At 36.3% G+C, this 72089-nt stretch overlaps 1 protein-coding gene across 1 annotated transcript; it reads right to left on the reverse strand.

The window, feature by feature from the left end:
* Positions 1 to 2660: 2660 nt before the first annotated feature.
* On the reverse strand, positions 2661 to 60089 carry LOC118573673 (heat shock factor protein 3-like). Its single transcript, XM_036173960.1, has 12 exons — positions 59994 to 60089; positions 50500 to 50608; positions 31923 to 32047; positions 23571 to 23695; positions 16024 to 16099; positions 15737 to 15798; positions 13839 to 13923; positions 13506 to 13636; positions 9158 to 9373; positions 7092 to 7185; positions 3889 to 3949; positions 2661 to 2962 (listed from the first exon to the last, which is right to left on the reverse strand). Exons 1-12 carry the CDS (start codon positions 60087 to 60089, stop codon positions 2661 to 2663), a joined length of 1482 nt encoding a protein of 493 aa, XP_036029853.1.
* Positions 60090 to 72089: the final 12000 nt, after the last annotated feature.

Here is a 72089-nt window from a genome sequence, read left to right on the forward strand (position 1 = left end):
ATCTATAGGTAACTAATGACTGTTGAGAGAGGGAGAATTAATTTTCTTGGGTTACTTGATAGGTTAGGTTAGGCAACACCAAGTCACCAAGTGGTCATTCTTAAATACATATTGTAAATACTAAATAAACTCAGTAGCACACACACACACACACACACACACACACACACACACATATCTGAAGTAATATATGTGAAATAATAATATTCATAATAATTAAAGAAAACAAGGTCATATATTTGCAAGGGAGTGGAGTGGGCATGGGAGCATTTTGGAGGGCAGAGGAAGTTGGTAGAAATGATGTAAATACAGAACTTGGGTCTAAAATGCTAAAACCTAATTGATTAAATAAATAAATGTAAACAAAGAAAAATTACTTTGAGATTCCATTTCACCCTGGTCAGAATTGCCATTGTTAGGAATACAAATGACAGCAAGTACACTGTTAGTGAGAGTGACAACTAGTGAAGCCACTTTGAAAACCAGTATGTAGGTTTCTCAAAAAAACTAGAAATAGTACCACCATACGAATAAGTGACACCACTCCTGGGCATGTAGCCAATGTATTTTATATCCCCTCCACTACAGATATATACATATATACATCCATGTTCATTGCAGCTTTATTTACAAAATGGAATTAGCCCAGATGTCTATCATTTAACTAATGAATAAGAAAAATGTGGTACATATACACAATGTACTATTACACAGTGATAAAACAAAGGTAAAATCACGAAATTTTCAGGTTAATGGATGAAACTGGAAAAATTACACTGAGAGAGTTAATGCAGGACCAGAAAAAAAGCACCATATATTCACTTTCATATGTGGTTCCTAGCTTCCAACCTTTTGTGTTATACATTTAACTTGGTGAATAAGTGGACAGCAAGAAAGTAGAAAGGGGCAATTGTGGGTAGGTGTGTTGAAGGAGAGGTGACAGTAGGTTATAGGTAAGAAAAACAGAGAGGTCGATTTCTCTAGGTGGAAAGGCTTAACCCGGCAGGGGCACTGGAGCATGAAGGGAATTAGGAAGAACAAAGCAAAGGGGGGGAACTAATATCAAAAGAAGGGGATATGAAAATTCATTTGGAAGCTTACTATATCACGATATAGCTAGAGCCAATTGAAGGAATTGTAGGATATCCAATATGTAAAATGTAGGAAGAGGGAGAAATACTAGGGGTTAAAGAATTAAACAGAGATGGGGTCCCAGTTACTATGGGGGAAAGGAGTAGTGAGTGGCTAAACCAATACTCAGGAGGGATTAAAAAGCCTTATGGAAGTTCATTTGTTTGTAAGCTAAATTTCAAAATACGATAAAAATGGAGTTGGAATGGATATGCTGTGCATGGTGGGGATGGTGCTGATAAAGTTGCTCCAAAAGATATGAAGAAAACAATACTGTGAAAAGTATGCTCGGCTCTTTATTGACTTACAGAACATTACAGTGACAAGATATTTTTCAATTTTTGAAATATGTTGTTTCACCCATGCATGCCAAAAGCTCAGCCATAGCTATATGAGATCTGGAGTTTCCAAAATTAAACAAACTGTTGTATTTAAACAAACACACTTTTTAAAATTAGAGACCTAAAACAATGAGGTATTTTCCTTTTCTTATAAAGCTGACTTCATTGTTGCAAGTTTAGCAGGTGGACTCAAGTAGTAGGAAAAAACTTGGTGTTTGAGTGTTCAGTGTACTAACAGGAAGCCTTAACATGTTCTTCGGTGCTTCCTCAAGTAAACAGATAATCCTGGACACTAAGTGCTATGATGCTCAATGCTTAGATGTTTATGAATGCCACTGTTGTTTCATAGTTTGTATGAAAACTGCTCCAGGGTTATGGAAAACCATACTATTTTTGAAACATGATATTCTATCAAATATTTACATATGAGTCAAAGAATACTGATAAAGCTAAAGATGCATTTGGAAATGAAAGGTAGAGTTGAGAAATGGCTGGCTATGAAGTTTTTACTTCAATTTCTAGTAAGTCATTTGTTTTGAAGTTTCTGTATGCTTTAAGTAAAAACTTTGCTAAAGTTTGATTCTTGGATTTCTTGTCCAAGGTTTTAGGTGACTTTAACTGTCTATGCTGATGGCCATTATACAGAAAAATACCATTTTCTGCTTAAATTTTAACTTTTTTAGTAATTAAACATTGTGTAAGATTGTAACAAAGTGGATAGCTATAGAATAACTTTACCTGTAAAATCTAGGAGTAACATTAACTGTATAATTTTCATTAACTCAAAATCTTGCTTTTAAACATGAGATTTGTTTCAGTAAACTTTGGAATAACTGTTTCTTTACTATAAGCAAAAGTTAGCTACATTAATTTGCTAATTAGAAAAATGTAATAATATACAAATAAGGTATTAGAATATTATTGGTTTAAAATTAAAAACTAAATTTTTGTTATTTCAAAAATTTAAATATATTCCTCATCTTTTTGTGGTTTGAATTTAATCCTAGTTGTCAAAGCTTGTCTTGATACTGGGAGATAGTAATTTTAACATATTTGTAAGTTACAGAAGTTATAAGATGAAAATAGATACACTAGCCAACATCCATGGAATATCTGTTTCTCAGCAGGAAGTGAGATTCATTGAAACTCAAAATAAATTCTAATAGAAGATTAAGTTTAACAGGCTCTTCAAAAACTATTAGTAACAGGATTGAGAAAGAGAAATGGGAATGCATTGGCTTCCTCACGGGCTTCCTCAGATAACTGGGGAACAATCATTTCAATAGTATTTGCAGTATCTTCTTGTGTAGTAGAAATATTGAAAGCTACATAATTATGATCACACAAGGCCGGTAAGACATTTGATGGATTCTTCAGATTATCCAAAAGGAGGTCATTAGAATCTTGAAGATTTTCTCCAAAATCACATATTGGTGTACCATCTAATAGTAAAAGCTGGGTTTTTTCCATGCATTGTTTCACATGTTTGTCTGTGGAAAGATAGTACTTTGTTACATGTGATGGAGGAAAACAAAGTATAATTCACAAGTCTTAACACTGTTAAATGCTTTGTGGAAGATTTAAGTGTTATCTGTCTACTCTTCTGAGTTACATTCTTCAAATTGGTTATATTAGCCAAGAAAAATGTATTCTTAAAAGTTACTATATATTGGTGTACCAACTAATAGTAAAAGCTGGGTTTTTTTCCATGCATTGTTTCACATGTTTGTCTGTAGAAAGATAGTGCTTTGTTACATGTGATGTAGGAGGAAAACAAAGTATAATTCACAAGTCTTAACACTGTTAAATGCTTTGTGGAAGACAGTAAGTGTTATCTGTCTACTCTTCGGAGTTACACTCTTCAAATTGGTTATATTAGCCAAGAAAAATGTATTCTTAAAAGTTACTATCAGCCTTTCCTACTATACTTATAGGTGATTCATTTTTTTTTTGTATTGTAAAAGAGATCTAGTTATATCCAAATATGTGTTTGGAATTAAGGAGGCACTATCCACTAGCACATAAACATGGCAGACTACACAAACCATAAAACAGAAGGTTGACTGTGAATGACTAGGCTTAGAAACAATAAAGGATTTATTTTCTGAAAAAGAACTTTCAATGTCATGTGAGGAACACAAAATTATACTGCATCCTTTTAATGTTTGGTCATGGTTTTTGTCTTAAAATTAGTCACATATATACTGTCCCTGAAGTTTATAGAGTCATTATCAGGGCTCTTTCATATGTATAGTTTTATTTAAAATAGCTTATGAAATAAGAAAAGTAGTTCACACTAGCATTGACTAGGACTTTCAAATGTTAAATCATTTGCCAAATGTCATATGGATAGTAAGTTGTGAGCCTGGGTCTAGGGCATACATTTTCTGATCATTCTACAAATTTTGTTTTGTACCTTTTTCCCCACTGGCTTCAAGCAGACTTCTTTCTCCTTCATTTTCCATTAGACTTACACTCTGGGTACAAAGAGAAAATACTAAAGTCCTTATCAATACGTCATTTTCAGTGATAAAGTTAAATAACTGAGATCAGTGTTTTGCAAATATGAGGCCGTAGTTTCAATTCTCTGCACCGAAAGAAGCATATTTCTTGAGAGATTAACAAAGTTAAGAAAGGTACATTTCCATTTATCTTGTTTACTGAAAGTATAGTTTTCTTTTCTAACTGCTGTTTAGACAGAAGAACAAACCTAATTCACAGTACATCTAGAGCCAACTATACCATGCAGGTCTATTTTCTGTTTAACTTGAACTAATATCTACCAATATTTATTGGACAAGAGAGAAGCGAACACAGTATGCATTATTTTCAAACACGCATGTATGAATGTGAATAATGAGACTCACCAAATATGCCTGCTATGCCTGGCAAAAAAGGAAATAATACTTCTTTCCAATCATTCCTGTCTAAACAATATAACAAGAATGAATTCCCTCAAGTTCTAGACCCATTGCTGATCAACAGGGAAAACTAATGATTCCCCCTATGCAGCTTCCCTAATGGGAGAAATCATCCTGAGAGAATTGGGGTTTGTTTTTGTCTTAAAACAGCAACAACCATAATATCTTATTAAGCTAAGAGAAAGACCTGTAAAAAGACTTTTAAAGACAGTTGTCTAGGAGGAATTGTTTTCTTTTATATTTGTAGGCAAGTGAGGAAGATTTTTTAAAATTTATTTTATTTTATGTATTTTAATTAATATATAATTGCATCATTTACCTCCCGCCAGTCCCTTCTAGCTTCCACCCCTCTAACTCCTTCCATGCACCCACTCTCACTCAGCAAGGAAGATTTTTGTTTGTTTGTTTTCAGAAAAGGTCTCTCTATGTAGTCCTGCCTGTCCTGGAACTCACTCTGTAGACCAGGCTGGCCTTGAACTCAGAGATGCTCTGTCTCTACCTCCCAAGCGCTGGGATTAAAGATGTGCATCACCACCCCTGGCCAAGAAAGATTTTTAAAAAGACAATTTTCAAAAACTGTCTGTCCTGTTCTTTTGTATTTCTATTTTAATTTTTAGTAATAACTGCAGTCATTTCATAACCCAATTAATTCCAGTTAAAATCGAGGATTTCTTTGATAAAAATCAGGGTAATTATCCAATAATAATACAGTAGTACATTCAATATTCAGATATTTGGCCATGTCAGAGACTAAAATGCAGATTTTCCCTTTGTGAAATATTTTCATCCATAGTTATAAAAAAATGGGTAAAAGGTGAGTAATGTGGTGATACTAATGCTGTCAGTCATACTAACTCAGTTGCCCTCTCTCATGGTTGACAAATCTCTCAGCAATTTACCTTTGTCATAAAGAATAATTAAATTTATAGGACAACATATGTAACTGGAAAACATTCTGTTAAGCAAAGTAACCTAAGCCCAGAAAACCAAATACCATCTGATCCTTCTCACATTTGGATACTAGTTCTAAATGTTAAATATATGTATCTTAGTAGAAGTAAATCATGGTAAAGGTGAAGACACTAGAAAAGGGTACATTCGAATGGCAAAGGAGTGGCTTTAAGGGATCAGGATGGAGAAAACAACAGAACAAAGTAGAAGAGGAACAGATAGGGTACAGCAGAGAAAAAGAGACAGAGAGAAATAAAAGGGGAGTGTGGCAGGGAGACTCAACCAAAACAAAATGTGTGTGAAAATACCACATGGAAGCCTGCTACTTTGATAGCTTGTGAAAAGAATATTATCAAATATATTACTTTACTCTTCATACTTCCCTTTGACACTTGAAGCAAATTCACAAGAAAAGTATGTTATTTCAGGGTATCTATAGCATAAAAGCCCATTAAATTGAACATATAGTCCCATTTATGATCCTATAGCTTAGAATATAAGAGTCTTCTTTGTGTAATTTATAAAGAAAGCAATTGCCAAGGAAAACAGCAGTTCATTTAGAAGCATATGTCAAAAAATTTTGAGGTAAGTTCTCACTATATTGTCTAGGCTGGCCTTGAACTCCTGGACTCAAGATATTCTCCTGCATCAGCATCCCAATTATCTGGAACTATATGTGTATTTACTATAAGTATTTGTGTTACTGTATAAAGCTTGCCAAATATTTATTATCATTACTTATTTTGTAAATGTGTGAACAAAGAATTTGTACTTGAATAAATGGGTTTTTAATGTTATAAGTACCCCAAAGTATTAAAATCTTAAAAACACATTATGCTGGACCGCCTTTGTAATTAATCAGTATTAAGGCACTTGAGAAAAAAATGTGAATCAGTCAGTGAGAGATTATAAATATAAGCCATCTTATATCATTCACTTAACTGAAAAAAATTCTGCTAAATCTCCTTTGGCAATATTCACCAGTAAATTACAAACAGATGATGTATAAAAAGGAATAAAGAGATGAGACAAGGATCTTACATTGGTTTCTACCACAATATCCACATTGAGTAAATTTTTAGATTTGTTACCATCAAAACAGGAAATTCATATCAGGCTGACTGAGAAGAAATGACAAGGAAAATCCTCTAACTGTACTGACATTATAGATAAACATCTAAACATCTAGCTGTCATGGAAAAGGGTGTTTGTGTAGCACTGAAAGATACTGTGAAAAGAAGGGAAACTTTGAATACCTAAAATCACTCAAAACAAAACATCATATCATGGACTACTTTAATGTTTAATATTTTAAGTTGCTGGAGAAAGGAAAACTTCGTGTAAAGACAAAATTGTGATGTTGCTATAAGGAAGAGAGACGTAATGATTTCAGAAAACTAGGCAAATAAGAAATATCCTAGCCGGGCGGTGGTGGCGCTCGCCTGTAATCCCAGCACTCGGGTGGCAGAGCCAGGTGGATCTCTATGAGTTCGAGGCCAGCCTGGTCTACAGAGCTAGTCCAGGATAGGCTCCAAAGCTACAGAGAAACCCTGTCTTGAAAAACCAAAACCAAAAAAACAAAACAACAAAAAAGGGAAATATACTAAATTGGAAAAGCCAAGGTAAAAGCACAGTATTCTTGAGTCCCAAGCCTGATGTTATTGGTGCTAATTCTCATAAATCATTCTACTTTTTGAGCAATAAATATAAATGCAAGAAAGTTACAAATTTGAGTTCATGAGCTTACCTCACTGAAATGATCAAAGTCATATTTCACTGCCTTCCTAGATAATAATGAATTTAGCTCTACCAAGTTTCCTTCAGTATGATGCATTTTATTCCTTCAATGAGAAACATAGAGATAGGGGAGTAAAGGCGGATGCAAACCATGGTATTCTTACTTCTAAGAAAATAATCTTTGAGAAGTCCAGAGGATAGTAAGTTGAAAGCATTATTCTGGGTTCTCAGCTAAGAAACCATAAACTTATATTGCACTTTTCAGTTGCAAATATCTCACTTGCAGAGTATAAAGCCTACTGCTGTAAGATTTTATCCCACTTCTCAGTATAATTCCTGAGTTTTCAACCTGATGAACTTCAGAAAAGGATGGGAGAAAAAGACCACATTAGTCTCTTCCTAAATAGGAAGTACTTTTCAACCTGAGAAAGATGTCAACAGCCACAGGACGATAGTTTTTGCACATTTGGTACAAAATAAAGGTGACAAATTGCTGTCTCAGAAAAGTAAGATCTAAGGAACCACAACAATGTAACTAGCTGACCAAAAATGACCAGGAGATCTTTATACTTAAGAGATTGTATATATTCAATTTTGGTTTGGAAATGACTTGATTCCTCTCAGTGAAGAACATCTAGTCTGAATCTCATCAAAAGATGAGAGTCGCTGGGTGGTGGTGGCATACACCTCTAATCCCAGCACTCAGTAGGTACAGGCAGGTGATCTCTGAGTTTGAGACCAGCCAGAGCTGTTATACAGAGAAACCCTGTCTCACAAAACAAAACAAAACAAAAAAAGAGTCACAGACTTGAGTGAGTGGGACACACACAACAACTGGTAAGCAAAAGTATTTCACATTTTTTTAAAAAAAACTTTCTGGTAGGAGCTCTGAGGCTCTTGACTTCATTTTGTCATTAATTAGGAAAACTAGGTGTTCTGAGAAACACTTGCATTACTATCAAGTATTATTACCAGTATTGCTACTCAACTGGATTTCAAGCGGCTATTAAATTCTTGTAGGCCTATATCACAGGGAGCCTTTGGTTGTCCCTATGTCTTTCTTTCTTTTTTTATTAATAGTTTTTTCCATCTTACATACCAATTACAGTTTCTCCTCCTTCCCCTCCTTACTCCTCCCCTCCCACTCCTCTTCATCTCCCCCTCCCCCCACCCACAACCACTCCTCAGAAAGGGTAAGGCCTCCCATGTGGAGTCAACAAAGCCTGGCTTATCAAATTGAGGCAGGACCAAGCCCCTCCTCTCTGCATCAAGGCTGAGTAAGGCATCCCTTCACAGGGAGTGGGGTCCCAAAAGCTAGTTCACACTCTAGGGATAAATTCTGGTCCCACTGTCAGGGGCCCTACAAATTACCCAAGCCACACAACTGTCATCCACATACAGAGGGCCTCCCTAGCTGTAGGTCCAGAGTCCGTTACTTTATGCACATGAAGTTTGGGATCAAGCTGAGGAAGCTCCTTTGGGGTGTGTATGTTAAGAGGATATTTATATACCAGGCCTACCAAGGACTAAATGTGGTCTTTGTCCTTCTGAGATTGGGCAATAAATGTGAGCCAGTAATGAGGAATAATACAAAAGTAAGATGATAACATATGCAAACAGACAATTGTAAGCACTGCTGAGGAAGGTGAAACTCAGGCAGACATCCTCAGGACAGAGTTGTGCTGACAATGGTGCCTTTGTGGCTCCAATCGAGTAGTATTTTTGCTGAAGCATACACAACCTTCAAGTTTCAGGAAATGAAGACATTTCTCCTTTTTTCTTATAGTTCTGTTCCATACAGAAAGTTTCACTCTGATTTCAGAGCTAATATTGGGTATAGAATTGAGTATTTTACAATAAAAGTGTTGGGTTCTCATTTGCATTCTAGAGGAGAAACACTAAATGCATCATCAGAGTGTATCTGTAATACATGAGAAGCAATGATAATGTCAGGAATTGAGGTACCCAAAGGAAATGTTGCTTTAATCACATCTTGCTTCTCTCAGCATACTATTAAACAGTTTTTCAAAACCATGTAAATGTACATCTAGATTAAAGATGGAAGACACCAAATACCTGTTCATTATACTGTTACACAGAGTGTCTGACTGTTCTGCAATCAAAATTGAATCCAGAGGAGAAAGCTCTAATTCCAAAGAAAAATCCTTTGGGTCCTGTACAAAGCATTCTTCAGTTATTTGTTCCTGGAAAAATGGTATGGTCAAATCCAACTGAATGCTCAGTGAATCTTCATTCATAGGTATGTCCAGAATTGGCACATTAGGGTCTTTTCTGAAAAATAATGCAGAAAAATATTAATTCAACATGTTTCAAGAGTTCAAATTACATGGGCTATAGTGTATCTATTTATATTGTATAAGCAGATTTTTCAATACTCAGATCAAAGAATTTATATAGTGCCAATATGTTCTCCTTTAATTTCATTTATGTAATATATGATACAATGCTCAAGCATACTGTCAGATCCAATGATTATTTGGCAATAAAAAATAATTAAACTATTAATCATCAATGAAACATAAATTAACCTTGGAAACATGCTAAGAGAAGTAAACCAAACACAAAAGATTACTTGTATGCTATTATTGATATGAAGTGTCCAGAATAATCATTTTAGAGACAGAAAGTAGGTCTTACAAATGGGAATGAAAAATCATATCGGGGTAATGAAAATACTCTCATAAAGAATTATGATAGCCAATGAACAACCCAGTAACTGCTCTATAAATAGCTGAAATGTAAAATTTAAATGTAGAAATTTTATAATATAATTTATATACACACATATAACTTACATTTAATATGTTTCAATTAACCAGTCATTAGATAAGTAAAATGTATTTACAGACAATAGAATATTATTTATAAATAAATTCTAGTACTATACTGTGTCACCTCAATTTTAATTGAGAAAAAATTATGGGGACTATTTTCATGTCATTTAAAAGAGGAAATATGAAGGTTAAAAAGTTCTTTGATGATTATATTATATAACAAATTATATTTAAGTTTATATCAAGGGAAAGATACAAAAGCCACACTACAAGTTAAAATTGCCACTGATGAGTGTATCAGTACAGCAGAGGTTAATTTCATCATAGGATTTGTAGAATAATCAGGAATGAATCACTGCTTAATAGCACTGGCTGTTAACCTCTTCTTCCAGAAGAGCTGGGTTCAATTCCCAGCACCGATATGTTGGTTCACAATGGTCTGTAACTCCACTTCTAGGCAATCCAAGGCCATCTTCTGTTATCCGTGGGCACCAGGCACACAGTTGGTGAGCAGACACACATGCAGGGAAATGTCCATACACATAAATTTTATAAAAATTCTCATACAGAATAATCAAATTATATTAGTAACCATATTTCCCTTATTTTTCTGAATTGACAAGTAGAAAGTTCTCAAATATTTGAACACCTACACATTGAATCTAAGAAGATAAATTATCAATTCAACTTTCAGACAAATTTGTACAGTTGTAGATATTTGAGAACTTTCTAATTGTCCTCTAGAGGCCATAAATTTTGAGATACACTTACTTCTTTCTTTAGAAGTGATTTTCAGTATGCTTTGATTTTGAGATGTGCCTACTGCTAGGAATATTTACCCCTGTTTATTTGGTACACTTGACATTCACTATCCTGAAGGCTTTTGTACTATTGGCTACCTACCCATGTATCTATATGTTTATGTATATATGTATGTATGTATGTTTCCGTCTATGTATCTATCTATGTATCTATCTAGCTATAAATAATCTCTGTACAACAATTTCATTCAAGGACTATTGTTCTAAATTCTCCCTATAACAATATGACCTCATTATTTTTCCCTTTAAACATTTGTTAGACACAAGTGACTTAGCATCTTGCTAATATCCTTTGGATTCCTAGGTCTAGAATTCCAATGCTCATAGCTATAATGACTTGCCTCAAATATTTTACCCCCACAAAAATATTCTACCCCTTGGGTTTCCTTTTGATATTGCCTTCAGATAGTTTATAATTATCTGCCTCCAGCTGGGTGGTGGTGGCGCACACCTTTAATCCCAGCACTCGGGAAGCAGAGGCAGGTGGATCTCTGTGAGTTCGAGGCCAGCCTGGGCTACCAAGTGAGTTGCAGGAAAAGGCACAAAGCTACACAGAGAAACCATGTCTCGAGAAACAAAACAAAAACAAAAACAAAAAATTATCTGCTTCCAAATTTTCACTAAAATGCTTTTCCTTCCTTAGTCTCCTTGCTAGACATTCTTTTATAAAGCTCTTTTCTTCCTGTACCAAACTTGTAAAACTCCATCTGGCCTTCCATTTATCTAAATAGGCATCTTTAAATATCTAAACAAGACTAGGCATGATGGAGCATGCCTCTAATCCAAATACATGAAAGGAAGAAGCAGACAGATTTCTATGAGTTCTAGGCCAGCCTGATATATATAGTGAATTCCAGAACAGTAAAGGCTACATGGTTGTCTCAAAAACCAACCAACCAACAAAAAGTTTAAACAAATGTCTAAGCATTTCATGTTTTAAATGTTTAAACAAACTTTAATGTTTCCCATCAATACAATAGTCTTAAGAATAACATACACAAAACCTCACAAATAATCCAACTAAATATTGGTTTAAAAATCTGATACTTTTACAAAGAACTCATAGAAAAGTATACATGAAACAAAAAATGCTCCAAGTCATAGTGGCATGCATGTTTTGGTGGTAACCAAAAGGGGTCTGATTGGACTTAACTCCTGCTCAACAGTAAATAAATCGTGCCTGGAACTGGAAACTTAGCCAACTACCAGGCTAGAGAAGTCATGAATCATAAAGAAGAGCCTCATAAGCACCAGTTTACTGAGACAGCATAATTCCTAACTATATATTAAATACCTAATACCCAGAATATGTGTAGTGCTCACCCCTCATCAAAGAAACGTCCCTTTGCAACAGAAGGAGACCATTACAAAGAACTCACAAAGCATCAGAATACAAAGAACAACTGATTGTGGGGTGTCAAGCCCCAGTGGATATATTTACAACACAGAGTCTTCATCTGCTCAGGGGACATTGGGAAAGAAGGGGCAGAAAGATAGTAAGAGCCAGGAGACCAGGAAAAGTTCTGCCAGACTGTGTCTCCTAGAAATGAGAGGAAAGCTATACTCATTATACCTCAACAATATGACTACCTAAACAAGACTTGAATAAGATCATCACCAATAGACTTGCTAACAAAGAAGGAGGAAATCTCACAGACTCAGCTTTGAAAAGAACAACGGCCACCTAATGGCTTTTGACAGTGGGAAGATTAGTTTTCCCCAGGATGAGCCCATGAATTGATTATCCAATACTAAGTTGTTAGACTTGAAACCATATACATACAAACCGTACAAACAACACTAAACAGACTCAGAGTTGTATTTATATATTAATGTGTGCACATATATATAATATATATATATATATATATATATACATTTTATCATATATACATTTTATCATATATATATGAGAAAAAGAGGCCATAAATTTGAGAGTGAGAGTGGGTATGTGGGAGGGGCTAAAGGGAGGAATGGTGAGGGGAGGAATTATGTAATTATATTTTAATTTTTAGCACGTATACAAACTCTAGAAACAATTCAGTGGGTATGTAGTATATTCATGGATGCTTACCTGAGGATATGAATGTAGTGGGTAGAGGTCTATATAGGATGTGTTTATTTTCCTCTGTCTTGATTTTTGGGGATACAGTCTGGAGCTCACTAGACTATACTATGTGGTCAGTGAGCGTGCAAGATCTAGCCATTTCTTTCCTCCAGTGCTACAGTTATAGAATTTTGTCTCTATGCATAGCTTTTATGTGGATGCTGGGGATTCAAACCCAGGTCTTTAGACTTTAACCATCTCCCTAGTCCTGAACCATCTCCCTAGTTCCTGAAAATCTCAGCCTTGTTGCATTTTAAAAAAAGTGCTTATTACATTTATTAAATTTGCAATGTGCTCTGATTTGTTTTTTGTAGTGCTGAGTCATTCAACCTAGGGAATTCCATGTGGTGAGAATTTTTTATCAATGAGCTTTGTCTTAAGCCCTTTAACATTTCTTTTTTATAAATGAAATTTTTTTTACAAGAATTTCAAATATCTACCTATGTATCTATGTATCTATCTTTCTATCTCTATCTATCTATCTCTATCTCTATCTATATATCCTGTTGTGACTTTGCTGTTTTGGAGTACTAAAATCCAGGTCAAACTTCTTTGTATTTTTGTTGTTTATAAAGGGGAGTAAGCATTTAAATGAATTCAGGTACTACTATATAATAAATATATACAAATGAATAATATATTGCTAATGTATCACCAGTATAATGTTTCATTACCAATATATTGCCCACAAATCTGCTTACCCATCATCTCCACTTGGCTGGTCTTCAGATGAAATTAAGTTTTTAGATTCTTTCAAAATTGGTAATACTCTATCAAGGAGACTTTTACATTTGTCTTCAACAAGTTTGTAACCATCTTTTACTATCTCCATCTAAATAAAAAGTTTAGAGAAAATGAGAGTTGCCTATGCTCCTTGTATGTATCTACTATTTCTTGGATCATAATTGATGCAATCCCCATTCAAATTATTTAATAATTATAAAAAATAACAGGAACTAGAATTAGAAAATTTACTGACAACAAATGTTTGTTTTTAAGCCATCCTCCACCACCATTTTACTTCAAAATCTTACAGCTTCTTTCTTCTTGTCATCTGGAATATGTAAGTACTGATGATCCCATTCAGAATCTGAAGCTCCAGGTATAAATGATAATGACCTGCAAGGAAATACACAAATTTAATGTCTCAAGGTATATTAATGTTGCAGTGGTCAACCAGCTGTGTTGAATAGAAACTAAGTTAGCCATCCTTTGACTTAATGATTCCATCAGAAATTAGTGCTATAGGTCTTAGTATCAGAGGTAAAGAGCACTTCACATTTAAGTCACTTAAAAGAGTCAGTGGTCATTTGGAATTGTATTTCTGTATATTAGCCACCTCCCCAAATGTCTAAATCTTTTAGTACATCTTGTAATCTAAAACTAAACAAAGCACAGAGTAAAAGCTTTTTGAATTGTACCTGATCCTAGAGCTGGGGAAGGCAAAAGACAGATAAAGCCTGGGACATTTTACTGTGTTCAAAGTAAGTATTCACCATAACAATTCCTGGATTTATTAATGGATCTATTTTAGTAAGGATTAAAATCCTTCTAATAAATTATTAATATATGATTCTATACTGAAATCATTAACTGAATGTAATCAGGAAATATTCTTTCTATGTAACTATAAAGCAATTACCATACACCACAATAGTATTATAAGATTCAATTAGAAATCTTCAATTAGAGACTTCAGCCCCACTGTCAGCCATCCAGTGAGGTGAGAGCACAAGCTGAGACTTCCGTCTTTGTGGCGGCTCTTTACTCAGCCCTCAATTTTCTTTATTTAAATAATATTCGGGGCAATATAGCAGGCCAGCTTGGTCTCCCACTGTTCATATCTTATATTATTCTCACCCACTCATTTCTTTATACACTTGTATCCTTCTTCCCAAAGAACACAGACTAACTTGGTTTATATGGTCTCAAGAGCTCCACCTCCTGGGAAATGAGATTGTTATACATTATTTGACTGCATATTTATATTCTTCTTTTTTCACTTTGTCTTTAACCAAAACTTCCACATCCTCCCCTTTCACTCTTTTGAACATGTTCCATTCTTTTATTTCCTGCTTGTTTTTATTTCTACTCATATTCGCAATACAATAACTAATATATTAGTTCCCGCATTTACTTCCTAAAACAATTGGTTCTTAGGGATTGAGTGAATGTTTTATGGTTAAGAGGTATTTTATTTTCATAGTGGGTGTGGTGGTTTGAATAAGAATGTCCCCCACAGACTCGTGTGTTTGAATACTTGGCCATAGGGAGTGGCACTATTAGGAATGGCCTTGTTGGAGTAGGTGTGGTCTTCTTGGAGGAACTGTGTCACTGTGGAGGGGGGCTTTGAGGTCTCATATGCTCAGGCTATGTACAGTGTGACAAATAGTTTTTCCCATCTGCTGCCTGCAGATCAAGATGTAATAATCTCAGCTCCTTCTTGGAGCTAAACATAAATAAAAATTATGGGTTAACTTAAATGTAAGAGCTAGTCAGTAAAAAGCCTAAACCAATGGCCAAACAGTTTTAATTAATATAAGCTTCTGAGTGATTATTTTATAAATGGCTGTGTGGTCCTTGGTGCCAGGCGAGCACAGAAAAACCTTCAGCTACACATTCTCTACCACTTTGTCTGTCTGCATTCTGCCATGTATCACCATGATCAAAATGGACTAAGTCTTTGAAACTGTAAGCCAGTCCCAATCAAATGTTTTCTGTTAGAAGTGTTGCTGTGGTCATGGTGTCTCTTCACAGCAATAAAACACTGACTAAGACAGTGGATTTACTGCTGGTAATGATATGCTTTGCTTTTCTTAGCAGGTACTTTTTTTCTCTGGTGGCAATACTTAATCCATGCATTCTGACTTGTTCAGCTATAGACAAGAGAATAGAGATGCCTCTGTAGAATACCTAGAGTCGGCAAACTCACCTTTTCCTCTTTTTTAGGCCTGTATCGTTTCCACTTATCAAATCCAAGATACAATGGAGTACCTGAAAATAACAGACTATTTTCACTATGACACCATTCTCAGTATTTAGTGAAATCAATAGTAAAACAGGAAGGTTGTGAGAGGTTCTAGAAAGTACAACTATAACTTTGCATAATCATTTGGTTTTCACATGACTTTATATTGTACTTTATATTTGTGCACAAAGTGCCATCAAATAACAATATTTCCAAGAAAATAAATAGTCTCCTTAAAAAAAAACTTATACCTGTGTTAACAGCTGCTGTTGCTCACAGTACTTTTTCCTTAGGTTTGTAATTTCAAGACATAGGTCTGAATAGTCCCTGAAACATAAACAGATTACTTAAATGAAGATATTAGTGTTCCTTAAAAATTTGAAAATAAAATATTCAAAGATACTTTGAATTACCTCAACTAATAGTATCCATTATGTTCTTCACAAAATTATACCCATTATCGTCCTAGTGGAATATTACTGCCTTTACTAGTTAATGAGTTCACACAGATTTTAGAGCAATGAGTTTTCACTGATGTTGATAATAACCCAGAGCACTGCACATGCTAAGAAATCATTCTACCACTAAGTTGCATGACCAAACCCATACATTTATATTTTTGAAAGCTCAGATTAACTTGATATTTTGAACTTGAGAGATCAATTGAATGACAGATGTCATACTTAGACTTATCACAATTCTACCTTAATACTTCTCTAGACTGCAGAAAAAAGAATAATAAATTTCTTCTTAATTAACTTCTATCACTGGAGGAGGAAAAGATTTTAAAGAAGTATATGAGAACAAACAAATCTCCAAGTTAGTTTTATACAAAACTATCACATTCAGACTTGTATTAAATAATACAAGAGACACATGCTATCAACTTGCATTTCTAATACTGAATTTGTTTTTATACACAAATTTTCATTGAGTTTTGGGTTTTAAGAATAAACCGCAGGGTTAGGGATTTAGCTCAGTGCCCTGTGTTCGGTCCTCAGCTCCGGAAAAAAAAAAAAAAAAAAGAATAAATCGCATTCTAAACAATGTTGAAGTATGTGCTTATGGATATGCTCCCTCTGATACTTTTCAATGATTAGAGAGGCACTGCTTGAAATGCACAATGTTTGAACATGTCTAATTATCTTCGTTCGAAGATAACAGTAATGTTACAATTAGAAACATGAACACAAAACCTGGAAAGTTAGCAGAACTAGTGGAAAAGGATACCAGAATTGATTCATTGTCTTTAACTTCTTTCTGACCCCTTACTTTTACGTGTAAAGACTACCATTTCACTCCTATTGTGTTAAGCAAAGAATACCATACTTAGTACCATTTGCGGGGTGGGGATTCCAACATAGATTGATGATCAGCAGCTGTTCAGTAATCCTCCAGGACTCCAGCACCAGATTGAGACTGCTTGTACATTCAGCCTCGTGTCAACTAACTACTGAAGTCTCCATTTCTCCAATGTGAGATAGCCATTGTTGCACAACCCAGATTGCATCTTGTAAACCAGTTTACTAAATACCTCCTTTTAATATATTAGTTCTGTACCTTTAGAGAACCCTGACTAATTAATACAGATTGTTGTAGCAGGAGTGGAGTACTGCTGTAACAGGCCTGGTTGTGTTGTTTGGGGGAGGATTGTGAAAGATATGGAACTCTGGAAACATCATTTAATATTTAGAGCTTAATGACCTATTTTTGTTACTTAAATGATAACACTGACAGTAATGCAGGAGAGGGAGGTCTGGCCTGGGAAGTTTCAGAGAGAAGAAAAGACACAATCATGGCCATTCCTGTGGATTTTTTTTTTTTTTTGATTAGAAATCTTTGGACATGAAACCTTTGCTTTACTGACACGATTCTGGTAATCTGGGACTGAGAAATCAGCTGTGATTAAGAAGGGATCAGCGTTATTGAAGTGAAATCTGGGTATATTCCCTCAGAACAGCACATAGAAGCTGTGGCCCAGAGGGTACTAAGGCTGCTTCTAATGCCAGCAACTGACAAGAAACATTCTTTATTAGCCAAATCAAATAGATGAGGGTCAGGTTTTAAATAGGAGGACTACTCAAACGGCAGTATGTTCATTTCAATAGGAGTGATTATAGGTAGCATAAATAAAAAAAAAGACTTTTTGGTATTTATATGTTGAAAGTCCTGATATAAATATATATTGTTTTAAAGATAGCACTTGTTGGTTGCTTTGCATGTATAAATTTATATGCTTTTAGCTCTGCAAACATGTACATAGCATTTACATAATGTTCAGACACTCCGATCTATGCAGAGGGTGATAAAAGTACAAAGGTTGCTTTAGAATATAATTCTTATAAAGTGGGCATTTAACAGACTAATGTGAAGATACTCAAATAAACCTTGATTCGTTAAAACTTAGTTTTTTTTTTTAAATAAGCAAATGACTGGCAAAATCAAGGGCCATTATTTTGATAAAATACAAACTCTTATCCTCTTAACAAATTCTCTTTTTCAGGAGTTACTAAGAACAATATTTTTAAGAAAGCCTTGTTGCTTTAGACAGAGAATTAGGTTTTGCTTCTGTATCAGTAAAATAAAATTGGCTTCCTAAAATCCTAAAGGTAAATTCAAGTCCTGATTTTCTGCATACAGAATCTTATGTTAATTGGGATTTTAATACTTAAAAATCTTACTCTTAGAGATTCAAACAATAATATTCTTACTCTCTTTATATATCAGTGATTTGTGAAAATATGTGTATATATACTGAGAAAGAGTGGTGAATCTAAAATATATTTAGAATGGAATAAAATATATTAGGGACAATTTATGACAGAACAAAGAAGTTTATGATCATCTGTTCACATGGTTAAACATCAAGATGCCTTTGGCAAGCCCATAAACAGACAAGATCTATGCTTTATGTGATTTTTTCCCCTTCAATCCCAAATTCTAGAGTTAACTCTCTCTTGTTTATTTTTGACATTGTAATTTAAGTACAACTTTTCTCTCTTCCCTTTACTCCCTCCAAAGTCTCCCATATATCACTCCTTGCTTTTGTCAAATTCATGGCCTCTTTCTTTTCATTAACTGTTTTCATTTATATATATATATATATATATATATATATATATATATATATATATTCCCAAATATAACCTGTTGAGTCCATATAATGTTATTTGTATGTATGTTTTGAAGGCTGATCACTTGGCACTGGATAACCAGTTGGTGTGTTCTTCTAATGGGGAGAACTATCTCTCTTGCTGCCAAGATTTTTCAGTTACTTATAGTTCGTTGTTCAGGGCTGAGTTCTGCTGGGCGTTTCCCCATCAACTTTGGCATGCCCGCTAGTGTCATCCTTGTTTAGCTCATGTTTGAGTGGTCATGTTGGTGAGACTTTCTGAGTATAGCTTATGCTGTTACCAGGAGACACAATCTCACAGCGAATTCCCTGATCTTCTTATTCTTACAGTCTTTCTACCCACTCTTCTAAAATGTTTTCTGAGCCTTAGGTATGGTAGTGTTTTGTAGATGTATCCACTGAGCCTGGGCTCCACAACTCTGCATTTTGATTGATTGTAGTTTTCTGTAGTGGCCTCCATCAGTTGCAACGATAAGTTTCCTTAATGAGGAGTCAAGACTACACTGATCTGTGTGTATAAAGGGCAAATGTTCATAGATGGTTGTTAGGGAATATGCTGGTTTAGTAAATTAGTTGTTGTGGGTTCTCCTCCAATAACCATGATTTCACTAGCTCTAAATAGTTAGCTAGGTTTCCATTACTTGACATGATATCTTTGTTGAATGGATCATAAGTCCAAATATAAAGCTGTTGGTTACCACTAAAGTATATGTGCATCTACTGCATCCTTAAGATTATCATGCCATTTTGGTCATTGATGTGGTTCATAGACACCAGTTGGATAGGGCTGTTGATTGCCTTCCTCCTTTGGAAGTTTGCATGGCACTTTCTTGTACCGTGTAAGCTAGTCCTCAGAGAAGGGGTATTCAGGTCAGTTATAGCTTAGAGGTCTCTGCGTCCTGTTTTTGCAGTGTATGGTGTCTTCAGCAACAGGGATTTACTTCACACCTTGGGGATATAACCTAGAGCAACAGCAATGGGCTGCATATTTTGGGAGTCCCTTCAACAGCCCTGGTCAACATCTCAAAAGGGGGATTCTCATGTATTGGGTGGTCTTTAGCTCTCAGAGAGAGTACCATCAGCACAGATAAAAAAGTTCATTAAAACATTTTGGGTTTTTTGTTTTGTTTTTTCAAGACAGGGTTTCTCTGTGTAGTTTTGCGCCTTTCCTGGAAATCACTTTGGAGACCAGGCTGGCCTCGAACTCACAGAGATCCACCTGGCTCTGCCTCCTGAGTACTGGGATTAAAAGTGTGTGCCACCATGGTACATGGAGTACTACTCAGCAGAGAAAAACAATGACATCATGAGGTTTGCAGGCAAATGGATGGATCTAGAGAAAATCATCCTGAGTGAGGTAACCCAGACTCAGAAAGACAAACATGGTATGTACTCATTCATAGTAGGAAACTAGATGTAAAACAATGATGACTAGACTGCTACACAACTCCAGGGAGGCTACCTAAAAAACAAAACCCTAAGAAAGACACAGGGATCCCCCATTGACAGAGAAATGGATGAGATCTACATGAACAACCTGGATGACAGTGGGAGCAATGAAGGGCAAGGTTTGAGGGAAAGAGAGCTTAGGGGAGCAGGAGATCCCAGCTGTATCAAGAACAGAAAGGGAGAACAAGGAATAAGAGACCATGATAAATGAAGACCACATGAGAATAGGAAGAAGCAAAGTGCTAGAGAGGTCCCCAGAAATCCACACTGATATATCCACTGTAGACTACTGGCAATGGTCAAGAGAAAGCCTGATCTACCTAGTCTGGTGATCAGATGTCCAAACACCCTATCAGTCATGCTGGAGCTCTCATCCAATAACTGATGAAAGTGGATGCAGAGATCCTCGGCCAGGCCCCAGGTGGAGCTCCAGGAGTCCAATTGTCGAGAAAGAGGAGGGACTGTAAGAGTGTGAATTGTTGAGACCAAGATTGGAAAACACAGGGACAAATAGCCAAACTAATGGAAACACATGAATTATGAACCAAAAGCTGAGGAGCCTCCAACTGGATCAGGTCCTCTGGATAAGTGAGACAATTGAATAGCTTGAACTGTTTGGGAGGCACCCAGGCAGTGGGACCGGGACCTGTCCTTAGTGCATGAGCTGGCTGTTTGGAACCTTGGGCTTACACAGGGACACTTTGCTCAGCCTGGAAGGAGGGGACTGGACCTGCCTGTACTGAATCCACCAGGTTTAAATGAATCCCCAGGGGAGTCTTGGCCCTGGAGGAGATTGGAATGGATGGGAGGGGATGGGGGGAGAATGAGGGTGGGGGTCGGAGTGGGGAGGACAGGGGAACCCATGGCTGATGTGTAAAATTAAAACACAAATATAATGGAAAAAAGAAAAAAGAAAGAAAAAAAGTTCATTAAAACAATAAATGGAATTCTGTGTATTATAGGAGTAATTTTTGTTGTAAAAAGTTCTTAGTACTATTCCTTATGTTTTTTTTCAGATATACTTATTGTTCTTTTAGCCACATCCATTTGTCTTCTGAATTTACGTCCCTACATCCCACTAAGGAGCAACCTTCTTTCCCATTTCCCTGACCAGATCACTTGTACTCTGCTATTTCCCCTATATTGCTCCCACTCCCACCCCCCATGCTGGACATGGCTCTGTTTTACTTTCCTGATTTCTGTAGTTATTACAGGCTATGTACCCACATCTGAAGATATAGAGCCAGGAGCCTCCAATATGACAGAACAAGTGACCTTTGTCTTTCTGGGGCTAGGTTACCTCATTCAGTGTGATCTTTTCTAGTTCCACTCATTTACCTGCAAAGCTCATTATTTTATTTTTCTTTACAGCTGAATAGTATCCCATAGTGTATATGTACTATATTTTCATTCCATTAGTTGGTTTTAAGGAATTTAGGTTGTGTCCATCCCTTAGCTATTGTGAATAGAGCTGCACTGAACATGGCCTAGCCACTATCTGTAAAGTATGATGTCAAGTGGTATAGTTGGGTTGTATTATACATTTACTTGTACCTTTTTGAGAATTATCCACACTGGTTTCCATAGTGTTTCAGCAGTTTGCATTCCCATCAACAGTGAATGAGGGTTCCCTTTTCCCCACCTCACCTCCTAGCATTTGTTGTAGGTTGTTCTATTGATCTTTGACATTCTGACTGGGAAAAGCCAGTGGATCTGGGAGCTTGCTATGAGATTGTGTCTCCTAGTAACATCAGAGGCTACTCCTATAAAGTCTCACCAACATGACTGCCCAAGTGTGATCAGCTTATGTGGACCAAATAGGTTATATTTAGGAATATATGTATATGCATGTACACATATGCGTGTAATAACAATTAATAAAAAAGAATCAAAAGAGTGAGGATGAATATATGGGAGAGTTTGGAAAGAGGAAAGGGAAAGGAGACATGTAATTAAATTATAATCTCAAGAATAAAAAAAGGCTACATTAGTAAGAGGAGCAGATGAAGGGGTCCAATGACAGCTTCTAAGAACTATTTTTTTTCTTGAGTTCAGCATATAGTTCTGACAGCTTCAGTTTTTATTGTGGGCATCTAAATTCTTCCAAGAATTAGTTCTAAATACTATATAAAATACAATGGGAAAGTACCACAAATATTTGCTTAGAAGGAACCTCAGAAGGCTACTTTGTTCACTATTTAGGAGCAGTGTTTTGACTTGTTTGCCTACAAAACCAGCCAGAACTCATATGATATATACATATGCAGTGGTTAACATTCAACAACAGACTGACATCCAAAATTAACATGGACTGGCTCATGTCTAATTTCACTGAAAATCTTGGTTTCTTTTCAATGCTGATGAAAAATGCTTCTATCTTCTCCACTCCTTCTCTCCTTTCTCTGTTGCTGTATATGCAAAGCTTAATTTACTAAGACAAATACAAAAGATAGACTCATGAAATTAAAGGTTCATTTGCATGTCACAGAAAGATTTTCAGTTTTAGTTTGAATGCTGATGAATATTTGCTAAAATATGCCCACACATATCCTCTAATGTAAATAATGGATCACAATATGTCCTCAAAGGTATTACTGTGCAAATATCTAGCTAGTTAAAATTTGCCTTATAATATTATTGCCTGGATAAAAGTCTTACTGTCAGAGACATTGCATAGTGTGTTATGGCCTCTGATTCCTTATAAAAAACTGAAGAATATTTAAAAGAATTTATTTTAAAGGCCAAACTTAAAAAAAAAGACCGAAGCAAGAATCAGTAAATGCAATAGGCATGTAGTCAGAGTATTTAAATACAAAAATTATACATTTAGCAGCCTTTTATAGTTTTCTTTCTCAGTTAAAATGGAAATTTCCATCTAGCTTAGTACTCATATTTCTGTTGTTGTCTTATATACTGGTAATTTTACTTGTGATTTGTGTAGTGGTATGTTAGGCAATCACAGTTATATTGTGAGCATAATAATGTATATAATAACTATAATACGAAGTATGCATAGTGTAGAACTATACTCACAGTTGAGCTACTGACTCATTAATAGCAATTCAAGAATTAAATAATTTGATTCAGTGTTATGTTTTAACATAAAAGACATCACACTAAAATATTTCACGTAAAATAAGTGTAGAGTTTCACCACTCTGCAGTAATCACACTTGAAACCCTAGAGACAGGTGCTAGAGAACAGAGTAATACCCACTGTTTCATTTGTGCATATCTGGCATCCATGTTGCTCTGTAAGTTTCTAATCTCTTGCATCTCAGTCAGAATTTTCTGAAACTCATTAGAGTAGAGACTGGTATCTTCATTTTTTATTGTTGATACCTAAAGTGGGAACAGTACAGTCAGGCTGGTTAAAATTTGGCAAATCATTAGCAATCCATTATGAGTACTAATGAGAAAGAAAAAAAAACATGACTAATGGGAAAAAGTACATCCATTTTTGTAGATATACCTTGATTATAGTACTACACTATACATATTTCATATTATAGTTATTGTATACATTATTATGCTTCCACTAACTTGAAAGCTCCCGGAAGATTAGGAGGCTAGAGAGATAGCTCATCAGTTCATAGTGCTAGCTGCTATCTAGAAGACCCAAGTCTCAGGGGATATGATACCCTCTTCTGGTTTCTGCAAGAACTATATGTTCATGGTAGATAGACATGTAGGCAAAATACCCCCACACATACAAATTAGATAAGAAATAAATATATTATAGTTTCTGACTATAATTCTTCCTGATTTCAAGAATAATACATTACACATAGACTTTCAATAAACCCAGAATATATATGCACATGTATGTACTATATATTACACACGCATTACATACATTTATGTACACATGCACACACACATCATAATTATACTGGCACACATCTATAATGCCAGCACTCTGGAGGCTGAAGAAGGGTGAAGAGAGATTGAAGAAAAAAAAAGTGAAAACCCTAGTTGAGTATGGCAGAATTTCTATCCCTAATGAAATGATAATACCTTACAGGGACAGCAAAATACAGTTTATAGTAAGTACTGTAATATAACCAAACACAGTATGTATCATTATATGTAACTTTGACACACTATATTAATTTAGAAACATTTTGTAATATATACATCTCATTTTGTTTAGAGCTGAACTCTGAACCTTTCCCTCCCTTTCCTGTTGGGAGTGATTATGAGAATAATCGGAGAGTAGTTTTATCTCATGAATAATTTACAATATGGTTAACTCTCAGAAATAATCCACAGTAGACTACAGATTCATTTTTGGCCTGCTGAGTTGTGAGCATATTAAAATATGTTTTTTATTAAATGAAACACCATACTATGCTTAGACAACTAAATGTATAATAATGCCTATAATAATGCGAAAATTAATTTTGCAGGTGGTGCTTGGAACAGCTTTAATGATTTGACTATGTATTGTTTCCAAAGGGCTAAATGCATTATCACCATAGTCAAAAAAACTTTTAAAAGTTTCATTCATTCAGAATCTCACAGTATGGGCATAATAAATGCTTATTAAAACATTTTAATACAGATGAGAGAATCAATAAAAAATAAAAGTTTAACAGAATAAAACATTATCAATTATTCTAAATTGAAGCTTTATATTATATCACTACTACAAATAGGAAGGAGAGGCTCCTGGTCCCTCAAAGGAAAACTTCAATATTGTGAATAGAAATTGCCACCTTGTAAACGTGTCAGAAGAATATGCTTATCTGTGAAACACTGCTGTATAATTAATAGACCAGAGAGGAAGTGAATATTTAGACTTAAAAGTCATGGTCATGAAAAGCAGTATGTAGTAAACTGCAAATGAGTAGTGCAGATAATGTATTTTATCAGGATTAAGAAGAAGGAGCAATTATATTAGCAATGAGCCAGTTCTCTCTTTTGATTCTGTGATGAAAAACAAATTAAAATAAAAATAAGGTATCTCTTTTATATATTATTTCTTTCACTAACTAATGAGATGTGAGAATCACTGTTCCCCATACAAAAGTTTTAATCTCAAATTAAATAATCCTCAGGTCATATGTCTTAAAATTATTCTTAATTAAACCAAAAAGATTAAGTGTTCAGTAGAATCAGCAATGTCTGAACATGACTCCCTTTTCTGTGGGATTGAAAAATGCCTCTGTGGAGCATTGTTTTTCATTTTTTTGCCCCCTAGAATAGAAACTATCATTCCAAAACTACCATGACTGAAAGGAAAGCGGTCTCAATTTGGCGTAAGTAAACAAAATTTGCTCTATTTTAACAGTCAATCTTTCTTATGGCCACGTCCTACTCTTCATTTTGGGGAGGAGAACCAAAAATATTTTCTTTATATGGGTTATGTTAATGTCTACCATATAAAAATTGATCTCTATGGCTATGGAGGATATAATATAGTGAGGCTTTCTGATGATGTGGCTATTTTGGGTGTCATCCATGGTCCTGGAACATGCTTTAATTTCTTTCATACGGTAGATCCGATGATAACAAATCTATTCACTCTCTCTCTCTGAAAGCTTTATTTCTTTTGCTGAAGGATAATTTTGCTGAACACAATTCTCCTTGTGTACATTTTTCTTCAAAATTTAGTGTCAAAGGAGCACCTGTGTTTGCAGTACAGAGAAACAAGTCTTGTGGAACAGGGACACAGAGTGGGCAGGGTTCCTGGGTCTGAGAGGTAAATAGTGGTACTAAAGCATACCAGTGCCTCCAAATGGGTCTGTGCAGTGTCAAATGGTTATTGGAGCATTAGAAGCAGTCTCATCCCAGAACAGCTGCATAATGCTATTTCAAAAAGACCTCTGTGGAGGTAGTGCCATGGCCACTGTGACCTTATGTGAATTGTACCCCCCACACACACTCAGGAAGCTCAGGGTAAATGAAACATGACCACGTACTGAATGTGGTCTAAGAGAATTCTGCCAGAATATAGGGAAAAGTCATTGAGTTAGAAATCAGAAAGGCAGAATCTAAATTGGAGCCAAAGTTTGCCGGTGAACGGTATAGGTCCTAAGCCTCTAACCAGGTAATAGAAGTAACCTCCCCTCAGAGATGAGACCAACATTAGTAACCTGATACCTAACAACTGCTCAGAAATATGACCAGTATCTGAGCCTCCACCTGGGAAGCACTCCCCATTGACCAGAATAACCTGACCTCTAGGAAGAAAGCACAGAAGCAATAACAAGATGGCTAGTGAAAGTCAGATTTCTGGGAGGCAAGCACCAAACAGACTAGGTAGAATGCATTCAGACCCTCTATCCCATATTTATCTTCATTCATGTTCTTTCTCTCTCCCATATCCTTCCTTCCCTAGTCTTTCTTTTTAGAGTTTCCTTTCCCAAAGAATTTAGGTTGGCAAGGATTGCATATGTCTCCTTCTTCAACTAACCTTTAGTAAGCCTCTTTCATATTTCCCTCCTCCTTTCCCCTACTTCTTGTTCCTTTTGTACATATTTTTTCTCCTCCACTTGTTCTCAGTCAAGCTAATATCAAACACTAATACTTTTATCCTAAATTCTTGCTGTTGCTATTTGTTTAATTTTTTTTTCTTTCCACTTGTATCAAAAGCACCTAATATATTAGTACACACACTAATATCTATGTCCTTTTAGTTCTCAAAATGATTGTTGCATAGGAACGAATAACTTTTAAATTGGGCTAATACTGGACTGCTATTGAGAACTTATCCTTTGATAGTGGTTTGTTTTGTCAGACAATACTGTAACCTCAGGGGAACACTAAGCATCAAATTTGGTGTCCTCATTTGCAGTCTTGCAGATGAAAAAAATACTTCAACTCTATAACAACATAGTTCCACTTGTAAAGACCAAAGAGTTCCCTTGAAATAGTAAGGATGATTTGAAATTAATTAGTTAATCATAATGAAATTCAAAAATAAATAAATTCAACCAACAGCTAAACTACAGATATACAAGATCCTAAATGGAAACCCATAATTTGAAAAACCAAAGCAATATTAGTCCTTCAAAAGTTACTCATCCCCAGGCCAAGCTCTAGGAGTCCAGTTGAAGAGAGAAAAGAGGGATTCTATAAGCAAGGGGCATCAAGATCATGATGGGAAAACTGACAGAGACAACCAAACCAAACTAGTGGAATAAACAGCTGTGGAGCCTTCATGGGCCTGGACTAGGACCTCTGCATAAGCAAGACAGTTGTGTAGCTTGATATCCTTAAGTGGCCCCCGTCAGTAGGGTCAGATCCAACCCCAATGCATGAGCTGGCTTTTTGGAGCCCACTACCTGTGGTTGAACACCTCGCATAGCCTTGAGGCAGAGGGAGGGGCTTGGACCTGCCTCTACTGAATGTACCAGGCTCTGCTGACTCCCAATGGGAGCCCCTACCTTCTTGGAATAGGGAATGGGGGAATGGGTTAATGGGGAAGGTTGGAGGGATGGGAGGAGGGAAGAGAGAGATTTTTGATTGGTATGTAAAATGAACAAAAATTTTCTTAATAAAAAATATTAATCCCACAAAATTAGGCTCTAGTAAGAATTAGTTACATGAAATTTTAGTTAGGTGACTAAAAGACATGATTATAATATGTTCAAAGAAATTAAGGAAGATAAACAAACTGAAGGAATTCTAAGAACTCAAACAAATAGTTCAAGGAAACAATAAGGTAAATATAACTTATGAAAGAAGAATCCAAATATAGCAACACTGAAGAAAAACCAAACTGAAATACAGTAGAATGTTTCAAGAGCAGGATACAGTTAAGATGGGGAATCAGACTGTTTCAAAAAGGCCTCAGATGAATTCATCCAAAAATATGACTGATACATTCAGAATACACATCATGCTATGATAATACCAAATCTGAGGATCGTTGCTATAGTAAATATTTTCAGCAAAATTATTGCTGAAAAATTTCTAGAGTTATGAAAAGAGATGCCAAAGTAGATATAGGAAGCATTTAGAACACAAATAGAAAATAAACATGAAAGAATTTCCCTTCAACTAAATCACTAACTAGAGAGACCAAAAAAAGCATATTGAAAGGAACACAAGAGACATCACCTACAAAAGCAGGCTTGTCAGAGTAACTGTAACAAAGGGAAAAGATCTAAAAACCAGGTGATGATATATTTCAAGTTCTGAAAGACATATACCATCCCCAAAATATTATATGCAATAAAACTATTTTTAAGAATTTAAGGAAAAGAAAACCTTTTCATGATTAAAAACAGGCTAAAGGCATTCATGGACCACTAAGCCAGCTCTATGGAAGATACCCGAAGGAGTCCTTTGGAATAAAATGGAAGACAACCTTGAGCGCCAGAGGAAAAATAAACTATGTTTCTATAACAGTTAGGCAGGGGAATAAGAAAAGCCCCAAACCACAAAATAATAAAACATCAGGAATAAATATACATCTTTCAACAATAACTCTGATTATGAAGGGTATTAATTCCCTAGGCAAAAGACAAAGACTGAAAGATTAGGTTAAAAGCAAGATTTATTCATTTGTTGCCTCCAAACAAATGACAGTTCTTAAGGTGAAAGGGATGAGATATTTTTCTAAGTAAATGGATCAGGAAAAAAAAACCTTCTCCCATTGGTTTTATATATAATAATTAAACAGCGAATACACAAAACAAAAAGAAGGCACAGAAAGCAGCAAGAGAAAATCAATGCATTACATACAAAGAGAATCAATCCAGAATAACAGTTGATTTCTCAATGGAAACTTTGAAAGCCACAAATGTTGAACCAATGTAATCCAAATTCTGGAAAACAAACAAACAAACAAACAAAAAACCACAGATGCCAATTCATACTATATTCAGGACACATTAGAAGAAGTCATATGAGGGTAATTTATGCTTCTAAGTGACTACATTTAAAAAAATCAGGAAAAGCACAAATAATTGACTTAATGATGCAACTCAAAAATTTGGAAAAGCAAGGACAAACCAAATTCAAATACAGGTGATGGCAAAAAATAATAAAAATAAAAATTAGAGAAAAGATTAATGAAATAGATATAAAGAAAATAAAACAAAGAATCAATAAATCCAAGAGCTGATTCTTTGAGAAGATAAATAAACAAGATTGACAGACCTCTGGCCCAACTAACCAAAAGACAGAAAGGCAGGTACCTAGCTCAAACCCATGGTCTCTTCTGAACCCTCTTTGCATGAAAACTACATTTCCTGGATAAGTCTCATCTTCTCTTTCTCTACTTCCCCTAAACATCTGCCATCTACAAACTGATGGGCCTATTTCTAGACCTGTGGCCATGAACCCTTCATTCTCGAGTACCCCTTGCCTGACCTAACTCAGATGCATAGTATTTTGGGGCACCATAGAAGATAGATGGAAATGAAGGAGGTTTTCAAATGAGTGATAACCAACAGTTGCCTAATTGGACTTAAGTTATATTCAACAGGATTCATGCCTGGTACTAGAAATCTAACCAACTTTCTGGGCTAGTGTGGTCATGGACTTTAGAAAAGAATCTACTATTTGCACTTTGCAAGACCAGCACAATTCCTTATTACATTTTAAATCTTATCCTTATATCCACAACTATTACTCCTCATCAAAGGAGCTTTTCTCTACAGAAAATAGAAAGCATCACAGAAAATGGACACAATGCAGAGATCAATGGGTTGTGGGAAAAGCAGCCCCAAAGTACACCTTTACATCACAGCTACTGCATCTATAGTTCAGGGAACATCACAAAAGAGATTGCGGAAAGAATTTTTAAGAGCCAGAATATCAGGAAGTCTGCTGTGAAATAGTCTCTCCAAACAAACAAACTAATAAACAACAACAAAACTCCAAAACAGCTCCATATAAAAGACAAGAACAATGGTAATATCACTAGACATGCCAATGTAGAAGGAGGAACTTTCATGGGGCCCCAACCCTAGATAAAGAACTATAGGTCCCTAGTGACTACTGAGAGAGAGAAAATTACCCTCTCCCAGCAATGAGCCACATTTGTGCATACATATGCACATGTGTATAACAATAATAAATAAAAGGTCATCAATTTGAGAGGGGGCAGAGGATCATGGAAGAAGACATTAGAGAGAGGGAACCTGGAAGGGTCTTGAAGGAGGAAAGTGATATGTGTAAGAAATGTACTTCTATTTTAATTAAAAATTTAAAATCCAAAAAATGAATATTAAGTGAAAACTCAATCATTGTGATTTATCTAAAGTCAATATATCACAGAGATACCTATTCACACATGTTATTTTCAGTCCTATTCATAATAGCTAAGTTATGGAACCAAACTAGGTGTGCAACCTCAGAATATGGATAAAGAAATTGTTGCACATATACATGATGGAAGTTCTTTTCAACTGTAAAGACGAGTGAAGTTTTGTTGTTTGTAGAAAAAATGTATGCAACTAGAAACAATCATATTTAAAGAATAAAATAAGCCTGGCAGTGATAGAGCAGGCCTTTATTCCCAGCACCTGGGAGGCAGAGGCAGGTGGATTTCTGTGAGTTTGAGGCCAGCCTGGTCTACAGAGAGAGTTCCAGGACAGTCAGGACTACATAGTAAGACCCTGTCTCAGAAAAAAAATAAGAATGAATGAATGAAACTCATTTCAGAAAGACAAATGTTCTCTATATTCTCTTATTTGTGGTTCCTAGATTTTCTATGGTCACAAAATTGATATTTTCTCCATATAAAACATATAGAAAATTAATGTGGAGGTGAACATTTCTAATGAAACAGAGAAAAATAATAAGTAGAGGGAGGAGGAAAAGAGATGACACTGGGCAAACAGGCTCAGTATGTGTGTATTCTTGTAAGGAAATAATAACATTTGAATTGATAAAAATGTAATTATTAATTTATTTAAAAGCTATAATACTGTGCACATTACACATTAACATTGGAATACTTATGTAATTAAACATGCATTCCTAAGAACATTGAACTGTAATCATGAGAGACTAAAGATGGAAGAATTATTTCTATAGATTTTTTATGAAAATAGATCTGTCATAGCTCTGCAAAAATGTCTTAAGACTCCTAGAGATTTAAAAGATATGTATTGAGAACCACTGTTCTTACTGACATTCTAAAGTTTCTTTCTGTGTTTGTTTTTGGTCCTGAACTTCTAGTATATAAAAGTTCACATGAATTTACAACATACACAGACATCTTGCAAGTGAAAAACTGTTTAATTACTATATATGCAGCTTTGGCTTGTCATCAGATATGGGTGTATGCAGATAAAATTTGTAGTTATTTTCCTCAGTACTCAACAGTCAAGTTTCATAATCTAGCCTAGCCCCTCTGCTTATTTTCTAAAATGTTATAATATCTATATAGTAAAATGACACACAAAAATAAAATAGAGCACAAAAAATAGCTTACCCCAAAATTACATAAAGGTCATGTTTACAGCAACCCAAAAAAGTACCTAGCAACCAGTTCCTAGTTCTAGCAGCTTCATGATAAGACTTAGAGAAATCATGAAATGTTTAAATTAAGGACTGAATGCTACCCTAAATTCTGCAGAAATGTATAAGACAGGGGTCCCCTTCCTACCTTTCGCTTAATGTTTTCAAGAAGACAGGCTCCTCCTTTTTTGAAGAGTGGATGCTGAAATTCCAGAGGTAATTTCTTCTCACTAGTCTTTTCACCCTGCAGTGTAATCACTTTTCGGAAACCATCTAGTGCAAATAATAAAAATTAATTTAAACAATAACATTGTTATATAATAGATTTTAACAAGAAATTTGGAAGGATCAGAACAGGTAAGTAATGTTCAAAATGTTTGATGGTAATAAAAGTCAAATTGGTATACTCTAATAGCTTAATTTCAATCTTGGGTACTACTACCTCTTCTTGTTGTTCTTTGTGTCTGTGGTGTGTGTGTGTGTGTGTGTGTGTGTGTGTGTGTGTGTGTGTGTGTGCACGCGCGCGCGCATACATGCACGCATGTGGTGTGTGCAAGTAGCTGAGCTGGTGTGGTCTCCTGTGTAGGAGCATGTACAGACCAGAGGTTGATGCCATGATGTCTTCTTCAATCTCCTATCTACCACATTTTTTGAGGCATCTCTCATTGAACTTGGAATTTGCTGTTATGTCTAAACTGGCTGACCAAGTGAATTCCTTGGATCTGCCTTTCTCTGTCCTCTACCCCTCAGTGCTGGGATTTAAGATGTGCAACATCCACCTGACTTTTATATTGGTCAAGAGAGTCTGAACTCATTTCCTCACACTTGTACAAGGACTTTACCAACTAAGCTGTCTTCCTGGTTCCAGAATTTGAGATCTATTGGTTTAATTTAAATTGCTTTTACACAACTTGGCAGTGACTCTAAAGTCTAAATAAATAAGGATGGGTTACATATATATTTATATATAATATTCAAGCCTCACTTTAACCAACAGATTCCAATCTTTCCAACCACTGAATCAATTCAAAGATGCCACAATATCTTATGTATTTCCAAATGGGGATAACACTACATGATCTGAGATTTATCTCCTTTTGGTGCAACGTAAATCATTTGGAAAAATACTGAAAAAGAAAACAATATGAAAAAGGAAGAAAAAATATATGGAATAAAAAAAAAGCAAAACTAAAACAGAATTGCTAAAAACAATCCTGACTAATAAAAGGATTGCTGGAGGTATCACCATCACAGATTTCAAGTTGTACTACAGAGCTATAGTAATTAAAACAGCATAGGGTTGTACAGAAACAGACTTGTTGATCAATGGAATTGAATTGAAGACCTAGACAAAAATCTACACATGTGCAGGCACCTGCTTTCTTGATAAATAAACCAAAAATAGACATTGGAAAAAAAAAAGGCATCTTCAACAAATGTTACTGGTAAAACTGGATGTCTTCATGTGAAAAAAGGTTTAAATGAATCCCCAGGGGAGTCTTGGCCCTCGAGGAGATGGGAATGGAGGGGAGGGGATGGGGGGAAGGTGGGGGTGGGTGCGGGAGAGGGGAGGACAGGGGAACCCATGGCTGATGTGTAAAAATTAAAACACAATATAATAAAAAAATTTTAAAAAGGTAAATAGATCCATATCTATCACCCTCCACAAAACTCAAGTCCAAGTGGATCAAAGACGTCAACATAAAACCAGACACACTGAATGTGATAGAAGAGAAAGTGGGGAACAGCAAAGGACACTATCAATAGGACAAAACAGCAGCCTACAGAATGGAAAAAGTTTTTTTTTTTCCAGTTCCACTTGCAAATATATAAAGAACTCAAGAAACTAGGTATCAAAAATCCAAATAATCCAATTAAAAGGTGGTTACAGATGTAAATGGAAAGTTCTCAATAGAGGAGTCTCAAATGGCTGAGAAACAAAGAAATGTTCAACATTCTTAGCCAGTAGGGAAATGCAAATCTAATTTATCTTGAGATTCCATCTTACACTTCTCAGAATGTCTAAGATCAATAATAAAACTGATAGCTCATGCTGGCGAGAATGTGGAACTAGGGGAGCACTGCTCCATTGCTGGTGGGATTACAAACTGGTACAGCCGCTTTGGAAATCAATATTACAGTTTCTCAGAAAGATGAAAATCAATCAACTACAAGATCCAGTTATACAACTCTTGGACATATACTTAAAGGACACTTGATCTTACTACAAGGACAGTTGCTTAACCATGTCCATTGTTGCTCTATTCATAACAGCCAGAAACTGGAAACAACCTAGATGCTCCCCAATAGAAGAATGGATAAAGAAAATGTGGCACACTTACACAATGGAGTATATTCAACTGCTAAAAATTGATATCATAAATTTTTCAGGATGGAACTAGAAAAAATAATCCCAAGTGAGATAATCCAGACCCAGAAAGATAAATATGGAATGTATTCACTTATATGTGGATATTAGTCATTAAGTAAATGAAAACTGAGCTAAAATCCATATACCCAGAGAAGTTAGGTATAAAGAAAGGGACTAGCTACAATATAGGGATCTTTCTATGGGGCAAAAATAGAACAGATTTTGTGGGTGGACTGGGTATGGGGGGCTGGAATGGGAGGATTATATGGGGAGTGTGAGCAGAGATAGGGTTGAGGGAGGGAATGCAGGGAGAGGCAGCTGGATTTGAGGGGCATTTGAGGAGTGGTGTGAAAACCCAGTGCAGAGGAAGCTTCTTAAAATATATGAAGGTGATCTATTAGGAGTATTTAAATAATTCATTAAATATGATTCATTAGAAGTATCCAAATAATGAGGGAGATGGAGTCCAGACTGGCCATATCTTGTCACCAAATGAAGCTTCCAGTGCCGAGACTTGGTTACACCCAATTGAGTTGTTGGCCAAAGGGGTTCCATGGAAATTCCCAAACAACCTGGGCTGTTGATAAGATAATAGGTTGGCAAGCTGATGGCAAGGCCCCATTGATGAAGACGACAATACAACTCATTGAACATGGAGATGTTGACCTAGTGCCTATGTACCTTCACCCTTAGGTTATAGTGTCTGGTGTGGGAAGGTACTCTGCAAGCTACCAAAAGAGAAATATAAACACCAACCCAGCTTTGATCTATAGTCTGTCCTACCTGTACGATATGCTAGGGCAATGGTGGCACAAACCAAGGTCTGATTTGACTTAAGGCCTGCTCCATGAGATGTAACACATACCCTACACTGCTTGGGTGACTGGAAACCAGAGACTAGATACCCCAGGGACATAGGGTAAAACCAAATACTACTGATATAAAAAAGTAACAAAAATTGATTACTAATAATATTCTGCTATACTCATAGATCAGTGCCTTCCTAAGCCAGCGTCAGAGAAACTTCCTCCTGCAGCAGATGGGAACAAATATGAGACCAAAAGCCAGGCATTAAGCAGAGAGAAAGGTCTTGCAACATACAGCTCTAAATGGAATATTTCCATCAAATCCCTCTCCTCAGAGCTCAGAAAACCCATTGTAAAAAGATTGAAAGAGTTAAGAACCAGAGGAGATGGAGGACATAAGGAGACAAAGGACCTCTATATTAGTGGAGCAAAGCTCATATTAGCTCACAGGGCACCAAGTCCTCTGTGGATATATTATAGCTTTCAGTTTAGTATTTTTATTGGACTCCTGAGTGTGTGAATGTGTGATCTCTGATTCTTGTGCCTTCTCTTGGGCCTCTTTTTCTTATGTGCCTTGTCCAACTTCAATATGATAGTTTTTTTTAAATGTTATTATGTTTTATTTTGTCATGTTTGCTTGTTGCCTCTTAGAAGCCTGCTCTCTTCTAATAAGAGAAAGAAAGAGAGTGCATCTGTATGGGAGGAGTAGAAGGAGCGGAAACTGTAGTCAAGATATATTGTATGACAAAAAATATTTTTAATAAGAGGGAGAAATACATAAATAAGTAAATTAACAATTTTTAAGAAGAAAAAGGAAGTCAAACTAAAGGATATGGAGATATGACAAACTAGGCCATCTAATCCAAAGCAATAACAGCAATTAACAAAATAAATATATAAAATATCTGAATAAAGATTTCTCAAAAGAACAATGTGTGTGTGTGTGTGTGTGTGTGTATAAAAGTCCCTGGCTAGACAAAGAAATCTTGGGAAAAAAAGGATAATGCTGGAATGACTATCATATCTCTTCTCAGGTGATAATGCAGATGAACAGTAGTTAAAACAGCATAGCACTGGCAGGAAATTGGGCCAATAGAATAGAATTGAAGATCCAGATACATGTCCATGTAATTATTACTGCCTTGTTTTCTACAAAAATGCCAAAAATACTCTAATCACTGGAGGAAAGACATATTCTTCCACAAATGGTCTAGGGAAACTCAGTGTCCACATATAGAATGAAATTAGACCCATTTCTAGCACCCTGCCCAAAAGTCAACTTGAAGTAGATCAAAGATATTAATGCTAAATCTAACTCCTTCAAGTAAAGTTAAGATGCACTGTAAATGGAACTCCATTGTTTCAACAGCATTTTACAGATTGAATAAAACTGCAATCAGAATCCCCATGAATTAATGCCAACAATAGGCAAATGGAACACTGTGAAACTAAAAAGCTTCTTTATATTTTGATATTATATCCTGCAACTTTGTGGAAAGTGCAGTAAGTTCTAGGAATTTTCTGGCAGAGTCCTTGGCATCTTGTATAGTATCATATCATCTCCAAACAGTGACAATTTGACTGCTTCTTTTCCTATTTGTATCCTTTTGTTTCAATTCTCTTGTTTTATGCTCTAGCTAGAACTTTGAGCACTATTTTAAACAGGAGTAAAGATAGTTAGCTGTGTTTTGTTCCTGATTTTAATAAGGTTGATTCAAGTTTTTCTCCATTTAAAGGTGATGTTGGCTGTGAATTTGTTATATATTGAGGAATGTTCCCTCCAGTTTTATTTCCTCTAGAACTTTCGCCATGAAAAGGACTTTGGATTTTTGTCAAAGGCCTTTTGACCTCTATTGAAATAAGCATGAGATTTCTGTCTTTAACACATTTGCCAATTTGAATATTTTTTGCAGTGTTAGGGAATGACCTGTAGATGTCTGCTAGGTCCATTTGGTCTCTGATATTTAACTCTGATATTTTCCTTTCTTTTTATTTTCTTTTTGGATGTCCTGTCCATTGGTGAATGCAAGGTACTAAAGTCATCTACTCTTACTATGCTGATGTTACTCTGGTGCTTAGTATCTACCAGTGTTTCTCTTTGTTCTAAAATATTCCTTTCAATAATCTTTGTAAGGCTTGAATGGTGGTCATACATGCGTTGAGTCTTTTTTATCATGGAATATTTTTGATTCCTCATCAATTATGATTAAATTTGTCTGAGTCAAGTAATCTGTTGGAAATATGTCCTTTACAAGTACTTCTTGAATGGTTACAGAGAGTTCTGAGGTGGGGGCAGTGATCTGGGCAACTTTAGTGATTCACAAAGGTGAAGAGCTCAGAGAAGGAGATCTCTTTCTCAGAGAGTCTAGGAGGTAGGAAGGAATGGGGCCTAACTTGAGGTGAGAGGGTGTGGGATCCCAAGATACTTTCTCTACTCTTTCTTATTGTAGTATTGAAATTCTAAGCTAAAGCAATAAGACAAAAGAAACAAATGAAAGAAGACATAAATATGAAAGTAAAAGGTACACTTATCCTTATTTACAGATGATATAATTCTATGCATAAGATACAGTAAATATTCCACCCACCCAGAACTTGAACAGGTGAACACTTTCAGCCAAATGGCAAGGTAAAAAACTAACCCAATGCTATAATTCTGTACAAAAGACATGGTAAACATTCCACTCAAAACTGAACTGATAAACACTTTTATCAAAATGGCAGGATACAAATCTAAACCACACTTTGGTAGTACTCCTATATACCTATAACAAATATGCTAAATAAATTAGAGAAACAATCTCATTCACAATTGTGACAAAGCCCTGCCCCAATCCTGAAATAGACCTAACCAGGGTAAAGACTTGTATTTGAAAATTTGAAAATACTCAAGATAAAAGGAAAGAAGACACTAAAAGATGTAAATACCTTTCATACTCATGGATTAGAAGAATAAATACTGTGAAAATGGCCATTATATCAAATGCTATTTACAGAATGCAATCCCTATCAAGATTCTATTATAATTCTTCATGGAAGTGGAAAAAGTTCTTAAAACTGATTTTAGTGCCCATAAGACCTCAGATAAAGAAAACAACACTTACCAAAAGAGTAATGATGAAGGTACTGCTATACCTAACTTTAAGTAATAATACACAGAAGCAGTAACAAAACCATCATAGTCCTGGGACAAAGACAAATCAATGGAAAAATAACAGAAGATCCAGATAGATCTTTTTATTTAGAATAAAACCCACAAAATCTAGACAACCAGTGTTGTCTAACTTGAAAATTAATTCATATAAACAATAAATGTACTTGTGCATGAATGCAGATAGATAGAATTCAAAATATGAATGTATATGAGTGACTGCATACATCAAACTCTATGTTTGTGAATATGCAGCTATCTGCATAGAGAGAATCTGAATACTTGCCCAGGAGGGGGACCACATAGAGACAGGCTCTGCATCTGCATCCATTCAAGTGAGAACATACAGAAAACTCTTGCCTTGAGCCCAGACTAGAGATCACAAATAGACAGATTTTGCATCTGAAGTCAAGTAAGTGATCACTTAGAAACTAATGTTGTACACTGTCCAGTTGTCTTTCCTTTACTGCCTTCATTTTTTTATATTTATTTATCATGTATGTTCATGCATTCTATATCATATATGTGGAGGTCGGAAGACAGCTTGAGGGAGTTCTCTCTCCACCATGTAGATTCCAGGAGCTGAATTCAGGTGACCAGGTTTGGGGACACATACCTTTATTTACCAAATCACAGGCAAGTTGACTTGCCTTCACTTTTATACTTATTTGAAATGTAACTTCAATTGTGTGAGCTAGCTTTGTCCTGTCCTACTCTTTCTCTTTCCTCAACCTCACTTTCTTTCTATTCTTTCCTCCACTCTCTTTTCCTTCCCTACTCTTCTTTCCTTTTCTTGTTTATTCTCTCCCTCTTTTTTGTGAAAGTTTTTTTATTTTTATTTTTTGTGTATGAGTATCTTGCCCATGTGTAGGTTTATGTCCATTTGTGAGCAGTGCCCAAGAAGGCCAGAAGAGGGAGTCAGAATCCCCTAGGACTAGAATTAGAAACAGTTGTCAGTCACTCTGTGGGCACTAGGAACCAAACAAGGATTATCTAGAAGAGCAGTCAGTGTTTAATGTCTGAGCCATTTCTCCAGTAAACTCGACCTCTTTCTTTATTGCTTGCTTGCTTGCTTGCTTTCCTTTAGGGTTGTCTTTGAGGCTGAAGGCATCTTTCTGCCTTGGCCTCTCAAGTCCTGAAATTGTTGTCTGCATTTCTTTTCCTTTCTGGTTTTATTGTATCTTCAGGCAGTGCTTTCTTATGTACTACCATTATTTGCTCATTTCTATTTTCATTTTCCCCTTCCATTCTTTTTCTTTTTCTGTTGCTGAATTTCTGGGGTACTGTGGTTTCTCTATCCGAGAGCCCAGATAACCTGATACCAGCATTTCTGTCTGTGTCCACGAGTCTATGTGCTTGTCTTTATTACTCTACTGTTCCAGTCAAGTCCAATCCTAGAGCCATGCTGGACATGGCAGGAAAACAGCTCTGATGAGCAGATACCAGGAACAGAAAAGCGTTTGTGGAAGGTAAGCATTTGATGTAAAGAAAATATGATTAAGAAAGTCATTGATATAGGAAAGTGTGGCCCAGAGACTGTTGTTAATCCTTTTGTTTGTTTGTAATCCTGTTGTTATTAATTGACTATCATATTAAAATATTGTGTAAATCTATTTTTATATTTTTCAAAGTATTTAAGATGAATTTGGTGTCTTTTTGATGCTTTAAATTTAGTTAATAATGAAAAGAATGGAAGCAAAACATATAAGCAAAGTAATTAATTATGTTAATTTTATAGAAACAAGTGAATATCAGCATACATAGTATCACTATACAATAATATTTATACACTCATAAAGTATAATGTGTAATGTGTCATATTATGTTAGGATAGTAATCATTGAATTTCTGTTTTTGATATAATTGACTGTAATGTTATGAATGAAACATGTGAATAATTGTATTAGTGTGTAATAATGAATATACTATTTAATCTTAAACCAGGAATGAGTCACCAGAAATGTATGACATGTGTTAGGGACACACTACATTTCCAATAGGCAACACTACTCTGACATTCTCCAGAGGAACTGAAATATGAGTAGAGAGGAAATGATCAAGTTTTTGTGGAAGAGAATGTCCCAAAGACTCTTGTCATGACCCCCAGGATAATTAGATCATTTCTCCCTTCCCTTTCCTCCCTCCAGCCCCGTTCATATTTACCCCTTCTTTTCCTCCCAAATTCATGGCCTTGTTTTCTTGAGCTGTTGTTGGTACATATATTTAAATGCACAGATATATAAATAAAACCTGCTGAGTCTGCTTACTACTGCTTGTGTGTATGTGATTTCCAGGTTGACCACTTGGTATTGGGCTCAACTATTAAGGGGCTCAACTATGGGGAAGACTATTTCTTCTACTTAAACATGAGGGGTCAGAATGATCAAATTGCAGGAGGGACAGAGAGGGAGAGCAATGAAAGAAATATCTTGATAGAGGGGGCCATTATGGGGTTAGGGTGAAACCTCGTGCCATGACCCCAGCTAAGACTCTTGGTAATAGTGGGGAGGGTGCCTGCACTGGCCTTCGTCTGTAATCAGATTGGTGAATACTCTAATTGTCATCATAGAACCTTCATCCAGTAACTGATGGAAGCAGATGCAGAGATCCACAGCCAAGCATTGGCCCGAGCTCCTGGAGTCTAGTCGAAGAGAGGGAGGAAGAGTTGTACAAGACAGGGGGGTCAAGATCATGATGGGGAAACCCACAGAGACAGCTGGCCTGAGCTTGTGGGAGCTCAGAGACCCTATACCCATAGCTAGTGAGCCTGCATGGGACCAACTTAGGTCCTCTGTATGTGAGTGACAGTTGTGTAGCTTGGTCTGTTTGTGGGGCCTCTAACAGTGGAACCAGAATCTGTCCCTAGCACAAGAGCTGGCTTTTTGGACCCTATCCCCTATGGTGAGATGCCTTGCACAGCCTTGATGCAGGGGGAGGAGCTTATTCCTTTAGCAACTTGATATGCCATGTGTTGTTGACTGCCATGGGAGATCTTACCCTTTCTGAGGAGTGGATGGGGGTAGTGGGAAGGAGATTAGGGAAGGGAATGGGAGAAGAGGAGGGAGGGGATACTGTGGTTGGTACGTAAAATAAATTTTTAAAATTTAATAATAAAAAATAACATACAATGCAATATATGCATGTTAAATTGGAAGAATCATATTCAGGGGAGTAATTAAGTATAAACCTCCATTACACAAACAACCATATTACTCTGCTAGAAATTTAGTAGAGCAACATGAACCCAAGACATTTGTAGACCTAGTATGAAGTGATAGTGAGTTCTGGGGCTGCTAAAATCTATCCGAGCCTTCAATGCCATGGCATAGATACCAATGGGAAAATTATATTTGAATAGGAGTCATTTGTCTCCCTAATAAAGCTTGTAAAATTCTTGAAAAGAGTAATTATCCTGTAAAGTGGAAATAGGTACATATATTTCCAATCACTTTCTTGGGAGATCCTTTCCCAATCTATAATTTCTATTTTGGTAAAGGCAAAGGATACTGTTTCTGCTTCTCAAACCAGAAAAATGGCTAGGAAATACCTAAAAATATTCATTTTTCTCAGCAATTTTGGAAATGTAAATCATAACAACTTTGAGATTTCATCTTACCCCAGTTATAATGGCAAAGATCAACAAAGCAACTAACAACACATGCTGGAGCAGGTTTGAGAAAAAGGGAACACTTGTTTACTCTTGGTGGGATTGCAAGCTGGTGCAGACACTCTAGAAATTGGTGTGTGGAATTCTTACAAGGCTAAAAGTTGATGAGCCATATGACCCAGCTATACCATTCCTGTGTCATATGTCCAAAGGACTCAACATCCTATTCCACAGGTATTTGCTCAGCTGATGTTATATTCACAATAGCTAGGAAACAGAAGCAGCCTGAATGTCCTTTAACCAATGAATGGATCATGAAAATGTGTTCTATATGCTATGGAATATTATTCAACTGTAAAAGAAATGACCCCATAAACTTTTCAGGTAAATGGACTAAACTAGAAAACATTATATTGAGTGTGGTAACCCAGACCAAGAAAACTAAATATCGCTTGTTCTCTCTCATCTCAGGTTTTTAGCACCAAATCTTGAGATGAGAGCACAGATCTTGGAATAAGTTCAAAGACCAGGAAAGAAAAAAGGAACCATTGCTAGTGTGGTGGTGGGAGAGAAAGGGGAATAGCAAGGTATATGTGCTTGACTGGGGAAATGGGAAAATACTGGCTCTAAATAGGAATTTGGAGGGAGATAAATAAGAGAGTAAAACAACAGCAAAGATATATGGCATAATACAAGTCATAAGGAATCATACTACTAACTCTCTACCTTCAAAAAGTCATGTAAGCCTTTAGGCTTAAAATGCTCCCTCCAAGAGCCAAAACCTATCTATCAAAAACCCTAACAGCAGATGGCAGGGTCCCTCTTTTGAGTTGTTTGTCAGGGTTATCCAAGAGGCTCCCAGAAAGTTACAGGCTATTGCTATTGAGCCTGGCCACCCCTTATATGTGGAAGTTAATTCTCTATTGCTGAAAACCCCATACATTTTGGGCCCAGAGGACTTTGAGTTGAAACTCACCTGAATGCCTCAGGGAGGCCTGAGGACTGGCTTTCATGGTACCAGAAGGTAAAATGGAAGCTTCCAAAACAGGAAACCAACATCACAAGATTATGAGGTCTATTAACTATAAAGACCAAAATGGTACATTAACCCTATGGGTACAGTAGTAGCAAGCACAGCTTGGCAATAACCAACAGTTCTCTAATTGGACTGAAGACCCTCTCAACAAGAGGAAAATCATGCCTGACACTGGAAATCTAGCAAACTAGACAGGGCTAGTGAAGTCATGGATCTTGAGGGAAAATCTATAACTACCACTCTACTAAACTAAAGCAATCTCTAATTACATACTAAATATCTGTCCTCATTCCCTCAGATAAGTGTGCTCCTCACTTCTCATCAAGGAAACTTCTCTTTACAACAGATAGAAATCATTATGGAAAACCACAACCAATCAAAATGCAGAGTTATGGAGTGCATTCCCAATGGACATATCTATAAAACACCCTGAACCCAAGTTTCAGGGAACATTACAGAAGAAGTGGCAGAAAGCTGTAAAAGATAGAAGAGCCAGGTGGTGGTGGTGCATCCCTTTAATCTCAGCACTCGGGAGGCAGAGGCAGGGAGATCTCTGTGAGTTTGAGGCCAGCCTGGGATACAGAGTGAGTTCCAGGAAAGGTGCAAAGCTATATAGAGAAACCTTGTAAAAAAAAAAAAAATAGAGGAACACAGGGTTTGCTGTGAAAAATCCTGCTTCCTACAGTTGTTTGGCCCAAACTGTTTGGGAGGCACCCAGGCAGGGGGATCAGGATCCATCTTTGGTGTATGGGCAAGCTTTTGGAAATCCAGTGTCTCTGGTGTGGCACCTTGCACAGTCTTGGTGCAGTGGGAAGTGGCTTGGACCTGCCTAGGCTCAGTGTGACAGGCTCTGCTGACTCCCCATGGGAGACCTTGATTTGGGGGATGTGGGGATGTGTTGTTGGGAGGCAGGGCTTGGGAGTGGGAGGAGGGAGGAGGTGGGATCTGTGGGTGGTATGTGGAGTGAGTGGAAAATTTCTTAATAAAGAAAAATTAAAAAAAAAGAAAATTGTGCTTCCTAGTAATGTCAGAATCTACACCTGTATTCTCAGCAACATGACTACCTACATATGAACTAAACAAGGTTAGCAACAATAGACATTCTAAGGTAGATGAGCAAAAGCTCAGAAGGCTTCAAGCCTACAAAAAGAATTATAGGCAATTGAGAAATGTTGAGAGCAGGGGGGATACTCATCCCTAGGGAAGAGCACCTATTTGGTTATCCAATACCAAATAATTAACCCTGAAGAAATATATAAGAATACACAAATATTCATACACATGTTTTCATATATGTGTGAATTATGAATATGAATGTTATCAATATAACATTATATAGACTGAGCAGGTTGGATCTATGTATATAGGGATATGTATGTATATACATATATGTATATATCAACAATTAGTGAAAAAAGAGCCCATGAATTTGAATGGAAGAAAGGCTGAGTATATAGGACAGTTTGGAGGGAGAAAAGGGAAGGGGGAAATGATGTAATTATAATCTCAAAATAATTAAAAATATTTAAGAGAAAAAATAAAATGCCCAATAAATACTTTAAAGGTATTTAATATCCTTAGCTATCAGGGAAATGAAGATTAAAATGGCTTTAAGCCTGGAAGGAGGGGACTGGACCTGCCTGTACTGAATCCACCAGGTTTAAATGAATCCCCAGGGGAGTCTTGGCCCTGGAGGAGATGGGAATAGATGGCTGATGTCTAAAATTAAAACACAAATATAATAATAATAATAAAATCCCAAACCAAAAAAAAAAGAAACTTCTGTTTAAGTTATCTATGTGTAAAAAAAAAAGATTCTGTCTCATCAGACAGAATGGCCATCATCAGCAATGCAATTAGCAATAAATGATAGTGTAGATGTGGGGAAAAGGGAGAACTTATAGATTGTTTTTAGGAGTGTAGTGTAAACTACTGCAGCCACTTTGAAAATTGAGCTGATGGTTTCTAAAAAAAAAATAAAGTAAGGGACTCAAAAATACTGAAGTAACAATCATGGCATCTGCATGGATTTGTGCTAAGTCCTTTGCATATATGTTATGGTTGTGTAGCTTGGTGTTCTTGTGGGACTCCTGGTAGTAGAAGTGGAGTGTGTATCTGACTCTTTTGCCTATTCATGAGACCCCTTTCCTCCTACTGGGTTGTCTTGTCCAGCCTTTATATGAAGGTATGTGCCTAGTCTTATTGTAACTTGTTACATCCTTGGGAAGCTTGCCTTTTTCTGAAGGGAAATGGAGGAGCAGTAGATCTGGGGTGGGGTGGGGGGGTGAGTGGAGGTGGAGGAAGGAAACTGGGAGGTATTGATGGAGGGGAAACCGTGGTCAGGAAATATTGTATGAGAAAAGAATAAAACTAAAACCAAAACATAAACCCTGAAGTTATATCTACCACATGACCCAGCTATATCACTAAAGGGTATACACTGAAATACTCTGTTCCTTACTACTGGGATACTTACACATCTGTCTTCATTGCTGTTTTAATTATAATAATTCATTTCTAATTATTAATTAATCAAACTATATGTTCATCAGCTGATGAATGGGTAAAGAAAATGTAGTAGACATACACAATAGAATTTCTCCACTACAAAGAAAAATAAAATAAAATTTGCAGGTAAATGGGTAGAACTGGACTGCATTCTACTGAGTGAAATTACCCAGTCCCAGAAAGACAAACACCACATTGTTTCCCTCAAATGTGGATCCAGGTAAAATGAAAGTAAAAGAGAATATTAGAGCCAGAAAGGGTCAAAGAAGTTGGGTAGAGAAATTGGGGAAAAGGGATGGGGGAAAGATTAACCAAATAATGAGCATATGAAAATGCTATATGGAAACCTATAATCTTGCATGCAAGTAAAAAATGTAATAAGAGGCTACAGTTGAACATATATGATCTGAAAAAAAATTAGGTTGATACTGAGGGTTAAAGCCTTAAGTGGGAATGGGGGTAGAGATGGGGAAAATGAGGGAGTGGAGTGGAAGAATAGCCAAATCTACAGATGTAAAATCCCACTAATTTGTAAGCTAATTAAATGTATTGTTTTGTAAAAGAGTATAATAAACAGTTACCCTTCATGAGTGGACAATGCTGCCCCCAGAAGACATGGGTTATTAAACTAAAATCTCAGTACCAGGCATAGTTTACTTTCCTATGAATTATTGGTCTGGGAGACCCCATGCACCCAAAAGAGCAAAGACTATTGTCATTGCTCTTGGTTGCCCACCATAACTAGATGTGAAGACCTACTGCTGAAGACACCACACATTTTGTTTGTAAGACATAGAGAAATTAGTCTCAAACTGACGAGGAAACTTTCTATTAATCAACCTTCCCAGTTCCAGGAGGTGCTATTCAGGCTGCTGGAAGAGAAAAGGCATGGATCATCTTAATCTAGTCTTGAACTCTGCATCCTACAATATTGACATGTCAACAAGATGTGCCTAGTTATGCATGACTATTATGTGGGCAAACAACTTGGAAATTTGAGATCATTTCCAAAAGAGGGAAGTCGTGCCTGGTACTATAAACCTAATCAGTAGTTCATGTCTGGGGAGGTCACTGCCCCTATGGAAAAACTCTATTGTTGTCATTTTGCTAAGTGGTCATGTTATCAAACTGCCATCATCTAACTATGTCTGTTTATACCTATAGATTAGTGTTGCTTTCAATTTGATCAGAGAACCTTCTTTTCCTTCTTTTCTCACATTTGCATTGATTAATCTAGAGACTCATAACTCATCAAAGTGATAAGAAAGAGTGACCATGAGTTCACAGCCATCAATCAGCATCTATATAAACCTCTACTAGCCAAAGCTCAGAGGAGAGAGAGAAAGAAGGAGAGAAGAGGCTATTAAAGCCAGAGGATGGAGAGAAGGGCTGTAAAATGTTTTGGACATGACATGGATGTTGCACAAAAGAAGGAACAGAAGCTGTGGTTAACTGCACAAGACTTGCAGAAGATCAAGAAAGTTAAAAGTCCATCATTAATGAAGGAAGGATTTTGGTATCCCACCCCTAGCAGTTGATAGCTACTGAGAAGAGAAAGTCACTTGGGGGATTGGCCATTGGTAAGTTTATCATGCTCCACTGAATGACCCCACACCCATGTTCATATAGGCAGCAGTAATAAGATTCAATATGTTAGGGAAAAGTACGTGAATGAATTTGTGGGGTGGAGTTGGAGATAGGCAGTAAAGGTGGCTATGATCAATATTAATTTTAAAAAGGAAAGTAAAATGTTCATACATATGAGTCAGTGCACAGATAAATCAAGCTGGAACTGAGCTAGAAGCTTCCTCTGATTTTGCTAGTTTTCCTAGTGTCAGAAGGTGCTATGTAGGGTGTTGGGGCCACATGAGCTCCAATAATGTTCTGCGTGGCAAGATGTGCCCATTAGTGCAAAGGTGTCATGACAACTATGGGAATAAGCAACCTTTCTTTTATTTTTATGAATATGTGGCTGACTCCACAGAAGGGACCTCATGCTTGGTACTGTTTATCTGATCAAGAGCCCTCGACTGAGTAGGTCCTATGCCTTAGAGAAGTTGTTACTGCTGTTTTGTTAAAGGGAGATCATATCAAACTGCCTTTTATAATGTACGTTTGTATCCAGAGATTAGTGTTATTCTCAGCCTTCATAACAGAAGCTTCTTTTGTAATGGGAGGCACTTAGTGCACAGACTCACAACTGTTGAAAGTGCAGAAAATAAGTGATTACAGAATGATCTACCCTACATGGGGTACCCATTATTACCTGATCCATGGCTCAGGTAACATCACTGAAGAGGAGGCACAAAGAATGCAAGAGCCAAACATTGAAGCAGAATGCTAAGAAACAGCATCTTCTGGAATGGACACGGCCATTACACTCATAAGCTCACTACAGCCGTGCTTACCAGGACAAAACTTGCATTACCATATCAGCATGCAAAGGAGACGGGCTCACAAAACCTAACATGTCACTGAAGGACTATGGGTGGGGATGTAGATGTCAGTTTCTTCAGTGTTGTTGCCACTTAATAAGTTGTCCTTGCTCAAGTAAATAACCTCTTACCTATACTTGGGCAAGAAATTCTAATTTATATTGAGTGGATTACAGATATTAAAACCCATCAGAAGATTTATTGGGAAGAAGTAGTATTTCCATGGGAGAGGTAGAAGCATGAAAAATGGTAATGGGTATGAAAATGATCCTTTAAAAGTCAGTACATATGTGTATGGAATTGTCTAAGAATAAAAAGAGACACTTCTGATTTTTCAAGAAAGAAGGAGCAGAATAAAAGAAAGAGAGGAGAGAGAGGAGGGGCTGAAAAAAATAAAGCTGTACAGCAAGTAGTCAAATCAACTTTGAAGAAAACAAAACTGGAGGAATCACAGTATCAAGCTTTAAAATGTGAACAGCTAACACAATGGGATAAAAATATTTGTCAACTCTACTTTACATGGAGGTTAATATATAAATATAAAAATAACTTAAAAATCAAAAACTATCTCTTAATAGATGAGCCAATTAACTGAAGATACAGTCATCAAAGGAAAAATACAAATGGCCAATAAATGTTCTGTAAAGTGCTCTATATCCTTAACTATTAGGAAAATGCAAATTAAAACTACTTTGAGACTCTATCTTCATAGTTGAAGTATCATCTATAAATCAGATGAAAACAAATGCTGACACTGTTTATAAGAGTGAACACTTGTGTAGCCACTATAGAAATTTATGTGGAAGTTTCTCAAAAGGTAAGTAAGACATATTTAGTGCATAATTCAGCATTCCTGGGCAAATACATATCTATATTTATTGCCACTCTATTCATAACAGCAAGGAAAAATAAATTCAACCTAGATTTCTACCAACACACAAATGGAAAAAGAAAACATGACATATGACATATACACAATGAAATTTTACTCAGTCATAAGGAAAAATAAAATTTGTAGAAAAATGAATAGAACTGGAAAATATTATTATTAATTATTGTTAATATTATTATTAAATGAAATAATTCAGGCTCTGAAAGCAAAATACTGCATGTTCCCACTATGAGTGATCCTGGCTTCTGATTCTTTTTTGTATATTGGAGGGAATGAGGATAGAACACCTGCAAGAGCTGACGAAAGTAAAAAGACTTAAGAGAATAGATTCTTTCCTTTGTAAGTATGAAAATAAATCATGTCGGTAGTTAAAGTAAAATTGCTTACATAGTAATGCCATAATGCTGAAAGATGAAGAGAATCAATAGGGCAAAATAACTACATATATTAACTTGAGAGTTAATAAAGAAATCTTTATATTTACTTCTTACTATGCCTACAGCTATGGTTGGTATATTTAAAATATTTTAAGTGAAATTTTGTGTGTTGTTAATAAACATGAAGTTTCTGTGCTTGTTACTGTGGATAATTTAAAACACCACATCATAAACTATTTCTCACAGTTAGGCCTTGAATGTAGGCAGTGATTGGTCAGTGAATGCACCAAAGAGGAAGTCATTGGTTAATTACAAAGTCCATTCAGTACGGCCATGGAAGCTTTTGCCCTAATTGTGATGAAGTGAGGAGAGACTGGGAATAACAATTGTAAACATCAAGTCAGTCCCTCATAAAAAATTTTACTGCCAAAAAGAAATCTGATAGTATTTTAAAGATATTTATAACAATAGTACACAACTTTTACTATAAAATAATAAATGTTCATTAAGAAAATTTTGAGAGAAATAAAAACAAATAACTTTTTTAAAGTGTCTAAATACCTTAATAATGGTATTACATAAAATGATAGCACATTTTAAATATGGGCAATGTTTAAAAAACACTAGATTAAAAGTATTAAAGACACAAATTTTAAGCACCATTGCTTTCATAAATATACTTTGTTTGTTTATAACTTTTGTTCTTACAATTTTCCATACTAATAACACAAAAAAATGGTGTTGAAAATATCAGGCCTAGGAACAGTATAATTCATATTTGTGATGTGCAAGATTTTCAGAACTTTAAAGATTAGAAATAGGAAAACTAAAATATATTTAATGAAGGTAACAAATTGCCTAGCTGTACAATCTGGATCAAGTAAACTTAATTTCTTTAGTTGTCATTCACCAGCACCAGCACAGTAAGATTAAACTAGATAAATCTTTAGTCCCATTCAGCTGTATGATTCTGAACTAAAAAAATTAAATCAGATCTTTCCAGAAAGGAAATTTTTATCTTTGAAAACTTCAGTGGTTCAAAGGAGAATGGCCACCATAGGTGCATATATTTGAATACTTGGTCCCTAGTTGGTAAAACAGTTTGGAAAGGATTAGAAGATGTGGCCTTTTTGGAAGAGGTGTGTCACTGGGGTAGGTAGGCTTTGGGCATTCAAAGGCCCACACCATTACCAGTTGGCTCTCTCTGTCTTGTGGTTGTGTTTCAGTATGTGTGCTCTCTCTCAGCCTCTGCTCCAGTGCCATGCTGCTATGATCTCACCATGATGATCATGCACTCTACACCCCAGGAACTATAAAGTCCAAATTAAATGCTTTCTATTATAAGTTGCCTTGGTCATTGTGTTTTATCACATCAACAGAAAAGTAAGAAAGAACTTCAATCAATAGAAAAAGCTATGCAGAATTTAAACAATACACTATATTAAGAACTTCCACTCAACTTGGACTTATATTTATGCATTGAAAATAAAACGGATATTTTCATGACAAATGTTAGTACTTGTACAATTAAATCATACTTACACATGTTGAGCTGTCGTATAAAGCTGGATATTTTGTTATGCTTGAAGTATTTTGGCAGTATTTCGTTGGAAAAGTTTTCTTCATTCACAATCTCAAAGCTGTGACCATCCTTATAATAAAGAAAGGTCAAAACAGTCATTAAAAAAAAAGTAAGGTTTCACTCAAGTAACAATTCAAAATAATGCCTTACGAACCCCAAACCTGTGAAAATTTAATGTCCAAATTAAAAACTTCTTCACACTGGAAGTATAGCTCACTAGTTGAGTATGTTCATAGCATGCATAAGGATATGGTTTCAATACTTTATCATGGAGGAAAATATATCACAAAGATATAGATAATGAGCAAAAGACATACCATGAAGGAAAATGTAATGGATTGACCATGAAAGCTTGTCAATCTCACAAATTAAATGTAAACAGGCAAAATAAGGTGTGGTAGAGCATATCTGTATATTCCAGCACTTGGAAAGCATAAAGCAGGAAGACTGAGGGCTTAAAGTCAGTCTGGATGATACAAGGAAACTTTATTTTCACAGACTTGGGCAAAAAAAATGCATGAAGTAGTAATACAAAGAATTAGCCTAGCTAGGCATGGTGACCCATGCCTTTAATCTCAGAAACTGGGAGGCAGAGGCAGGCAGAGCTCTGTGAGCTTGAGGCCAGCCTGATCTATAAAGCGAGTTCCAGGACAGCCAGGACTGTTACACAGAGAAACCCTGTCTGGAAAAAACAAAACAAAGGCAAAAACAACAACAACAACAACAACAACAAAAGAATTAGCAAATTTTAATGTTTAGTGTTAGTTGTCACCTAGACAAAATACAGAATCACCTGGAAGATGGACTACTAATCATGCCTATAGGGGATTAAATTGACTGTGCTAATTGGTGTGGGAAGACCCCTCTTATCTGCAGGTAGGACCATTCCCTGAGCCAGGGAGCCTGGACTATACAAGTGGAGAGAAGGTGCTGAGAAGCATGTTACATTCACTCCTTACTCTCTGCTTCTTTATTGTGGATGCAATGAAACTAGTTTCTTCAAGATCTGGCCACTGTGACTTCCTCCATCATAATGGACTGTGATTTTGCACTATGCATTGAAATAAACACTTTCCCCCTTAAGCAACCTGGGTCAAGATATTTTATCACAGCAACAGAAAACTAAGAGACCAATTATGTTTTCAAGAAAAGTTTTCAAAATTTAAATTACAACAATGAGATATAATCTTTTGCCTATCAAATTGACAAAGACTAAAGAAAATATTAATCTTCAGTGTTTGCAAATTAGCAGGAGTACAGATAAACAGGTTATCATACTGTCAGAATTTAAATTGTCTTAATATTGCTGACAGTAAGTATTCAAAGTCCCCAACACTCAGGCTTTGGCTTACAAATTCTAATTCCAGATTGTATAGAAAATAATTACTGATATGTGATAAGATTTAATAATGAGCAGTTACATAAGTACTTGTACATAATATTGAAAATTGTAAACTACCATAATACTAATACAATAACTAAATCTACACAAATGAATATTATACAGTAAGGAAAATGAAGCTATATAAGTAAGAAAATCCTCATGATATATTTCAAGTGAAAAAGGCAAATTTTCAAAGGGTGTAAAAAGCATCATTTCATAAATGATAGAGGTATGTGATAATAATACAGATCAATGACAGACTACCTAAATTTGATCCTTAGCATCCCTGCTCCCCCCAAAAGATATTTAGACATACAAAACAATATTACATAAGCTGATAATAGTAGTTATCTATTGATGGCATTATAACCACTTTATTTACTTTCCAAAGAGTAGACTGCAACAAAAAGTATTTTAAAGTAGGCAAAGGTGATAATATTCTTATATGCTGCTCATTCTCTTAAATTATAAATTTAAACTTAAATTAAATTATAAAATAATGAAGTAACTTCAATGTCATTTTTTAAAAACTTGATTCTGTACTTCAACTAAGAATTAGAAAAAAAACATTAGATTCCACAGATAGTTTTGTTCTTTAGAGGTTTCATAGCTCATTATAAACCCCCAAACCACCAAGATAGTGTGTGTGTGTGTGGGGGGTATGTGTATGTTTATAGGTGTATGTGCCTGTGTATGCATGCATGTGCTTCTGGAATGTAGAGGAGGACATCAGGTGCCTTGCTCCATTTCTCTACCTCATTCCCTTGAGCCAAGATTTCTTACTGAACCTGGTACTAGGTAGGTAGACAAAAGCCCCTGTATTACACACACACACACACACATACACACACACACACACACACACACACACACACACACACATTTTTACCTGAATTTTAGGATCTGAACTCAGGTCCTCTGCTTGTGCACCAACCGCTTTTACCCACTGAGTCATTTCTCTGGCCCTGGAGCCAAGGATTTCCATTTATTCTAGTCTAGCCATTAGCAGGGTCTCTGAGTCACTTTAATAAAAGGTATGCATATTTTAGGAGGATGGGGTTATCTTTACTTGGTGCTGCTTCTCAAGATTATTAATAAACTAACTTATTGTAAGAGCAGAATCTATACCACCTTAGCTTTCCCCAGAACTAGCTGGCCTTTAGAGATTAATACAGAAAGTCAGGCAATAGCTGCAAAATACCACATTATTATATTTCTTGATCAACCCTTTGTGATGACACAAAAACTAACTCAATTGAAAGGAGTCAAGAAGTTTAAAATGTTCTAGAGAAGTACATTAACTATAAACTGGGTGAGAGGTGTCTGATTAATTAGAGGCTTGACAATGATACACAATGAAAGGAAAGAAAATGTAATGATATATGTTTCAACCACATTGTTTATTTTGCTCCATCTTTAGCTTTTTGAGAATAAAATAGTGAGTATTGAAAAATAATGTATATATCAGAAAGCTCATGGTGACATTAAACAGGAATAAGGAAGGGCTATCAAGAGGAGGCTTGGAAAATAAGGCAGCGCAGTAAGAGAGGGGGATAAATAAGAAAAATATTATAAGGACATGTATTAAAATGTCATAATTAGACCCATTACTTTGTATGATAACTTAAAAATAATTCAAATAGAAAACACAGATAATTAGCTGAGAGTATTATCACATATGTAATTTAGCAGTCAGGAGGCAGAAACAGGACCACAAGTTTAAGAGCAATGTCGCTACACAATAAGATCCTACTGAGCAAAAAATAGGGGTGTCTGGAAATTAGCTCAGTGGCAGGAGTTTGTCCAGCATCACAAGGTCCTAAATTTGATCTGTAGAATTAGAAAAATTAGAAAGTAATAATTTACATTTTGTGATCAGAACTATATCAGTTGGCAAATGAAAAAGAGAAAAACACCCATATTAATTTCTTTCCTATAGAAGAGGAGAAAATAGAATCTAATCAGGAGGTTGCTAACATAAAGCACCATATTAAATATCCTCTACATAATAGATGGACACTCTGGCTTTCTAAAAATGATCAAAGTGAAACTTGGCAGACAAAGCTTCTATTGATCTTTAAGTCTGATACACTAAAGGACTTTGGGCTCATTATTATCTTACCTAGTAATTTAATAACCATCTAAGACTTATCACTTACAAATGATGGATAGAATTGATCTTATGTTTTCAGATAAGAAAAATGAACTGCAAGAGCTAATTTCATTGAACACACATTAAAGACAAAGGGACCTTGATTCTTGTTGGCTGGAGACACTGCTTTGCCTTATTGGGGAATCTTTTCATGTTGTATGTGAGCTGTAATGAAGTTAGAATTAAAGGTGATAATGTAGCAATATGGAGTACCGAATGTAAAAAATGAGATACACACATATATGAATATGTATGCATTTAGTACTCCATAGTGTTGTCTTATCAGCAAATTGTAAACATCTATCTATCTATCTATCTATCTGTCTATCTGTCTGTCTGTCTATCTATCTATCTATCTATCTATCAGTACACACGCTATATGTGTGTGTATGTGCGTGTGTGTATATATGTGTGTTTCTTTTCTGTGACTGTGATAAAACACTATGACCAAGATAACTTACAGAAGGGAGAATTTATTAGTGCTTAAGAGACCACCAGGGCAAGAAGGCATGGAAGCTGTAGCACCATGAAAAGAGATACCATTCTCAAGCACAAGCTTCAGACAGAAAGAATGAGAACTGGAAGTCAGTAAGACTATGAAACCTCAAAGCCTGTCTCTAAGGACATACTTCTTCCAGGAATGCTGAGTCTCCTAAACCGCTGACTAGGAACCAAATGTCCTATGGGGGATATTTCTCATTCAAACAACCACACATAGGGAGTATACAGGAAAGGTTAAGACTTCACCAAAGGCAGTGATTGATTATGCATCTCACATAGCACGGTTAATAAGAATGGTCCCACCACTAAAATGGGTATGTTGTTAGAAAAGTCACCTTCTGAATGTTCTCTTAGGACACTACACAAGCAACTGAGATTTGGAGCTGAATGAAAGTATTATTGAAACAGGATGGCCTACATTTAAATATGATTTCACATTGGAGAATGACTGTGAATGGACAGAGGTTTATAATTCAGGAATGAAAAAATGTCTAAAATTGTGGTGATGAATGTACTACTTTACAAACATGTTAACAAAACTTTAAATTATATTTTTTGAGTAAAATGAACAATATTTCTTAGTAAAACTGTTATTTAAAAATTGATTCAATCTCAGTGTTGCTAAGATGTAGGAAAATTATCATTCTCTTTTGTTTTGTACTTCTATATTCATTATAAAAAACGGTATTTGGGGCTAGAAACTAGCTCAGCAGTTAAGAGCAGTTACTTTTCTTGCAGAGGACCCAAAATTGTTTCTCAGCACCCACATCAGAGAGTTCATGACCACCTGTAACTCCTGTTTCAGGGGATTGAAACCTTCCCCTGGCCTCCATGGGAACTCATATTCACATGGTACATGCACGTGTGCATATGCACGTGTGTGCACACACACATACACACATATCACATACATATAATTAAAAAATAAAATACAATAGTTGAAAAACAGTGCTAGAGTGTCCACTATCCTAATTGAAGATTTACAGTATATGTCATCTTCAAAAATCTATAAATGTTTTTCTGGCCCACTGTGCAATGGCCTAGTAAAATCACCATCACAAACAAATTTTATCCATCTTTAATATTCAAAAAAGAGCTTTCATTCTATACATAAACAAGCAAATATTCTGTTTTGGTAGCATTGTATGTAAAAGTAAGTTTTATATATCTAAAGAACAAGATATATACAGTATTGTAGCAGTTTTCTTTGGTTCTTTTTATAATATTATTTTTGCAGTATTAACTTCTTATACATTTTAACTTCTTTGATTTTCTATTTGAGAGTGTTAGTGATTTTGATTTCTGTTTCTCATTTGTTTTTTTTCCTTATAAAACATTGGTGAAGGAGATTTTATTTTACCTAGTCAGAACAGTTAATGTCAAGAAAACAACTGACAATAAATGCTGATTAGGATGTAGAGAAGGGGGATACCTCATTTACTATTGATGAGATTGCAAACTGGTGCAGTAACTCTCAAATCAGTGTAGATAATCTTCAAAATCTTATGACCCAGTTATACCACTGTTCCACATGTGCCCAAAGGACTAGACTTCTCACTCCAGCAGATACTTGCTCAGCCATATTCATAGCTCTTTATTCACAATAACTAAGAAACGGAAACAACTAAAATGTCCTTCACCTGATGGATGAATGATGGAAATGGGATATATATATATATATATATATATTTCAGCTACAAAGAAAAAATGGATTCAAGAAATTTTCAGATTTATATATGAAATTAAAGGAGTATACTGAGTGAGGTAACCCAGACCCAGAAAGACAAATGCTGAATGTTTTTGCTTATTTACGGGTCCTAATTCTTAACCCATAGATATATTGTATCACTTCTGGTATCTACAAATACCAAGAAAGTAAAAAGGGGAGGGGGAGGCTCTATGGAGAGGAATAGTAGGACATGGGTGCTATGAAAGGGAGAACAGGAGGGGAGACTTGGTCTGGAGGGGAAAAGTAACACGAAATACGTTTGAAAAGGAGATGGGGAGCCAAATTATCTTGTGGTTACATAAAATTAGATAATATGTTCATATACGTATATTATATACATATATGTATAGTTTAATTGAAATTATGTCAGTTGGGGTGATAGTATTCGCTCAAAGCCAGAGACTATCTAGCAAAAACTCCAGTTCAAGGCATGGGAAACCTGCTTTCAAGTTGTTTATATGGGAAATTCCAAGTGACTACCAAAAAAATATAGTTATTGCTGTTGCTCTTGGTTGCCTCTCAGAGGTTGAAGATACATCCCTATTGCTGACAACAACACACACTTAGGACACAGGACTCAGAATATTTGAGCTGGATCTAACCTGAAAATCTCCTTCTTGCTGTCTAACTTCCATAGTACCAGGAAGTATTATGTGATTGCCCAAGGGAAGGAAGTAGTCAACAGACCTATCCAGGTATAATGTCTATAATCACAACAATGAGCAAAATGCCTCATTTGAAAAGTACAATATTGGCACTTATATTCTGGGAGTAACCAACAGCCATCTAATTGAACATAAGGTCCACTCAGTAGGAAGGAATTCATATCTGGCACAGTAAACTTAACCAATTAACCATGGTTAGAAGTCATGGACCCTAGAGAAGAACCTATTGCCACTTTACTAAACCAGTATAATTCTTAACTGCATTCTAAATACTTATCCTTACAAATAAGTGTAACTCCTACTTCTTATCAAAGAAACTGAAACATAGGTCCCCTATTATCACATATGGCCAATTGTTTTGTTTGTTTGTTTGTTTGTTTCCAGGGACCAGTTTACTAATACCTCTGTGCCATATTACCCCACCATCCAATGTTGATCCCCATCTGGCTTCAATCAGACCCTCAGGAAATATGTCCAGTCTAGCCAATCAGGGTCTTACCTGCCCATAAGCAGAAACTGTTCTTGCTATTTTCAGTCAAACACACCCCTGACACAGCAGACAGACCCCTGACACTGCAAACAGACCCCTGACACTGCAACCACAGTTACTGACCAAATGTCATGAACCAGTCATAAAATGATTCCTGTACCAGTAAGGGTCTATACTCAATCACTTCAAAGTATACTTAACCACAGCTACAATTCCCCCAATCCTGCTGAAAAGGAGCCTGCAAGCTTCTCTCAGGGTTGCCATTGGCCACTGTGTCAGATGGTTGACTCCTGCATGCTGGAATTTTTCATTAAATGCTCTTGCTGATTGTGTATGTGAATGGTGGTTTTTTATGGGACTTCTTGCAGATCCTAACAGAATTATTTTTTCTCAGTAAACCAAGAGCATTGCAGAAAATCATAACATTTCAAGATGAAATTCTTAACTGGCTGTTCAGCACTCAGAGACAATTGATACAGCAACAACACAACTTCTACACACAGGGCTCAGGGAACACTGCAGAACATGGGTTAGGAAGAGTCTAAGTGCTAGAGGATTAGGACATTTGCTTTGAGAGTATGTCTTCTATGTATGACATGGAAACAGCAACCATGATCTTTGCATAAATTCATAATTATGAAAATCCCAGGGTAAGGTTCAGTGGGATAGAAAGATTGGCTCTAAACTCTTTGAGCCAATTTAATTAATTAATAAGTTGTTATCAATACATTTGTGGTTTTGGTGATGAGTCCAGGTGATAGATAAGTGCTTTCCCATTGACCTACATCCCAGCTCTAATTTCTTTAAATATAAAATATTTACTTTAATATTTCTTTTGTTTTAAAGCTGTTAGAGTCTTGGAGAAGTCTGACAAAAGACCGACATTCACATATGCAATAAGCAATAGTGTTTATTATCTTGAGAAAGATTCCAGCATGCTGGGGCAGGGACGACTCTGAGAGGGATGTGTGGGCTCCTTTTAAGCACAACTAAGGAGAGTTCCTAGGGCAGTTAGGTCATTTCAGATATCATTGGCTTAAATAAGTGGCAATCACATTAGTACGTTTTAATTGGCTAGGGCTAGTTAGGGGCTGGTCAGGGTTACAGTTTTCTATTTTGTGGCAGTCCTGGACAAGTCCCAGTCTTTGTCCTTATTTGGTTATTACCTTGAGCTTATTGACTGTGAAGGCCTAGTATGTGCTGACTGCAGGGGCTGGCTTAGGCCTGGTTCATGTAGTACATGAACATGTAGTACGTCCTTGCTGTTGGGAATGTTAGAGACTGATTGGCTTTTGTTTGTGGTTTCCTCAAAAACTGCTTGCTCAGTCTCAGGAAACTGAAGTTGAGGACTGATTTCTAAAAGAAGACTGTTATGGTGTCTGGTCAGTCCTCTCAAAATGTATATTCATGAAGAAGTTAAAAATTAAAGATGACACCCACTCTTTTCTTCAAATGAATTATGAGTAAGCTGTTTACGAAACAAGAGTGACTATGACTTCATCATTACTTGAAGTTAGTTGTGGTACTTGGCAATTCATTATACTACTTTACATTTATGTTTGACATTTTATTAATAAAAAGTTCTACCTCAGCTGAGTGTGATAGTACATTCCTGTATTACCAGCACTGGGCAGGCCGAGGCAAGATAATCTTGAATTAAGACCAACCTAGGCTACAGAGTAAGACCCTGTTTTAAAAACAAATGGACATAATGCCACAATGACTATTACATTAGAGAAGTAGCCACAATTAGCCTTTAACAGATTCTACAAGATTTTGTCCTCATTCAGAGTGATTAGAAGCTAAATATAAATCAAAATCCAGTGAAAAAAAGTGCATTCATAATTCACCCAGCTCATGCAATGAGAGGCTAACAATGCCCCAGTGATAAAATGATGTGTATCACAAATTCTCTCAGAAACTGTGACAGTAGCTAGGCCTGGAACATCCAGCTTAGGTACACTTGGCTTCCTTTTCCCCAACCTGATCTACACAGTGAGTTTTAAGGCAGCCAGGGATACATACTGAGACCTTATCTTTCTTTCAAAGAAAGAAATAGTAAAGGCTAGCTCTATAGCTCAGTAGAGTACTCACATAACATACTGTATGATCTCACATTCATATCAAGTACCACAGAATAAAACCCAATAAATTCTGTAATTTGTGCTTTTAGTAGGAAAGCTGGAGTATGTGCTACTCATAGTTTTATGGTGAAGCTGTCCGATTCTGAGTGACTTTTTAACTAGTGTAGCATGTGTTTAGTGATTCTGAAGAGAAAAAAAAAGTAGAAAATGAGCATAGTTTTTTTTTGTTTTGTTTTTTTTTGTTTTGGTTTTTTTTTGGCCAGGAATCACAGCACTGGGTGAAGTGAGGCTTAATCATCTTCTTATGAAACTTAATATCCACCAAAGTGCTGTGGGGGTTGCAATAATGGCCTGTGCCTCTGTCCTTCAACCTGTCTGAAATTTTCCCGCACCCAAAACAGACTCTTTCTGAAGCTACATCCCTCTCCTTACGCCCACGCATCTTTTACCTTGGTCCAGTGAATCACATGGTCCAAGACGGCGTCGTCTACTAATACCCACAGTTTTGTGAGAAAGTTAGGAACTGTCTTGCAGAGTTGATCCATGTTTCAGGGTGTCAGTGCCTAGAAGAAATGTTAGTTCTGAACTACTGTTGCCAGGAGAGCACTTTTACTTCAGGTCAAGCAGCAGTTTTCCTCAAAATGCCGATTACCCGCCTTTAGAACTTTGCTTGGGGGCGGGACTTAATTTCCCAGGGGACAATTCTCATTGGCTAGTTACGGTACCCGATTTCATCACCTTCTGGCACGTGACTATCAGGGAACTTCCGGTTGAGGAAATTCTTTGTGGTGTGAGGAAAAATGAGCCATGGGCAAAAACAGTAGGGGGCACCACTTTGGACATTTTCTCTGCTGCTTTTCTGGCTGTAAGTGCCACAATAAGAATTTCTGCAAACTCCCTCTTTGTTCCTAGCAGAAGTTAGCTACTTGCTGCTAGAGGAATGCTGGATAGGATATTATATATCATGACCTTTAAAGGAACAAGGGCTCACACTGTGTACAGTTATGGCCTGGGAACCAAGTGGTGTGGCACAATACCAGATTAGCACTGAATTAGCTCGATGTTGCATATAGCTTGGCAACGAACTTAATGATATTACAAGGCAATGCTTTGCAGTGCATGATTTTGATATTTTCTTTGGATAGATGATGAGAACTGGTTGGTCTTTGTTTTGATTTGTTTGAGTGGGCTTTTGTTTTTGTGTTTGTTTTTCAGAGTTTCACTACATAGCCCCAGCTGGCCTGAACTCCCATACATAGGCTGTCCACAAATTCATAGAAATCTGCCTCTGCCTCCCTAGCACCAGGATTAGAGATGTGTGCCACCACAACTGGCTGGTGAAAATTCTTGGTAATCATTTTGGTTAAGTGAGACACTTCTAGAATATTAGAGCATTCCCTTCTTCTAGTGGTAAGGTTGGAAAAGAAACCAAGTAGAAATAAAATTGTCTAAAAGTGTACACAATTTCTCTTGTTGTTTTCGTATTTCCCTTTCAATAGAAAATAGTTTGTTGAGGAGCTGGAGAGATAGAACAGTCAAAAAGTGCTTACCATGCATGCATGTGGATCTGAGTTCAATCTCCAGCAACCACGTAAAAGCTGAAAGTAGTGTCTGTGCTTGTAATCACAGTGCTGAGGACGCAGAAATAGGTATATCCCCAGGGCTAATTGTCCATTCACCTACACACCTTAGTGAGATACCCTGTCTCAATAACCAAGGTGAATGACTTCTGAAGAACAGCAGGAACTCTGATTTCTCCATGCATATACACACATCTAAACACACACACACACACACACACACACACACACACACACACACACACAGGTGCACATACACATGCCCATACTCTTACACAGGAAAACACACATACACATAAAAGAGTGAATGATCAGAATGCTAAAAAAAAAATGTTTTCTGAAATCTTTTATATCTCCCTGAGTTGAATTGAGTTTTGAAATTTTGCATTTTTTTTCTTTAAATTTTGTTTATTATTTTTAAGATTTATTTTTATTTTATGTGCATTGGTATCTTGCTTGCATGTGTATCTGTGTGAGGGAATTGGAGCCCATGGAACTGGAGTTACACAGTTGAGAGCTGCCATGTGGGTGCTGGGAATTGAACCTGGGTCCTCTGGAAGAGCAGACAGTGCTCTTGACCACTGAGCCATCTCTCCAACCTTTACATACCATTTCTTAAGAAGATACGTTTTATCATAGTAGCAATAAATGGCAGTAGGAGGTATCAAACTTATAGCTTACATTCATCTTATCTTATCTGAGTAAAATTTTAAGAGCATATGCAAGAAAAATGAATATGGGTTTAAAACATCTGTAGAGACATTTCACATAAAATAAATTTACTGTTCAATTTTAAAATGCTAGATATAAAAGATACCCAAGGGTCAGTGCTTTGTTTTAAAGTTAAAATTATAGAGAAGTTGTATTAATTGTCTAAGGTCACACAGCTAGTGATTAGGGGACAGTTTCATACAAACTAGCTAAAGGAAGTATACTCAGTAATATCAATATAGAAGATGTTATTTGAAGATAATCCACAGGTTTATTTTATTTAAAAAATTTCTTTTTAAAAACATTATATGTGTGTGTGCACATGTTTGCAGGTGAGCTTGCCTATACAGATGTATCTGAAGATATTTTTTTTCTCAGTTCTTTCTGTACCTTAAGTTTTGAAGACCGGTCCTTTTACTAAACCTAAAGATCATCATTTTGGCTAGACAAGCTGACCAGTGAGCCTCCTAGGATCTCTTGTCTCTGCTCCCCCAAACTAGGGTTACAGGCATACATTGATGTGCTCAGCTTTTATGCAAATTCTAGAGATCCAAACTCAGGCCCCCACACTTAAAAAGCAAGCACTTTACCCACTGATTCAACTCCCTACTTCCCACATGTCTTATATTTGGATCACAGTTTATCATTATTCTTGGACACTAACCAAATAGTTCTAATTATGACTTTATTCATATAAAGAGAAAAAATATTTTTAGCTCAGCCTGAATAAGTGCTTGAATATATATTAAGAATTGCAACTACCATGAAGCTTGATGTTAACATAATAGTAATGATTTTAATGACATTTCCCCAAATCTTATTTCTACTCTGTTCTTCGTTACCCACTCAGACTTCATAATCCTGGATAAGAAATAATTAAATTTATATCCCTGGCATGACTGCATGTAAAATTACTAATAAAGGTGATTTATGAAAAGTTATTAAAGCACTGGGGTTTTGCTATCAATCTATGACAGTATATCCACTGGAAATTATGAAAGGTTTGGTTCTCCAATGATACTGGAAGAAAGTGTTAATAATCTACAGATTAAAAAGTTTCCATAAAAATATGAAAAGACCGTTTTTGTTATCTTTTCACAATTAAGCAAAGGAACAAATATGACATAATCAAAAATGAGTGGTTATTCTTCCAAGACCAACAAGGATGAATACATTAAACTCATATTTATTGCAGTGTATTGGGTAGTACATATGTCAACTCCAAAACCGTGAGCACTTCATTGAGGTGTTATCATTCAGTGTCTGTGTGTGGCCACATATATTCAAAGGTGAACAGGGGAACTTTTTGTTCTTAGCAGCTGCATCTTCTTATAAGATCATGATTTCTCCCCACCTGCCTTTCATCAAGATGACCTTTAATAGGATGCATGCCATGCAAACAGTGTAGCATCTGAGCATCACAGATTATTTCTAGTGTTCCAAAATACTAATCTAGCAATCTGGTTTAGTTCTATACCTCAGTAGGTATGTAACACCTTTATATTTGTTCTATATAGGACAACTTCCTTATTTCTCTTTCTTCAATATATTTTTGGTAATTCCTTGATTTCCCTCCTATATGCACTTCCTAAACTGACTCAGTGTCTTAGATTTTTAGGCACATATTCGATAGGACTTGAAGACTTTTACAGCCATTTTGTAAAACACACACACACACACACACACACACACACACACACACACACACACACACACACAGAATGTTACATGTAAAAGGCACCTGAAAATTCATTTGCTATATTTTATGGAGGAAATAAATGAAGCCTAATACCTATTTTTATTGATGAAATGGTAATTTAAAAAGTTGTTTTTCTGTGCTAGGGATGGAATACAAGTCCTAATACACTCAAGGCAAGTACTCTGTCCACTGTGCTATACCCAAATTCCAAATAGTGAATTCTTTTTTTTTTTTTTTTGGTTTTTTGAGATAGTGTTTGTCTGTGTAGCTTTGCACCTTTCCTGGAACTCGCTTTGGAGACCAGGCTGGCCTGGAACTCACAAAGATCCGCCTGCCTCTGCCTCCCAAGTGCTGGGATTAAAGGCATGCGCCACCAATGCCTGGCTCCAAATAGTGAATTCTTAAGAGCTAGCAATATGCCACAATTTAAAAATTAAGTGTTCATTCTTGAATGGAAATTAAATAGCAAATTACTAAGATTATTATATAAAATATAACATGAAATTATTTATGAAACATATTTACATTGAATTTGCTTTGATTTCTTGGTTTTGTTTTTGTAATTCTGTAGGTGCCTACAATGTGTTTTGATCAAGTCCTTCCCAATCCTCCAATCTCTATTCCTTCACAACTTCATGAGTATATTCAGTACTGCCAGTATATGTACGAGTGTGGGGCCATCTACTGGAGCATGGTTGGTCTCTCAAAGCCTGAATCCTTACAGAAAGTTGACTCTGCCTCTCCCATCAGCCATCACTTAACTATAGCTTCTCAGCTGGATGTCCTTTCTTAGTTTGTTATGAAGTATCCTTTATTATTCAGTCTTTATGCTACTGTCTTCCTTAGCCAGTACTTATTCATTAAAATGTAGCTCAGTGATAGGCCTAGCAAGCACAAGGCCCTAGATTTGATCCTGAGTACCAAAATAAAACAAAACTTTGAATCTTCTTACTTATCTCCCTGAGTCTTTTCAAATGAATTCAAAATGATAAATATTCATTCTTACTCTGTTTGCTTGGCTTCTTTTGTGGAACTAGGGATTTAACCTAGGGCCCAAGGAATGTTAGGTAAGCACTCAGCCACTGAGCTGTAGCACCAGCCTAATCCCCCTGCTCCTCTGAGTAATGAAATAGTGATTCCTAATGTAAAAAAGCCTAGCATTAAATTAAGATTGCACAACTACTTATAACTTTTTGCCTAAGACCTTTACCTCTCCACTTCCCACTTCCTTTTTCTTTGCTTCTTTTCTTCCCTATACTTCCATCATTCAAGAATAAGCCAAGGAAGCCTTTGGAGTGTTTTCATTCTTGCCTTCACAGCTAAGTCTAAGCATTCTTCCGATTTTTGTTTCTCTATTCCTCCACTTTTTTAAGGGAATTTTTTCATTTCCTCTTTAAGGGACTCTATCATTTTTATAAAGTTATTTTTAAGGCCATTTTCTTCTGTTTCATCTGCTTTGGGATGTTCAGGTCTTGCTGCTGTAGAATCACTAGGTTCTGGTGGTGCCATATGGGCCTTTATGTTGTTGATGTGTTCTCACACTGCTGTCTACCCATCTGTTCCGGTAGCGCCCGCGCGACCACCACCAGTTTACCATGTCTGAGTGAAGGGCTGTGGATCAAAAAACAGAGACAAAAGACAGCGGGTCATTCGTGCCAGGGGATGCCGAATGCCGTTTATTGAAGAAGGGAGGGAACCTTAAATACAGGCTTACAGCACAAGGGAGGAACCACGGAGGGCAGAAGTTTGCTACTGAATGTTGTACATTCTTGCATCTAAGCTGTTTACACCAAATGCAGGATACACAAACAAAGAACTTCCCTTAAGCATTCAGGAGGGTGGAGACCAGCAGGGAATCAGCATAGCGAGGACATCAAGGTCAAGGTCAGGCAAGCAGGGCGGCAGTTACCCAACTTGGGAGTTCCAGGGCACTACACCCATCTGGATTAGGTGTTGATTCTTATGATGCCTTTGTTGGGTGGGTCTTTTGTTCCTTTATTGTCTTTTGCCCTGAATGGCCAAGGGTTCTGGTGATTGGCTGGTTGTCAAGTCCAGTAGGGTTCTCTCAGCTGAGGTTTGTGGGGGTTTGGGTGCCTAGATCTAGCATATTGTCCAGTTCTTCTGACTGGTGTGGGCTTTATTTGTGCCTACAGGCTCTGTTTATCCAACTGATGTGAGTGGCACTTGTACCTATCGAATCTGCTGATGTTTCTGGAGGGGTCTGCTCATAGGAGGCTGTTCTTCTTCCAATTGGTGCAGGTGGTGCTTTTTGCCTCTAGGGGATCTTCTTCTTCGAAATGGTAGAGGTGGTACTTATGACTCTAGGGACTCTTCTTCAATGGGTGTAGGTGGTGTTTTCGCCTCTAGGGGCTGCTGATTTTACCAGGGATGATTGGCCAAGAGGAGCTTTTGGGCAGTGGGGTGAGTCTTACAGGTTTCAGGGTCCAATGGGTGATGGAGCTGCTGGCTGGCTGCTGGGGCTAACATGGGAGGGGGACAGGCCATGGGGTGTGCCTTGGGGCTTAGGGAGCAGGGATTGGGGCAGGTTAGCTGAGAGACCAGTCACTCATCTCTTGTTCCAAATGGGAAGGTAGGGGGAGGGAAGGAGACAAGAGGAGGGAGGGGAAACTATGGTCAGGATGCAAAATAAATGAAAAACAATTAAAAAATTTTAAGAAAGAAGCTCTGATAATTTTCAATTTCATTATGTAATTTTAAAATTATTTTTCTTTGCCAACAATTTACATTTTATGTCAATAGATAAATTTTATCATTACATAATGATAAAAAGTGCTTCGTTTGCTTACCATCTCCAAGGTTTTATGTTTATATTATAATTGGATTATAAAGTTATTGACGTCTACACTATTTTATAAGCTATACATTTTTGTTTTGTATAGAGATAGACACAAACACTTTTGTGCATTGGTTAATTAACCAATGTTCCCCCACAAGCTATTTTTGCTTTCCAATCATATTTCTCTGTGTTTAGTGACATTGTGATTATCTCCATGCTGGCCTTTTTGCCTGTGTGTTTTTTTCTCAAAATTATTTTGTATGCTATTGCTAAATATAATTACTCTGCCCAGAAAATTATGCTTGCTTTTTTCACTTACACACATATTGTATTAGTTCACTTTCTGTTACTATAATAAGATATATGATGCTGGGTACTTCATAAAAAAGAGACCTGAACAAAAACAATGACCAAACAAAATGCAATTAAAAGCTCACCTAAAAAACCTGGAGTTCATTTTGTATTGGGCAACTATTTCTGGGCAGAGGGCCTGACTTGGAGTGTGGGGGTACATGCAGTTGGGTGGATATGGAGGTGGAGAGGATCTGAGAGTTGAGATAGAAAACATGACCAAAATGTATTGTATAAAGAATATTTAAATTAAAAAATAAACTTTTAGGGTTGGGGATTTAGCTCAGTGGTAGAATGCTTAAGGCCCTGGTTCAATTCTCAGCTCAAAAAATAAAAATAAAAATAAAAATAAACTTTTAGTATAGGTCAGTGGTATACTGTGTGCTTAGCATGTCCAGAGGCTCACAGTTCAATCCTCATTACCACCCCCCCCCCACACACACACTGGGCGTGGGGGGCTAGCTTTATTTAACTCTCTTCTGGAGGTTCAAAGGTGTGAATCTTGCATCATTTGGGCTATGATGAGGGTCCCCTTGGCTATGTTACACAGCAAATACCAATAGAGCACAAGAATATGTAACAGAGGATATTATGTGGTGAGGTAAGAAAACACTGGTTATTTTGTTTAAAAACATCTTAAGCGAATTAACTCCAAGAGGCCTTTCTTATTTCCTTTAAGGAATACTCTCCCAGCAAACTCTTCCACTCCAGTAGACCCACAAATCCTTCTTTCTGACTTTCTGTTTCTTTTGGTGGTGCTGAGAATCCAATCTAGAGCCTACCAGGTTGGATCAGTTTTATAGATTGCTGATTCAACACTGCCTCTCTGTATTTTCATGCCAGAGACTAAGTTTCCTCCACACGAAACCTTGGGTTTATTGAAATTATATCCAAAATTATACATCATATAAAGTTAATATTCAGTACCTTATTTGGAGTGGTTTAAATTTCCGTTTACTGTCTTAATACCCATTATGCTACTTCATATGGTCCATTATTTAACAGAAGGAAACACACACACACACACACACACACACACACACACACACATACACACACACACACACACACACACATGCTTAGCTCAAGGTTTTTTCCTAACTCTTGGCTTTATTGCCCATTTTCTGTGTGCCTATCAATATTCTATCATTGCTATAGAGAGGCAAGTTAACACAGGGGGGAATTGTGGAATCTAGGATCAGATCATATGATGTTGAATCCTTATTGTGGGGTGTACTGGCTGTGAGAAGATGTATAACCCACCTCTCCACTTCAGTGTTTTCACATAAAATGAAACTAATATTACTAATCTTTCTTTTGTGTTTATTGACTCTTATTTCTGGCCATGAGCTTATGTATTCTTGTCTGTATGTGTACCTCATGCATTCCTGGTGCCTATGAAGAGTTGAAGAGGGAATTGGATCTTCTGGAACTTGAATTACAGGCAGCTATGAGTTTGAATCTCAAGAAAGAACATGAAATAAAGAAAGCAGACAGACTGCTCTTTGTTCCTTTGTTCCATGTACAATCTACTTTGACAAGGACAGAGATAGGAAGTGAGTCATTTTTTCCTGTTCTTTTTGTCTAAACAGCTTATCTTGTCTAGTTGTCCCAGTATTAATGTACTTTTTGTACAGTGTTGCAAATCAAGTCCAAGACTTCACACATTCTGTATTTAATAACCTATGTTTCTCTTATGTGTGGAGTTCAATTTTGAGATCTGTTCCACTGATTATGTTTTCTATTACATCATTTGCCGGTACCAAATTTCTTTAATTGCTATAAGGTCACATTACAGTATAATATATAATAATCTAGGTATCACTTTATCACTTTTCTTTTTCAATATGTTTCTGAGTCTTTTTTACTTGTTTATTTTTCCAAAAGAATTTTAGTGTGATTCTTCTCTAAACTCATCATATTCATATTGAGAAAAATACAATTTTAAGGCTTATATCTTAAAACAATATGTATCTTTCAAATTTTTCAAGTCTTATGTTTCCTTGGTTAATTTTTACAGTTTTAGTAACATACATTTGTTTATCTTTATATAGCATGGGGTAAACATTTTTTTAAAAAATTCTTATCATGAAATATTTATTCTTATGGGATCTAGATAGCTCTGTAGTAAATGGCACTATTACCATTTTTGTGTTACCAAAATAAATGACTTGTATCTAATGAGAAAGTTTTTGCAGACTAAGTACACATAGATCCTTGATTTGCAGGCCTGCTGTTTAATTTTTGTTAAGTTGACACAAAAGGTCACCTGGGAAAATGGAACATCAGTTGAGAAAATCATCTATCAGATTATTCTGTGGGCATGTTTGTTGGGTATTTTCTTGGTTAACAATTGATGTGGAGGGTCCTGCCTACTGTGGGTGGTACTACCCATGGACAGGTGGTGCTGGGTGGTATAAAAAAGCAGGATGAGCAAGCCATGGAGAGCAAGTGTATAAGCAGCATCCCTTCATGCTGCTTCAGTTCCCACATAATGGTTCCTGTGTTGGCTTCCTTCAGTAATGGACTCTGGTCAAGATCCCTTTCCTCCCCAAGTTACCTTTTTATTGATGCTTTATCATAGCAATAGAAAGCATTTAATAACAGCAGCTATAATTATTTGCAGAGACTGGTATTATTTACACACCTGCTTATTAATTTCATATTCTCAATTCATTTTTGGATGGCACCACTCTGTTTCAAGAATGATATGTGAATAAAGCACTCACTACTCTTTGCTTTGGAACAAATCATTTACATCATCCCAGGAACACATTTTGAGATATTCTTAGCCATTTTTATTTCCTTTTTTGAGAAATCTCTGTTCATATCTACAGCCTATTTTTAACTGAGTTGTTTTCTAGACTCTTTGATTTTTTAGTTATTTATATATTCTGAACATTAAACCTCTATCAGATGTTTAGCTAGCAGACTCCCTCATACTATGTGAGCTTTTTCTTCATTTGGTTGATTGTTACTTTTGCTGTACATAAGCTTTTTGATAATGTGAAGTACCATTTGCCAATTGTTGACCTTAATTACTGGGTAAATGGAGTTTTTTTTTTTTCAGAAATCCCTTTCCTACTTCTCTATCTTGCAGGGTACTAGCTATATTTTCTTTGATGAGTTTTACTGTTTAAGGGTTCATATTGACATCCTTGATTCATTTGGAGTTAATTTTTGTTCAGGGTAATAACAATGGGTCTGATTTTATTCTTTTGCATATGGACATTCAGTATTCCCAGAACCATTTGTTGAAGATGCTGTTTTTTTTCTCTAACATGTATTTTTGGCTCCTTTGTCAAATATCAGATATATACACTCATGTTTTGTTCCATTCATCTATATGTCTCCCCTGACCCAATATCATGCTATTTTTTTATTACTATAGGCATGTGATGTGTCCTGAAATCTGGTAATCCTTCCAGCATTTTTAATGTCCTCAGGATTGTTCTATTGCTGTTATAGTTTCTATTGCCATGATAAAATACTATGGCCAAAAGCAAATTAGGGGGGAAATGGTTTATTTCACTTTATAGTTGTAGTCTATTATCCAGGAAAGTCAGGGCTGGAAGTCAACACAGGAACCTAGAGGCAGGAACTGATGCAGAGGCAATAGAAGGTTATTGACCTGATCCTCATTGATTTTCCTGCCTGCTTTCTTATAGCACACAGGACCACCAACCAAGGGGTGGCCCTGTGTATAATGAGATAGACCCTCCCACATCAATCATCAATCAATAAAATGAATCATAGGCTTGCCTACAGGCCAGTGTGGCATAGATATTTTCTCACTTGAGGGTTTCTCTTCCCAAATGACTCAAGCTTATGTCAAATTGATATACAGCTAGACAGTAGAATTGACCCCTTGCTAACTTCATACACAGACACATCATTTTTCAACTGGAACCTTTCTTTTCTTATTTGTCTCCAAGATGGTGTTAGTATTAATACCACAATATAAAATATTATAACGTTTACAAGTTTCACTGTATTTCAAAACTCAAACATTTTAAAATTTCAGTCACTTTAAAACATTCAGTCTCTTTCAAAGTTCAAAGCCTCCCTAAAACATCCAAAGTCTCTCCAATATCCAAGAATCTCTCTAAAATTTGAAAGACACTGTAAAATACCAATATCTCTGTAAAATTCCTGTCTATTAGTTGTTGGCTCTTATAAAATAAAAACAAAATAAGTTACATCTTTTCTTACTCCAAGAAGGAAGAACCAGGATACAGTTATAGTTCAAATAAGACAGCCAAACTCCAACAATATAAATAACTCAATGTCCAATATCTGGGATTCACTAAAGATATTTTGGGCTCCAAAAGGTTGTATGGTCATAGGCCTCTGGCTCTGCCATACATATAACATACAGCTTATCTTCTAGGCTCAGATCAACTCCAATCTATGCCTGCTGCTATTGTCAGTGGTCATTCTACAGTACTGGCAATCTCCAAAATGCAGGGATCTCTACTGTAACTGGGCTACACCTTCACAAATAGCCTCTACTGGAATCTGTTCAGTGACTCTGACCCTGCTTGTGGTTGTCTGAATCAGAATGGCCCCATAAGCTTATATATTAAATTACTTAGTCCCTGGTTGTAGAAATCTTTGGAAAGAATTACGAGGTATGGACTTATGAAAGGAAGTGTGTTACTGGAGCAGGGTTTGAGGTTTCAGAAGCCCATGCCATCCCCAGTTATTTCTCTGTCTCCTACTTATGGGTCAAGAAATAAGTTCTCAGCTACTCCAGAGCCATGTCTGTCTGTGTTCTGACATGCTCCCTGCATTGGTCATGGACTCACCCTCTGAAATAGGAAGCCCCAAATAAACTATTTTTTCTATAAGTCACCTTTATCACGGTGTTTTATCACAGTAATAGAATAGTAATTAAGACAAAAGTTGATACCACCAGGAGCTGGGTATTGTTGTAACATGCCTGACCATGTCATTTTTTTTTGTAGGAATGTGGAAGACTTTGGCACTTTGAACTAGGAAAGTAGTCCGAATTTCATTTAAAAAATCTGTCTGAGTATAAATTAAAAGTGTTGGACTAATTTTATTTACAGATGAGATTTCAAGACAGTCTAATATTGACTCTGGCTCATGGCTATTAGCAATCATTCTTATGCAAGCCTACAATGAAAAAGAGCAAGCAAGAGAAAGAAGAAACACAAATGTACAATGTGAGGAGAAAATGAGCACCAGAAAATTTAATGTTGGAGCTCAGTCTGTCTTGTTTGTGCTGAAAGAGATGATGAAAGACCTAATACAAAATGGACTAAAGGGGCTGGTACTTTTAGGGCAAGACCTTACCTAGCTAATCCTGAAACTTATGAACATAAAAGGCTTCAGGACTTTTCTGTTCCTAAAAAGCAACAAGAAATCAAAGATTTTGTAAATG

This window comes from Onychomys torridus, chromosome X (genome assembly GCF_903995425.1).
Source record: "Onychomys torridus chromosome X, mOncTor1.1, whole genome shotgun sequence".
Taxonomy (NCBI): Eukaryota; Metazoa; Chordata; class Mammalia; order Rodentia; family Cricetidae; genus Onychomys; species Onychomys torridus.

Excerpts from the sequence above, each read along its gene's own strand:
- LOC118573673 (XM_036173960.1), bottom strand. The coding sequence starts at position 60,089 with ATGGATCAACTCTGCAAGACAGTTCCTAACTTTCTCACAAAACTGTGG. Across the intron at positions 50,609-59,993 it reads ATGTGATTCACTGGACCAAG|GATGGTCACAGCTTTGAGAT; the intron begins GTAAAAGATGCG and ends CTTTATTATAAG. Across the intron at positions 32,048-50,499 it reads TATACGACAGCTCAACATGT|ATGGTTTCCGAAAAGTGATT; the intron begins GTAAGTATGATT and ends TATTTGCACTAG.